This window comes from Python bivittatus, unplaced genomic scaffold, assembly GCF_059951505.1.
Source record: "Python bivittatus isolate LINGU-HERP-01145 unplaced genomic scaffold, Pbiv_v1 ctg000480_np1212, whole genome shotgun sequence".
Lineage (NCBI taxonomy): Eukaryota > Metazoa > Chordata > Lepidosauria > Squamata > Pythonidae > Python > Python bivittatus.
Window position 1 is genome coordinate 19671141 of NW_028277075.1, and position 72089 is coordinate 19743229.

The 72089-nt window shown below is 36.7% G+C and overlaps 1 protein-coding gene across 1 annotated transcript; it reads right to left on the bottom strand.

Moving 5' to 3' along the window:
- Nucleotides 1-1646: 1646 nt before the first annotated feature.
- AQR (aquarius intron-binding spliceosomal factor) lies at nucleotides 1647-52311 on the bottom strand. Its single transcript, XM_088145415.1, has 35 exons — nucleotides 52153-52311; nucleotides 49958-50014; nucleotides 49472-49512; nucleotides 48573-48608; nucleotides 47457-47577; nucleotides 46095-46235; nucleotides 45408-45476; nucleotides 44798-44898; nucleotides 43875-43951; nucleotides 41871-41935; nucleotides 40310-40426; nucleotides 39702-39815; nucleotides 36831-36934; nucleotides 35726-35828; nucleotides 34121-34241; nucleotides 32323-32464; nucleotides 31737-31915; nucleotides 29738-29905; nucleotides 28658-28827; nucleotides 27018-27259; nucleotides 26054-26194; nucleotides 25289-25358; nucleotides 24647-24757; nucleotides 23371-23480; nucleotides 22227-22362; nucleotides 20880-21089; nucleotides 16237-16374; nucleotides 15000-15071; nucleotides 13202-13389; nucleotides 9316-9487; nucleotides 8502-8672; nucleotides 7564-7649; nucleotides 4816-4990; nucleotides 4526-4639; nucleotides 1647-2147 (listed from the first exon to the last, which is right to left on the bottom strand). Exons 1-35 carry the CDS (start codon nucleotides 52258-52260, stop codon nucleotides 1887-1889), a joined length of 4431 nt encoding a protein of 1476 aa, XP_088001541.1. The 5' UTR covers nucleotides 52261-52311; the 3' UTR covers nucleotides 1647-1886.
- Between the last annotated feature and the right edge of the window lie 19778 nt (nucleotides 52312-72089).

Consider the following 72089-nt stretch of genomic DNA (forward strand, 5'->3'; position numbering starts at 1 on the left):
TTTATTAAAAAGCACAAATAAGTTAGACACTGGAATATTTTTAGAAAATAGGTTAGAAAGCCGATGTTCTGTAGCTGAGCTGGTCATGTTGCCAGAAGGCTTTTCTGCCATTCATCGTATTATGAATGTTAGTTTATGAAACTGTTATCACCAGATCTCAATGCTCTGTACCATAAAGCCTCTCTTGGGGACAAGTTAAAAATCTGTGGCTTATTTTATTCATGATAACACTTAAGGAACCAAATTGTTTTTACTTTGGTAATACAATTCTATAATGATTTAGAGACTGCTAAATAACAACACTGGTTATTGTGTAACTTAATCAGAAAGAATTGATCCTCATTAATAGGTGAGAACGTTATCCTCTATTTAATACAGCAAAATCTTCTGTTCCATCTTTCTCTAGGCATGCTATTTCATATACGTTTTGTTAGAAAAGCTAGCAAACTTGTAATATACAAAATATTACAAAAATGTAATATAACTTGAAAAATTATTATTCTTAAAATGGTTACTTTTTGCAGTGTAGTGACATAGTCCTGTCGGCAAGCACCTTTGGAACATATTTACCCTAAGGCATTGTAGTCGTAGAATTATGTGCCAAAACACTTATTCTAGTAGTATACCACTCATTTACTTAATACTGCACAGGATTATTCAGTGCCAGTTTGTGGATTGTATGACATCAGAATTGTAGGCAATTCTAATGTTTACTTTTATATCATTGTTACTTCTCTACTGGGACAGGAACAACAACTTTCCTTTAGGAATGCACTTCCTCAGTCAGCAGGAATGGGAAAACGGAATGCTTTTCCAGATTTAAAAAACACACACACATATCAAAAACAAACAAACAAACAAACAAACAAAAAACCTCCTAGTAGAAAATTATTAACCAGGAACAGGGTAGAAAAAGCCAGTCTAACATGCAATTTAAACTTCTATTATTAGCAAAAAACATTTTTTTTTCATTTTTATAGTGGCACAATCTAACAATATTATTATCTCCTCCAGGTAAGGTGATGTTGAGCCCTGTCTAGATTATTATAACTCAATATATCTCATAATCCTTTATTTCTCTTTTTTAAAATAAACTAATTGTATAAAAATATTTATTTTTAAATAAATGTCTTAAACTATTTATTATGCATTTATCTACTGCTAACTAGCTTAACCATTTATAGAATTTAGACTATAGATAATAATTTTATAGGGGTTTTTTGGTTTTATACTTTCAATTTTGTAATTTCATGTTAATATTTTTTATTTTATTTTATTAATATATTTTACACCTTTTATTTTAGAATGATTGCTATGTTTGTTCTATGCTGGTGTACCACTGAAATAAAAGCAATAAGCAAGTATCTTATGATCTATTCCTGTCTTCTTGCCCAACCAAATTTTTTTTTTCCAGAATTGCATCACCTAAAGTTCCCAGCCAGCATGAGTCTGAGAGGGGGAATCCCAACACACTTGGCAGGTACCGGTTTAGAGAAGCTTGATCTGTTTGCCTATGTGTGAAAGCATGAGCTTATGGTGTTTTTAAATTATTATTACTATCAATTAACTATGTAACATCTTATCTGAAAAAAAATACATGCATGAAAATGCAGAAGTTTTTTCAATACCAAAAAAGACTCAGAACAATAGTTTAAAAATGCTTTACTAAATACACTGTATACACATACTGTAAAAATGTGATGCCATTGTGCCTATGGTCCTTGATTACAACCATACAAATGGTTCATTTCATATTCATGGCAGAAAGAAATGAAATCTGAAGTATCATTAATATTTACAGCAGTTGACCCACTAAGGTAGTGGATACACATGGCATCTATGGTCATCTTTTCATAACTCCTTTTTCAGACTCAAAAAGGCAATGTTCATTTATCAGCATCAACTTCTGTTTCACTATCTTCACTGTCACTATCTCTTCCAGGATGTTCAGGCATTTTCCGATGCTCCTCTTTTTCCTCTGTTGTCTTTGGTTTCTCATCCAAAACACTCTCTTTTATAGTATCCACTGATCTAGCTTTTATTTCAGTTTCTATTTCCATTTCACATTCTTTACTCTGAATAACTTCACTTTCTTGAGGTATGGATATTTCACTTTCTTCAACAAGTTCTGGAGGAGGTAATAAATCCTACAATGAAAAAAAAATTAGGAAAATATGTTTTGTTTATGCACAATTTCAACATAACACAGATCAAACTTAGGTGTACACAGCTATACTAAATAAATAAAATCTATCAATATAAACTACACTAGTTACAAAATCAGATGTTGATACTGACAAATTATTTCATATAACTTGTTTAAAATTATTTTAAAAGTCTGTTGGAGTGGGCAGCTATAATAAATTTAATGAAATAAATAAATTTTAATTTATACAATATCCTCAATACAGAATTCTTTTATTAGCAATTTTATAAGTGAAAGACATTACATAGTTTGCTATAGGTTTAAGATGATTCAGAATTCTTGAATGCTTTACGATTAAAGAAAATTCAAGCAAGCAAGCAAGCAAGCATTTTGAGTATGCTGAAACTCTGTGAATTATTACATGCTACTTAATGAAACCAGTTTTTGTTATTGCTGCAGTTTGAAGAAGAGAATAGTTAGTCTGACAATTAACCTAACACACAAACCCCTACTAACCTATTGAGAAGTTCCAGAAATTCAATGGAATTACTTCCAAGAATGAGAACTGCAGCATGAATCATGTTGTTGTTTTTTTCGTAGTAATGTACTATGAGTCTGTTCAGTTTTTTCTCTTCAGATTTAATGTTCTGTCTCTCTTTGTTATACATTAAAAGTAAAACTGAATTGGGAAGTTCCACATGGATCTCCCTCTTCAGTTACTTTATGTACGTAAAGAAGGGAGCAAAGGAAGGATGGAATAAACATGATTCCTAACTCCCTGCTTATGCAACAAGAAAACATATTGAAGCAGGCCTTTAGAAGAAAGGAGTTAAGGCTACAATAAAACTTTAGTGTATCTGTTGACACAAGATGAAAACAGGCTAATAAAAATTAAATATTGCTATGTGCCTTTCTCCAATCTTATCTTTCTTTCTGACATCAAGGAATGGGATTGGAGGACATTCTGTTATCAGATACTGGAAAGATAGAATACATTGCATCCCCAAAATTCCTTTTCATAGTTCTAAATGGAGTTCTCATTTACACTAGAATTTAAATGTGGAATTAAGCTAACATTCTATCTATTTAACTAATGCTTCTGACAGCCGTATATAAATTTAATGCTGCACTGACCAACTGGAAGAATAGCACCCAAACTTAGAAATGACTATATCTGGGTATCATAATATGTGGTCCAAAATGATATTTTTGGTAGACTAATTATAGACATTCAGAAAATCTAAGCCTCTCAAATTAGGGATTCCTTTGTCTTTGGCTAAATATATATTTTTATCTGCCGGATACAAACTGGGACTCCTTCTGTGATGCAGCTGGTACAATTTCTACCATATATGATTAGTGTCATTCAGTTCTTTTTGTAAGAAAACTAATATGATGTTAAAAATAACATTTTAACAGTACAATTGAAAATACACTACAGCATCTCCAAGTCTGTGGGAATGAGCTTTGTACAAACAAGTTTAGCTGGCTGCATATAGTGTCAAGAGCAAGAATAAAATGAGCTTCCCTTCACAATAATTAGTCACAGGAGTTCCCAGTCATATCAACAAATCTACCCTAGTGGATGCCAAAGTTAATTTTGCACAAGTAATAATTTCTTCATAAAAAGACATCACACTGTTATTCTTTTTTCTCCATAACAGAATATTGTTTCTTATTTGCTTGTTTTTAATTAACTCGTTTCAGAATGAAGGTTTGTGTTCAGTTGAATGTGAGGGCCTTAAAAGGATGAAACATGTAGTATGCATTGTCAACTTTTATTTATACATATCATGAATCAACAGCTAATATATACGTGTTATACTTCCCACACAACAGCTATTTTCAGAGGTTAACTGAATTATGGTTTATCAAGATATAAATGAACTTAGTTCATATACATGGCTTCCTCTCTCAACTTATAATACAGGTATGAGGTAAATTTAGGATGCTTTTAATTAACTAATGTTAATTAAACTAATGTTTAAATCCAGTAAACTGAGCAATCTTATCTGAGCTGCCATTCCTTTTTCTGTACTGATTTTACTGTCTGTCAATCAGTATAATTGGATTCTACTGCTATGGAAGATGAATAAAATTTATCTTTGTCAACTTTCTGCATGTTAAGTATCATTTTCAGTCAAGTTTTGTCTGATTCACAAAAGTACAGTACGTGCCACTCTCTTTCTCTTCTGTCCTCCAGATTAGGTTATACTGTTTACAGCTACCCAAAGCAAAAGAGACTTATTAAAAATAAAATCAACTGTGTCAATTAATTTTCAACTCTGTGTAAATTCGTTTGTTATCAGAAATTATTAACTGGTTTAACTCAGAGCATTTAAATTAAACAAAAGTCTTTCTTAACTTTTATTTCTTTACCTGTCGATGTTGGTGTGTACTTTGGATCATATGCATATACATGTTGTACACAAAATTGGCCATCAGAGGCATATTCTTTATAACATGAACTTGATGAGATGGATGTTCTCCATTCTGAGGAAAGAAAGAAAATGGTAGTTAGAGTAGTCTGAAACTAAAACAATGGAAGAGCACTTCTTAAGTCAGATAAAATAACTAATATAATATTAATGATAGATATGTTTTTAAACAGATAAATTTAAGTTCTTACACCATATGCCATATATGTAATTCAGGATAGCTAGTTGTACCTGACGAAGTGTTGGAAAATACTCTGCAGGGATTATATGCAGTTGAAGAGGGCGAGCAGTAAGCTGGCTGAAGGCTGGAGTCAGCTCAAAGCAGTTCTGGAATAGCGACACTCTTGCAAATATATACAGACCAAGCCTGGCTCTTGACATAGCAACCACCAAACGCCGAACATCCCTTCAAGAAGGAAAAATTAAACAGCTATATGTTTAAAACCAACAGTGATATTTAGTTTACAACTTGAACACTTTTCCACTCACAACAAAAAAGCATGTTGAACAATTAAAGCAGGAAATTTATTTCCTTTGAATGTGAAAAATTGTTGTTGTTGTTTAGTCGTTAAGTCGTGTCCGACTCTTCGTGACCCCATGAACCATATTGCGCCAGGCCTTCCTGTCCTTCACTGCCTCCCTGAGTTTGCTCAGTTTCATGCTCATTGCTTCAGTGATGCTATCTAACCATCTCATCCTCTGCCGTCCTCTTCTCCTTTTGCCTTCAATCTTTCCCAGCATCAGGGTCTTCTCCAAAGAGATCTCTCTTCGCATTAGGTGGCCAAAATATCTGAGCTTGAGCTTCATTATCGATCCTTCCAATCATTGTGAAAAATAATGTGAATTAAATTAATGCCTATTTTTTCCCTTAAAACTAAAGATAAAATAACTCTGGTCCATATTTCTCTGTGTTAGAAACTTTAATTAGAAATACAGATGTTTAACTGAAAATTTCAATTTCATAATTAATCTGCTCTAAAATTGGGTGTTATAGTCAATGTTGCACTTAGGAAATGTTTTAAATATAAGTATGGACAAGACAAGAAACAGGTCAGATGACCTATTTCAAGGCTTCCTATTTGTCACCAAAAAGGTGCCAACCATATAATAAAGGGTTGCTCTGATTTTTTTTAAAAAAACTTTAATAATACAGAAGTTTTATTTTGAGCTAGTAACACTCACAATGGCTGTTTTGAACTCAATACATTTTGCAGTCCCCTAATTTAAAAAGGAATATTAAAATCCAAGTATGGTAAATACATAAATAACAATATCATTCATAAGTTAGCTGTTAGAATCTGACTTGTAATAAAGGAAACTTCCAAAAAAGAGCCAAGGAAGCATCTTTTGTGAAAAGAGTAACTTTCACTTTTCATGGACTACAACATCAACTGGGAATCCATCTTATGAAGAGAAAGTCTTCTCCATAAGTGGTGAGTCAGGGAACATATCCTAAAAGTGGTAAAGTTACTGTCTAATAACCATTATTGGACAATAAAAAGTCTATGCAATATTAATGTCTTTCCAAAACAATTAGCAGTCCTCCTTGCTCATTGTGGCATTCCAACCACCATCAAATCCTACAGGTTACTAATGGAAGCCGTTCTCAGACTATGCAACTATTGCTGGTAACTGTCAAATTCCCCAAGTAATACATTTCCTAAAAAAGAAACTAGCCCCATTTTTCCTTAATGGGGCTATGTTATAGGGGATTTCTCCATCATACAATTTTGATTTTTTTAAAAAAAAATTCTGTAGAACTATTCTGGGAGTCCAAAAGATACTCCCACATCCTTCCTCCTTGCAGAGTCCAGTATCTAATCTATTAAAACAAGTATTATAGTTAGAGTCTTTAAGTACTAGGATACGGTAATGTCCCATTCTTATTCCTGGTTACCCAAACTTTGATTATTAGAATAAATGACATAAATTCCAATGAAACATCTTCATTGGTTCACCACACTAAGGGGCCTCATTTATGCATGTGCATATGCAACAATTTTATTTATTTATTAAATTAATCAATCAATCTCTGCAGACTTTTAAGAACTGGGCATGTGGTATTTCTGCACAAGCTGATTTAAATTCAGTCAGTGACTACAAAGTTGCCCCTTGGTATGCAACAACAATAAAACAAAGTTGAATGTCAAGAATATTTGAAATTAATTACCATCCCTTCCCACTGATCAGCATTAACAAGACTATGGATGCAACAACTGGCATCAGCCATATGCAACGGTCAGTAGCTAAAAATTCCAGCAAGACTTTCCGTGTCAAGGGGACTGTCCAGAAGCCATCTCTCACTATCTGCTTTGCTGCCCAATTTACTCTGCTGCACACACCAAATACTTTGCACCTAGTCTGAAAAGGAAACTATACCGGCTAGATCCCCACAAGATTGAATTTTTATTGAAAACACAGAAGATGCCTGCCCTATGGAGATTGGAAGGTTTTGCTAAGCTGCAGCTGAACAATGTAAACACCTCCTCCTTAGCTTTATTTACTGAACATGATTTTGTTATTTTAACTTTTTTTAAGGGCTATAGCCTGATTTTATATAACTTTAAATTTTGCTTACTGTTTTATTGCATATTTGATAAATGTATATGATATTATCATCTAAAATTTACAATAAACTTTATCTAATGATCTTGAACTTGACAATGTTTCAGTAAACCTAGATCAGACCTTTATTAATTCAAACACTGTGTTACCTGCATTTATATCAGAGAATCACAAGCAGCAGAATAGGACTTGCTTACTATAAAAAACAGAACAGCCATTTACAATGTGTAATGAATGCTTTTAGGAATTCAACTGTGATGAACCTCCCAAATCCTAGATATAGTAGGCATGTACTCCAAGCCATCTACTGGCTGACTGATAGATAAAACAGGCTTCAATTGAGTTTCTACTCATAAATACTCCATTTATGGTAGGATTGCACCATTCTCTGTATGAAGATACATTGTTGCGTACCTCAAATGTCCAACTGCTTTTGTTCGCACAAGTGAAAGGATGATGTAATCATTTTGCTGGCCTTGAAACCTATCCACAGTTGTCACCTAGCAGAAAAAGAGAGAAGGTTAATTCATTGCTAATTCAACCCCCTCCCCTAATTAAACAAATCAGCCTATGGAGTTAATGGTATCAAAAGAAAACAACTGTTCTATTAGGATGACAAGCTGACAGCAGTAAAAAAAAAACTATTTTTATAAGAAGTATCCACTTATTGATCTAAGCACTCCCACCCTCTATAATGTACTATATGACCCCATGTTGAGCGAGGGTGAATAAAACCCCCTTGGATTGTGTGGGCCTCTTTCTTTTTTCCATTCCAGTCCAGTTTCCATTGACTTAGCTATCTTGTATTCTTTTTGTTTCTTATTGTATTTTTTAAAATAGTTTTACTTGTGAGTCACCCAGAGTCATTTGGAGTCAGGCGGCATACAAATCAAATCAAATCAAATCAATTTTTTTTTCTTCAGGAGGGTCAGGGTCAGTTTTCATCTATTCCTTATTTTGCAGTGGCCACATTTGCCTTCATGCTTTTCACTAACTGAGAACTAACTCTCACATTCTCCTTGGGGATTTATTATTTTTCAACAAACTGGGAACATTATTTTCTTTTGAAATGCAAACTTGTGCTTTTTCTATACAGAACTGGATAAAGATTTGTATACACATCTAATATCTCATAATACAGTTTGTTATATTATTTCCTACAACTTACCAACTAGAAGGCTAAATTAAAGTGTAGTTAAACTAAAGTAGACAGGAAAACCCATGAATGACTTCAATTTTACAAACTATCCAATCTGCAAGCAACATTCAGTATCATGAATGCACTCTAGATACTGGTTACTTGCTTTGCACTTTTGTTGAGACATGCAACCGATTATTATTTGGAATGTTACCTTATTTGGTCTTCCAATCATTGGGTTATTCCCACAACGTTGATTTATGATATCCCGAATCAGGTGTTTTTGCCCATTGTAAGTTGTCAAGATGCTTATCTTTTCTGCAGGGTATCCTAGCAGGCACATGTACATGAACAGCGCAACAACATATTCTGCCTCACCAAGATTCTGGAAAGTTTAAAAAACAAGTACAATTCTGTTTCATGTGTTGGATCATAGAATATTCATATAATTAAGGTCAAGGAAAATGACTCCAAGCCTTACTGAAAAGAAGCAACACGCACCAGGCCTACCTGATCTGCCTTGGAAAGGCAAAGAACTCTACTTCCTATTGAGGAGGAGCCAAATTGACTTGATCCACCAATGGGTGGGGGTGGGGGGGACTTCTATGCAAGCATATAAAACTATAAACATACAAGATGTCACTCTGCTCTTTTAAAAGCAAGGTGTCACTTTGTGGAATTACTTTAAGAAGCTTTAACAAATACAACTTGGGGGGAAAAAAGCCAGATTCCAGTCTATTGTTCTCCTAATAGTAAACATAATTGTTTATTCTCCTCCAAGGAAGAAAGTAAGTTTAAATTCTAATGTTACTTGTATATTCTAATTGATAAGTTGCTTATTTTATATAAATGCACATGCATATTTCAGCAGTAGACTGTCTCCAAAAAGATTAGTTTAAGCAATTATCATTTGGATCACTGTACAAATACCAAGTGGTAGTAACTATTACAATTCAGACATCTACTTATAAGAATTATTTCTGTATTCAAAAGGAGAGAAAACTATGGGTATTTTAAACATTTCTTACCTGATAGAAATAAGGATTGGGTTCAGATTCTCCTACACCATGGAAATCCTCTACATTTATAAGCTGGAAGTCATACAAAAACCCAGCATTTGCTGTTCTGAATTCAGGCAGGAGTTGTACATGTGGCAAGTTACCCAGGGTCTTGTATCGCCAATTATAGAGATTACATAAGCTTTACGAAAAATATAATGGAAGCAGTAATTAACTCAATACAATCCTTATAACAATGTATTTCTTTACTATTCTCAATGTCTGTAATAGTCTGTAATAGATGTAACAAAATCTCAACAGATGATAGCTACCTCTCTGGACTGTATCAAGCAGCAAGCTGACAAGGCATGTTGCAGGATCTCAAGAAGGTAGTTCTACATTCTAAGTAGATATATTTATATATTTTATATATTAATTAAGAAAAGTTATTTTCAATGTTTGAAAGGAGCCTTAAAAATTAGAACTAATCCTATAATGTTACATTCAGGCTGCACAGAACGTCATTTAGCACAATCCACAGAATAATTCTCTTTTTTCAGCATTACAAATTGATGGAGTATAATTTATGAACCAAAAAGGCATGTTGGCCTTCTTAAATTAGTTCAATAAACTCAACATTACAAACATTCTTAATCTACTAAATTACTTAATATTCAATTTATGAAAAATGTTTTTGAACAAATTAATTCCTATCATTTGCATATTAAAGGTCAGTTATTTATTTACTTAGTTTTGTATGTACTCAGTTCCAAATGCTTCTGGGTAGCTTTCATGAAGCAACAAAAACCAGAATCATAATAATCACAACAACATTCTCTAATGGCACCATCCAATCAAGCTGGATGTGGTCAAACATGAGATGACAAGATTGAACATCGACATCTTGGGAATCAGCGAACTGAAATGGACGGGAATGGGTGAATTTAATTCGGGTGACCATTATATCTACTACTGTGGGCAAGAAACCCTTAGAAGAAATGGAGTTGCACTCATAGTCAATAAGAGAGTGGGAAAGGCAGTAACGGGGTACAACCTCAAAAACGACAGAATGATCTCAGTGCGTATCCAAGGCAAACCATTCAATATCACAGTCATCCAAGTCTATGCCCCAACCACTGATGCTGAAGAAGCTGAAGTTGACCGCTTCTATGAAGACCTACAACACCTTCTAGAACTAGCACCAAAAAAAGATGTCCTTTTCATCATAGGGGATTGGAATGCTAAAGTAGGAAGTCAAGGAGTAATCGGAATAACAGGCAAGTTTGGCCTTGGAGTACAAAATGAAGCAGGGCAAAGGCTAATAGAGTTCTGTCAAGAGAACAAGCTAGTCATAGCAAACACTCTTTTCCAACAACACAAGAGATGACTCTACATATGGACATCACCAGATGGTCAATACCGAAACCAGATTGATTATATACTTTGCAGCCAAAGATGGAGAAGCTCTATACAGACAGCAAAAACAAGACCAGGAGCTGACTGTGGCTCAGATCATGAGCTTCTTACTGCAAAATTTAGGCTTAAATTGAAGAATGTAGGGAAAACCACTAGACCACTCAGGTATGACTTAGATCATATTCCTTGTGAGTACACAGTGAAGGTGATGAATAGATTTAGAGGATTAGATTTGGTAGACAGAGTGCCTGAAGAACTATGGACGGAGGTCCGTAACATTGTACAGGAGGCAGCAACTAAAACCATCCCAAAGAAAAAGAAATGCAAGAAAGCAAAATGGCTGTCTGATGAGGCTTTACAAATAGCTGTGGAAAGAAGGAATGCTAAAAGCAGGGGTGAAAGGGAAAGATATAAGCAACTGAATGCAGATTTCCAGAGAATAGCAAGGAGAGATAAGAAGGCCTTCTTAAATGAACAATGCAAAGAAATTGAGGAAAACAATAGAATGGGGAAGACTAGAGATCTCTACAAGAAAATTGGAGATATGAAAGGAACGTTTAGTGCAAAGATGGGCATGATAAAGGACAAAAAAGGCAGGGACCTAACAGAAGCAGAAGAGATTAAGAAGCGGTGGCAAGAATACACAGAAGAACTATACAAGAAAGATCTTAATGTCCCTGATGTCCACGCAGGTGTGATCACTGACCTTGAGCCAGACATCCTAGAGAGTGAAGTCAAGTGGGCCTTAGGAAGCATTGCTAACAACAAAGCTAGTGGAGATGACAGTATTCCAGCTGAGTTATTTAAAATACTAAAAGATGATGGTGTTAAAGTGCTGCACTCAATATGCCAGCAAGTTTGGAAAATGCAACAGTGGCCATGGGATTGGAAAAGGTCAGTTTATGTTCCAATTCCAAAGAAGGGCAATGCCAAAGAATGCTCAAACTATCGCACAATTGCACTCATTTCACATGCTAGCAAGGTTATGCTCAAAATCCTACAAGCTAGGCTTCAGCAATACATGAACCGAGAACTACCGGATGTACAAGCTGGGTTTCGAAGAGGCAGAGGAACTAGAGATCAAATCGCCAACATTCGCTGGATCATGGAGAAAGCACGAGAGTTCCAGAAAAATATCTACTTCTGCTTCATTGACTATGCAAAAGCCTTTGATTGTGTGGATCACAACAAACTGTGGCAAATTTTTAAAGAGATGGGAGTACCAGACCACCGTACCTGTCTCCTGAGAAATCTGTATGCGGGCCAAGAAGCAACAGTTAGAACCGGTCATGGAACAACCGATTGGTTCAAAATAGGGAAAGGTGTACGACAAGGCTGTATACTGTCACCCTGCTTATTTAACCTATATGCAGAGTACATCATGAGAAATTCCAGGCTGGAAGAATCACAAGCCGGAATCAAGATTGCAGGGAGAATCATCAACAACCTCAGATATGCGGACGATACCACCCTAATGGCAGAAAGTGAAGAAGAACTAAAGAGCCTCTTGATGAGGGTGAAAGAGGAGAGTGCAAAAGCTGGCTTGAAACTCAACATTAAAAAAACTAAGATCATGGCATCTGGACCCATCAATTCCTGGCAAATAGAAGGGGTAGAAATGGAAGCAGTAACAGACTTCATTTATTTGGGCTCCAAGATCACCGCAGATGGAGACTGCAGCCATGAAATTAAAAGACGCTTGCTTCTTGGGAGGAAAGCTATGGCAAGCCTAGATAGCATATTAAAAAGCAGAGACGTCACCTTGCTGACAAAGATCCGCATAGTCAAAGCTATGGTTTTTCCAGTAGTAATGTATGGCTGTGAGAGCTGGACCATAAAAAAGGCCGAGTGCCGAAGAATTGATGCCTTTGAACTGTGGTGCTGGAGAAGACTCTTGAGAGTCCCCTGGACTGCTAGGAGGTCAAACCAGTCAATCTTAAAGGAAATCAACCCTGATTGCTCATTGGAAGGATCGATAATGAAGCTCAAGCTCAGATATTTTGGTCACCTAATGCGAAGAGAGATCTCTTTGGAGAAGACCCTGATGCTGGGAAAGATTGAAGGCAAAAGGAGAAGAGGACGGCAGAGGATGAGATGGTTAGATAGCATCACTGAAGCAATGAGCATGAAACTGAGCAAACTCAGGGAGGCAGTGAAGGACAGGAAGGCCTGGCGCAATATGGTTCATGGGGTCACGAAGAGTCGGACACGACTTAACGACTAAACAACAACAATGGAGGTAGGTTAATCATCTTTGTCCTCCAAATGCTTTCCGGAAGACCCATGAAGTGCTTAACAACGCAGCAGTGTAAAAAGGGAATAGCGACAGAAAACACTAAAAACACTGCAAGGGATAGATAAAGTATGTCTCAGAGTGAAAGAACTAATTTCTCTAAAATTACAAACCAATTGCAATGTAACCTTTAACACAGAGGTCAATATTAGCAAGTTTTTTTTCATCATACAAAGCCTTTTCCTTAAAATTTTTCCTATGCCTTACCTTGCTCTTGCTCTCCCTTGGGCATCCAAGTCAATGGTTGGCACTCCCACACGAACAAACCGTGTAAAAAGAGACTGTTCCATGTTTGAATACTTTTGAAAAGCCATATTTTTAATGACTGGTGGCAACTGATGATGATCCCCAATCATTATCCACCGTTTTAATCGGCTGAACCCATCCTGTGGATTCTGTTAAATACAAATCAGACTCTAGTATTAGCATTATTATATATGATTGATCAAAAACTATGATTGTACTGTAAATGACTGAGCTGATTTAGTGTATTAGCTTTGACTTCTACACATCAATTATATCAAACAATTACAAAATCAAGGGGAAAAAAGCTGCATTAGTGTAGTTTGTATTTCTAAAGTAAACAGGTTCATCAACACTAAATATTAAAAACAGCTTTTCTTCTAATACAATTTTCTGAACTGCATTTTTCTCTTCTTTTATAACTGTGTATAACTTATACAAATTCTTAAACTCAAGGCCCACAGTCCCCATGCAGTGCCCTCAGCTCATTTTGTCCACTCAGCCTCAAGGTGTCCTCACAGCTTGGGCTGGGCTTTGTCAGCTTGCCATTGGTGCAGTTGGTAGAGGCCACATTAGGAGTGCATTCTGCCCTCTTTTGCATCTGGAGGTGTGCTCTCCTTGAGGCCAAATTTCCTGAGAGACACCACATTCCAGTTGCTTCCTGCCTCTGCCCTCCTTTCCCATGGGGAGGGAAGAGCTGCTGGTGATGAGCACCTGGAGCAAGGGTGAGGAGAACAGGCATCCCCACTTGCCTGTTTTGCCTGCCCCTTTTAAATTTCCTCCCAGCTACAGCTGGTCAGATGAGATGAGGCCAAAGTTGCTTAGGACCTCCTTGGGCTCCACAGCTATTTGTCAGGGTAGATGTAGGAAGCACTGGCAGTGTGGCATCTCTTAGTAAAACCCTGACAAATTTTCTCAGGTGGGGAGTTCACCTTTCAAGGAGAGAGAGACGGGAACACCATCCCTGTCCAAGTGCAGAAACAAGGATGTATACCTGGTGCAGCCTCTGCTAGTCACTTGTGCTGCTGAGATCAAAGTGAAGAAGCTGCTGCATTTTCCACACAATTCTCTCTTCAGGAGTCTTCCTCATCTGCCACCCAGAAGCTGAACTGGATGAAGGCCCAGCCCAGCATTAGCCTATCCAAGCCCACCTGCCACGTATATATCCCAAAGACACTAGTCCTGTTTCTGTTCCAGGCTGGCTGATTTCCATTTGCAATAGTCCTATGAAATAGGTGAGGTTTGGGCTCCAATGTTAAATATGATTTGAAACTCCAAACCTCCATTCTTCCCCATTAAATTGTAATTGGAAAATACCAACTTAAAATTACTTTTTTTCTACGTGACAGAATATCTTGAATCATTTTTGTCTGCTTCCCATTAGGTTTAAACTGAAATTGAGTTGAATCTGCAGGAATTATAACTTCTTATGAATGGGTGACACATGCCTAACTGAAAACAAAACATCTTTCACTGTTGTAGCCCTTGGATTAAGAAACTAACCCTTGTGTGGCCCTTCAGATGATCCGAGTTTGTGATTCCTGGTCTAGAATACAAGAACATTATTTCCTTTCTTCTGAAAATGTCTCAGATGGAAGACAGATTCTTCTCAAAGAGAACTTTCTTTAAGCGATGAATCATCACATTTTTGATATAATATTCAAATAAGGCTTTCTACTATTCATAAACTTCAATCCATTGGAATAATAGTTTCTTATTAATATGTAAAGGTCATAAATTGATGTAATGTTTGAGTTCTCACCTGCAAAAGGAGTGGTATAAAAGTTTCAATTTCCAGTATCTGAGCAGCCTCTTCCATTAAGATATTATCATACTGAGAAATCACAAATGAAATATATTAGCCAAACTCAGAAGTTGAGGGAGCAGAATTACTGCAAGGGCACTTGGTTTAAAATCATGGTTACTTGCTTACCAAAAGACATAACTTCTAATAATGTATTAAATAAAATGTTGTAATCATAATTTATTTACCAAAAGGTAAATGCAATTTCCTGGATAATCTGATATGTACTGCCATAAACAAAACTCTTCAGTTAAAAGTAAAAGATATGAAAAGTTCAGAGAGAATTAAGTTACACGCAAATAACTCCAGCCATCTGCTGCCCAGAACTAATATGTCAACACAATACCTGTATTTTTTGTATTTCTTAATGGTTGGTATAACAATAAATGCACTTGAATTAGCATGCTTGCAACATGCATAAATCTGTCAGGAGATCATTTTGGTCACTTTGCAAGTAGAAAAGGGATAGAAAAATTGCCCATAAATAAATAAAATATTATACTATTTTGGTGTATGCATGTTAAGCATGGTTTGCGCAACTATGCTTTTTAAAGAGGTCACAATTGGCTGGGTTCACATAGCATACTAAGCCAAAAACCATGGGTAACAAACTATATTGGTTGGATACACACATAGTGCTAAGCTTTATGTGGCTTGTTTGGCTGTGGCTCAGTGTAATGTTTGAATTCAGTCTATGTTGAAGCATTTCCATGAAAGTAATCAAAAACATTGTACCCAATATCACAACCAAAATAAGAATTTACCTCTTTACTGCCTTTCTATAATGTATGCCTTATCCATATATAAACTTTATTGGTGTTATGTAACCGTTTTGATCTCAAAGTCTTAAAAAAGTGCTTTGGAGTGAACAGGAAGATGAATATAGCACCTGTCTGCAAGGCCTTAAAGGCAACACCTCTGCAGCTCCTTTGTGATCCCAGAAAAAAGATTTTAGGATCTTGCAGAAAGATGCTCATTCATGCTTCCACACATTCTGAAGCACCTTTCGGAAATAAAATCTGAAGCACTGTAGAGCCTTAATCTTCAAAAACCTCTAAAAAGTTAAAAGTGTTACAATCACCATTTGAAGAGCAAACAAAAACAGAGATTAATCTTTAATCTCATGACTTCTGATAAAAAAAGTCAAGACAGCAGATTTTAAAAAGTTTTAGTATTTTGTGCATTATGGTATTACCTTAAAACCCAGCTCAACTAAGTCATGGCGTTTCAATGCAGCATGAGTACAAGTCATTGCAATTATCTTTGCTTCCTTCACAAGTAAATACTTTGATCTGTCCAGTCCGCTACGGAGCAGTTCAAATGCTCTAAATTCCTACAGAAAGAAAAGATGATACCCAACATTCTGTAAAAAAAGATCAGGACGCTAGTATTTTCAATGAACTGTCAAGCTGCCATCAAACAGAACAAACGTAATCCAGATCACTAAAGCTCTACCTGTACTTCCCATGCTCTACATGAGGCTGCCTTTGGAATGCAGTGGCACAGGTACATCACAGTATGCCCATGTAACAGCACTACTTTGCAAATTGCACTGGCTTCCTATAGGCTTTCAGGTGCAATTCAAGGTACTGATTACCACCTATAAAGCCCTTCATGGCACGGGGGGGGGGGGGATTGTTTATCTCCAACTGCTTCTGCCCATCCCATGAGATTCCACAGGTTGTGGACGCTTTGGGTCCTTTCTATGAAACAATGCCACCTAGTGGAACCCAGGAAATACGCTCTTTACTTCAGAGGATTTGAAACATGATCTGAATAGGGAAGACATTAACATTACTCCTTTACTGTGATCAGATCACTTCTTCATCAAACTGTAGCTCACTGATGTTGTGGACCTCCACAAGGCTGGAGGACCACTTAGAATGGTCTGCTCCAGGTGCTCAATGGATCCAGAAGGTTTCCAGAGACACTTAGGGATTTCCCTGACACTTTGGCAGACAATTCCATGTCATAACTGGCCAACCTGTGGAATCCAGAAGTGGCCAGAGAACTCGATGAGACTAGTCCATCACGGTCTCTGCCCACTGATCCCAAATAGCTCCCTGGTTTACTGAGCAGTTGAGAGAAATGACACAACTGAAAAGACACCTAGAGTTATGGTAGCGAAAAAAAAAAGAAAAAAAAAGAAGTGAGTGTGACCACATACTGGTCAGAGCTCACATTCAAGCCTATAAAATGGCCATAAGAGCAATGTAGCAGATGTTTTTTCCTCTGCGCTTACTGCATCCACAGATGTCTCTTGGTACTTTTGTTTAGAGTTATCTAAAGAGACAGGCAGAATAAATACCTGCAGACATGCTGGATTGATTTGTGGGTTTCTTGGTGGATAAAGCCACTCATATCCATTCTGACTAGATGCCACTGGCCAGAGTTCATAGTGATGAGTGAGGTGGCATCTTGTGCTGTAATCTGGGATTCTTTTTGAGTTGTGGAACCAAAGGAAGAGGGTAGGATTTTCTGTAGTTGGAACTCTGCCACCTGTGGACACCCATGCCCCTTCTTTAGGTAGCCAAGTGGGGTGTGAGCAGAGCTCTATATGGCATAGCTGGATGGATATATTTGGCCAACACCTTGCCAGAATGAAATATGCCTGTCCAGCCTGGTCATTTTAAAAATCCCCCACCTTCATAAGGTTCATGGACGTGGGATAACTGACAGGCATTCTCTCTAGCAGCCCCCACTTTATGGAACATACCCCCCAAGAGGTATGTGCAGCCTTTGCCTTAACATTTCACAAGCAAGGCAATGCTGTATTGTCCAGTGAGCCTTTGGCTCCTAGAGGTTTTGAGTGAGAATGTGTATTTGAATATTTAATTTTTAGTTATTAGGCTATGCATTTTTATTTTGTTGCTGTACACTGCTCAGAGCCATTTAGGATTAGAGCTGCTTACAAGCATTGCAAATAAATAAATACATTTTAGAAAAATAAAGGATAAGTGATTTGATTATCTATGATGACAATGAAAAGGAATGGAAAGTAGTATATGTTGGAAGAGAGCATAAAGCTAGAGCGTAAAGAATCATATTTATAAAGTGCTGTAGAAGTATGTGACATTACATTAATGGGAAATATTTACATGGCTGAATGATGGATTTAAAAAGACCATTAACATATAAAGCAATGTTTGCTGCAAAAAAAAAAAGACAGGACAAGTGAAAGATAATGTATAATGTGTAAGGAAAGAAAAATAATAGTTGTAAAGAATGTGATCAGTGACAGCAAGATATAATTAAGATTAAAAGAGACAGACAAATTGCAGAATTATTTTGATGGAAATAAAAATGATAGTTTTTGATTCTGAATGATTTGGAACTAGGTAAACTGGACCAAATGATAAGTCTATAGCAAGGCCTTTCCTAGACTGGGAGGCCTTGCTCATGGTCACTCATGTCTTGGTTACTTCCTGTTTGGATTATCAAACACGCTGTACATGGAGCTGCCCTTGAAGAAGACCCGGAAGTTACAATTTGTTCAGAATGTGGTGGCAAGCACAGTGATGGGTGCCCCTAGGTTCACCCATGTTACACCTCTTCTGCGTGAGCTGCACTGGCTCCCAGTGTCCTTCTGGGTGCCATTTAAGGTGCTGGTTATTACCTTTAAAACCCTACATGGCATGGGACCAGGTTACTTGCGGGACCACCTCTACCTGAGGACATCTGCCCATCCTACCAGATTGAATAGGGTGGGCACGCTCCTAGTCTCCTCCCTTAAATGTTGTCATCTTATGGGACCTAGGAAGCGTGCCTTCTCCGTGGTGGGTTAAGGTGAGACTGGTGAGACGTGCTTGCTGTGGGCAGCATGGAAGCTTAGCTATGGTGCTAGGTCCTTGGATTTTTATTTAATTTTTTTGTTTTAATATTTTTTATTGTAAATAGATGCTATTTTATCTCTTGGTTGTGAGCCGCCCAGAGTTTGGTACAAGATGGTTGGCTATATAAATGCTTCAAACAAACGAACAAATAAATCAGATTGAATGGAACTAAAATAAACTTGATAAAATGATTTGGGTTGAAACTGAAGTAAGAAAAAGCTGGAAGGAATATTTAAGAGATGTTTAAAGGAATGACAGCAATATGTTGAAGAGTAGGATCAAAAGAATTGCCATACATGTTATTGTTCAAGCCAAAAATCAAGAGTCATAAATGCTGTGAGAATGATGAAAAATGATAAGTCTGCAGGTGTAGACTGTGCAATTGGAAGAATTGTTAAACTATGGACATGGCTTGTTTTTACAAATGTTTGTGTGATCTTTTTAACAAGTTTGTGAAGACTGCATCTGTGCCTCATGGTTGAAAAAATGCCCTCCGTTATTGTTCTCTTATTCAAAGGGAAAGGGAACAAAAATGAATGAAAAACTATAAGGGGATTATTTTCTTAAGTGTTTCTGGAAGGTGTGAATATCAGATTTTTGCTTTTCAGCAGGTCACTGAGATACATACAAATCTGAAAAAGTTGCTTGTTTAGATTTAGAAAAATATACATAATAAAGTGAACAGGCTTAAATTGTGAAACATTTTAGGTAAATACAGAATTGAAGGTTGGTTTAGTTCAAAGTGGATTATGATGGAAGTAAACATATATAAACTGGGATATTCAGCATACGGTCCTCACTAAGGTCATATGTTCCCCTCTCGTAATGTATATGGAATGTTAGGGGTGTTGGTTGCAGATGTGAATATATGTATAGCTTTTAATATAGACTATGCCATGTTGCTAACAGAGCCCAATCTGGAGTGAATGTTAGACTTCATGATGAAACTTGGAGTATGGATCTGAAAACCAATGTATCAAAGATCAAGGCATTTGTGTTTGACAGGGGAAATAGGGTGAAGGATGGCTAATTTATAAATGGTAAAAACATAGAGCAAGTGGATGAATTTGTGTATCTTGACAGATTTACTAAAGTTGGGAAAATGAATGGTGAAATTTTAAGATGTGCAAATGTTGGTAAAACAATAGTAGATAATATGCGTTGTGTTGGAAGGAAGGAATATTTGTCAAAAGACTGCACTTTGTGGAGTAGAAGTAGTATCTCAATTTTTAAAAAAATGAAGCCTTTCCTTACACTGGAATAATACTGAACAATATATATCCAGCCCTAACTTAACAATTACACAAACCCCAGACTACTTTTCGCATCCAGCAGCACCTTTCTCTATGTATTGTGAGCCAATCTCAAATTCATCTCTCTCCAACATGCACCAAAAGGAAACAGGAGTGGTAAAGCATCTTCCCCTCAACCACAGTGGGGAAGTGCCTCCCCCATTCCTTCCTGAATTGCTACAATGCTATCCCCAGGACACAATCATAACAATCTGCTTCTGCATATTCACTTGGAGCCTAGTTACTCTTCTCTTTTTCTCCCTTATAAACAGATTTTGGAATTCACATCTAGAATTTTTTCACACAGCAACAGTAACATGTGTAGTCCGCACTGAGAAAAATTTACTCAGATAAGGTGTCAAAAATTTTATGCTCCCTAAAAATTAGTCTGTATTAAGCAAGCATGCAATCCACTCACAAAGCAAGAATCTTTACCCCACTTAATCCCTATAAGAGCACTCAAATTACTTTAAATTTGGGAGATGGGGGACAGGATGTTAGAGGAAGCTTTTTGTCTTTTATATATTCTGAAAATTTAGAATTCATGGCAGTTTACGATCTCCATTACATTTACCAAAGGGAAAAAACTATTCACTGCTCAACGAGATCTAATTTGAAGGACCTTATATAAACCCATTATAACACTGTGGCATAGTTACCTTTTTCTAACTAAAAATGAATGCCAGAGTATTTTCTTATTTTGTTAATCTTACCTCGAGTTGAGTAAATATTTTCTTAATATGCCTAAAACATCCTTCAGCAATTTCCATATCTTCTCTGTAAGATCTGCCTTTAAAAATTGGCTGAGGGGCATTTGCAAAATATTGGTGAAAAGGAAAGAAGCTGCAGATATCAGCAACTTCAGGAAGCTTGCTGCCTTTAGCTTTCACTTTGACCATATATTCTTCCCAGCGAGACATTACCTGATTTAAAAAGAAAAAAGAAGAATACATTAATATAGCCAGAATCAAAAGAGGCTTGTACAGAATTCTGGAAATACACTATGACTTTTGTGCCTTGGTCCCACCGCAAAATCTTCCTTTCCTGACAAACCTTTTGAAATATCGTGATTCAATATACATTAAGGAAAGAACCAGTCTGGTGTAGTGGTTAAGGCAGCAGGGTAGAAACTAGGAGGCTGTGAGTTCTAGTCCTGCTTTAGGCACAAAACTAGCTGGGTGACCTTGTGCTAGTCACTCTCCCTCAGCTCTAGGAAGCAGACAAGGGCAAACCACTCCTGAAAAACCTTGCCAAGAAAACTGCAGGGACTTGTCCAAGCAGTTGCCAGGAGTCCAAAAAACCCCCAAAACCCTGACTTGAAGGCACCAAAAAAACAAAACAAAACCCAAAACCCACCATGAAGGAACATACTGAAAAGGCAGTTCAAATGTGGAAACATTATCCTCTCATATGTGGGGTTTTCTGAACTCCACCTTATGTGCATACCATATTCATTCCTAGCTACCACTGATAGCCAGTTTCACAAAACATTTTAGATGCTAAAAGTTTATTCCTTGTAACGGGCCATGAAACCTTTAGCTGGAATTTTGTGCAAATACTAAAAGCACTAAGCACTTTATTTCCTTTCAGAATGCATTTCATAACTATCAAGGTGGATTAATACTTTCAAATATATAATCAAGGTAGAGCATAAGTCAGTTAAGGCTCCTTGACAATGTCATACTAAGGCAAAACCACTGGCCTTTCTAATTATGATTCCTTATGTACGGAGGTTAGATAACAGCAACAAAAACAAGAGTGTAATTACAGTTTAAATTGCCACTTACATTTTAAAACGAAACACAACTAATATCATAATCCAAATTCCAAAACTTTTCTGCCAATTCTCAACTATGTATTTTTATATTGCAATGTGCCTCAGACAGAACCAAAACCATGCCATTTCAAGACTAACATATTGTTTCATATATGGCATAACATATTGGCAATGAATGGGCTATAGGACATGGTTGAGCAGCCATAGGAGTCTGGATACTATGGCAACAGCACTGTCAATCTCTATCACTTCAAACTGTAAGTCTGATCTATCAGGTTCTTACTTGATATAAAAAGAAATGACCAGCTGTTTCACAAGTATAGGAAACATCTCCTGGGACACCCAAACTCTCTTGTAATCGCCCAACCTCTCGTAGAAGTTCCAGTCTCCGAGAGAGAACATAGTTTACTCTTCCATACCTGCAGATCAGATTAACATAACGAAGAATAAGATATATGACTGAATCACTTTGAAAGCTCTAAATGAACTACTTTTCTTCAAAGCTGTACTATACTTAACTTGGGGTGGGGGGAAGCAGTTGCAAATTAATTTTCTGGTCAATGTTCTCAAATATCGTCATTTGTTCTGAGAAAACTTCAAGAGCAGTTTGTCACTAATAAAAAGCCTATAAGGTACATGTATGAAAGTGACGTGCCTAAAATAATTCTTTAAAAGAAGCATCTATTTTGTACTTGCATACTGTATATGTAGATCTGAGACCTACTGAGATGCAGGTCTGCAGGCTTCAATAACCCAGTACTTCAAGGTGGCTATGTCAAGAAACAGACATTGCAGGGATTCCAGGAATGCTACTTTATTGTTGTAGGTGTATTAATAGAATCTTGAAAGCCTCTCCCTGTTCCATCTTATTCTAAACAAATCAAAATTATTTTGGGTTTCTTTCTCATGCTTCTTTCTATCTCTGGACTGTGTAATCTCTTCTTCTAGTCCCTCTGTAACAGTTTGCTCATATCTTCTAAATCCCTTTACATATAAGCAGACAAACTGAAAATTAAACAACCAGAGAGATGAGGGAAACTGCAAAAAAGGACTTTAATACTGCTACTTTATTTAAAACTTATTATTATCATTTATATTTTACTTTTCCAAATATAACATTTCAATAATTTCAATAATTCCATTTCCACATGATTGATTTAATTTCAATATATATTCCTCTCATTACTACATAATAAACATTCATAGCTCATAGGCTGTAGAATCCAGAAATACTGTAAAATGATCTTTACATGTCCAGAAATAAAATTTGCCTAGAACAGATAATTGCACCATAAATATAAACAAGTCTTCCTATCTATGTCTTGCTTTTGTGCAATAAATACAAGAAAAATAAAAAATACAAAACATACAGCTATTTTGGGGTGGGTAGATTGTGCAGCTTAGTTTTTTATTTGCTATTGACTCACCTGCTGAAATCTTTCTCAGTCTCCAGTTCTTCCTCTCCATGACCAAGACGCAAGAGGTGACGCTCATCAACATCTAGAGCCATGATTTTTTCAAACAGTTGGTTTAAAGCCTAGAGATTAACAAGAGGAACCAAAAGAGTCGATTTTAGAAAATCTGATGTTATTAAAGGGAAATTTGATATACTAGAATAATTATTTCTATTTTGGGAAGAATTAAATTGAAAACAAACATGAAAAGAATATTTACATTAGAATCCTAATCATTATATGCAAGGCCTGATGTGTGCTTTGAAACAAACCAACACTTTAGAGAGACATTTCTTTCTTTATTCAGGACTAAGAGTTATGAAAAACTGCTATATGAGGCATAGGATCCATCTAATTTTGTTTTCAACAGCAATCAGTCAGATATTTTAGGGATGTTTACAAGGCATGAGCTAATACTCTCTGATTTCTGAATATTTATATATATTTAATCTTTCCTCTAAGAATTCAAGCTGCTCTGCATTGCATTTCCTCCTCCATTCCCCCCCCCCCCGCCCCAAACTCTGTGAAGTAGATTGGCTTAGTGTTCCTAGTAGAACTCACATTACACCTCAGCTTCACTAGCTGCACTGGTTGCCAGTTTGCTTCTGGGTCCAATTCAAGGTGCTGATGTTGACCTTTAAAGCTCTACATGGCATGGGACTGGGTTATCTGAGGGATCGCCTCTCCTTGATGACATCTGCCCATCCCACCAGATCCAGTAGAGAGGGTATGTTACAGGCTCCGTCGTCTAGGGAGATATATTTGGTGGGCCCTAGGTGGTGGGCCTTTTCTGCTGTGGCATCCACATTGTGGAATATCCTCTGCACTGAGATGAGGCTGGCTCCATCACTGTTTTGTCTTCCGAAGGTCCCTCAAGACCTGGTTGTGCCATCAGGCCTGGGGACCCCAGGGGACTGGTGGACTAGTGAGGTGGCTCTGTTATTATTAACATCCCTTTGCCCACTACTTCTTTTTCTTAGCTTTGTTTTTATAGTTTTTAATGTGATGATGATGATGATGATGATGTTTTAGGTATTTATTAACTTTTAGCTTTGTTGTATGCCACCCAGAATCACTTGTTTTGTGAGATGGATGGCTACATAAATTTGACAAATAAATAAAATAAAGGAATAAATCAGAGAAAAAGCCTGCTTCTTTTCTAACTGGGCCATTTGCAAATGTTGCATTTCTTTTTGAAACTAAAATAAAGGAAATTCAAAAGCAATAAAGGAATATATGGTTTATTTACCTGATTGGAATGTGTGACAATAAGAGTCCTCTGCTCAGGAAAGTTGTGATAGAGGTTAGATATTATCTGCACTGCCACATCAGTTTTACCTGTACCAGGTGGCCCTACTACCTAGGGAAAAAATACATAATGTATTTGGCATTTTACTCACTTGAGGAAGAGCTGCTCAAAAAGTAGACATTTCAGAATAGTCAGAACAGTAAAAGCCTTTTTAAAAATGAACCTATCACCAGAAAGAACATTATTTAGGAGGAAATAGAATGTAAATACTCATTGGGAAGTGAAAACAGACGGAACAAAAACACCAAGAAGTTCTAGATGTTGGACATGGGTTTCAGCCAGGGTTTATTGTTCTCTTATGATTTTCAGCTTTCTGGTTACTACTCTGTACAGATTCTATTACCCAGAATAAAGGGTAAACTCCAATTAAAGTCAGTTTTAGTAAGTTGGCACAGTAATAATTATTGCTAGAAAAAAATCCAAAATTTAATTCATTCCTTTTTTAAAATTTCTAGTGAAAAATATGAAATCACTGCTAATGACCATATTGAATATTTGGCACCATTTAGTTTTACATATTTGGTAGAAGAATGTAGAATTCTTCTTCACTAGCTGTTAGTGAAGAATATTATTTGTTATTACCATTGTCAAACCAGGTTGCATTCCTGCACGGATCGCTTCAATCTGGGTATGAGTAAATTGAATGGTATTTCTGCAAATTGAATAAAAATAAATTCAGTTAATCCAGGGCATGGTATACTAGTTCCAATTTACACTGATTTCTTTAAGATGCTTTTATACTTATTTTTATCGTATTTATCCATCCTTTTAGTCAAAGAAACTTGGTTACTATATCTGCTTTCTAAAGGAATTGGGAAGAGGAAAGAATCTATGTATAGCAAGAGAAATGAATTCCTACTTTAAGAACTAATATAATATTACTCCAAGTCATTACACTATCCTCCTGAAATTAAGTTATAGGTCCCCATATGTAATTAGGGTACTGCAAGCCCACTGACTTAAAGAGCTAATTTAATCTATTTCAGAAGAAATATTTTAATATCAAGCTTGAACAGATTGAGTATTTATTGCTAAATGTCATTTTAGCATACATGAGTTCACATACCAATAAAATTACTTCACTAAAATATCTAGAGCAATAAACAATATAACACTATCACAAATATTAAAGTTGTACAAAGCAAAACAAAGTGACTCTGCATCAGCAGATTTACTGCAATTAAATAATGACATCTTAAATCATATTACAAGGGTAACTCCAGACCATGTAAACACGAGTCCTTGTTTTTAAATTGTTTAAGGACAGCATTACTCTAACAAACATGCCCTCTGCTTGACTCAACCACTCCACTGTCATGTATATTCTTTCACAAAAAGCAATATTACCGCTTGGGTTGATTATATGGGTAAGGCCCTCTGTTAGGGATGACATGTGGGTCAACAATTAATATTTTAGAGCTTTCGGTACTTTCTTCATCACTCTCTTTCCGTTTCTTTCCTGTCTCATTTCTGACTGGAAATGTTATCCTATTGGAAAAAAACCACAGTCCTTCAGCTTTAAATGCTGCTTGATTGTTAAAAGACCATTTTAGACATGGAATAACCCTCCTAAATGCTCAGAACCATATTGATCTTTGCAGGAAAAATGCAAAGACAGTATGATACAGGAAAATTGTGTTCTAGAATGACTGAAGATCAAGGGAGTACATTTTTTAAAAATAATTGGTTCTAAGGAAAGAGACCTGAATCAAGAAATACAAATATCTATATACAAGATAAGAGTTGCTGGAGTCAATGGCAATACAAAATAAACAATCTTTTAGGGGAGACAAAAAATAGGGAAAGCAATTAAAAGCTGAGACTTCATACTAATAAAGTAGAAATTAAGGGAAAATTAAACAATTGCTTTAGAATCACTGGAGAAGAGTGCCTGCATTATTGAGCTCTTGAGATACAATGGGCACAAAACGTACTGTTTGGAATCTCCAGAGGCAGAAATGCTAGGAGACTAGCGGGCTTCCTTGTGCAGTTGGATGCCTACTCTGAGACCAGACTTCTGGACTACAAGAATCAGGGGTCCAATCCAACAGGGCACTGCTTATGTTCTAATGAAATTGTTCTGTACTTGCATATTTTAAGTTGCTATACTTGCATATTGCATTAATGAATCGAGTTAAAATCAAGATGCCCCCAGAAATTATCAATCTCAAAGAGATCACAGAGCTACATCTTCCAAGAATATAATACCTGCATATTTCATCAATGGATAAAATTTTAACAGTGCCATTCTTTTAATGAAAGATATGCTTATATAAAGACATTCAGATTTATACGAAGTAGAATATCTCACCTGAATGGTGGAATCTGTAATGCCTGGTCTTCCACAGTTACTTTAATGCTATATCCAGGAAAGCTAGCTTTTAAGTGATTAATGGAAAGGAAGGTATCATTAAAATCCAAGCAGGCAATCTGATTTGGCATTTTTGAATAGTGAGCGCTCCCTGGATCACCATAACCAAGGATAATGTCATGCAGCCAATCAGGAACAACACAGTCCGTGTTCATCAAATTTCTTATAGTCTCCAGAACAGCCTGTAATAATTGATAAAATGCATAAGTAATAGATTTATCATTCAGTTTTAGATATACTCATATTTAACTGTACATGACCTATTCTGGCCACTGACAGGTGGTTTTAGCCTGGCTGAATGAATTACATTTTCTGCTGACATCAGCTCATAAAAAGCTTCTTATTGATCGTTTTGCTGCTGAAGACATGAAATTGTTCTGTACTTGCATATTTTAAGTTGCTATTCTTGCATATTGCATTAATGAATCGAGTTAAAATCAAGATGCCCCCAGAAATTATCAGTCTCAAAGAGATCACAGAGCTACATCTTCCAAGAATATAATACCTGCATATTTCATCAATGGATAAAATTTTAATGAAATGAGTCTTTTGTGGATTACATTTTGCTTCTACTTTCATATGCGCTGTTAATACTTTCGATCTTATGGATATTTCTGCTCTGAGAACTATATAAAAAAGTGTTCAGAAAGCACAAGGAGTGAAATAAAATGAATCATTTTAAATTTATCATTTTCAGGACCACTGGCACATACTCTAAGCCAGTGCCAGAATGCAGTAAAGGACTGGATGAGGGTCACTGCAGTAAACTGATATTGAATCATGACAGGACGGAGCCTCTGTGCTTTCACAGTTGTCATACTTCTTTACCCTAGCAGTCAACATAAGATTTTTACCACTTTTTCCCAGAAGGCTCAGCAAAGGAATCATGCTTTTGCTATCTACTTGATAAATTATTCAACATTTGCCATTAGTGAGAGCAATTTATCTTATTTTCTCTTATGTGAGTAAGGAGGCATATAGCAACTAAAGGATAACAATCCTCTAGGTTGCAATTATCCTATAAGGAGGTTGAACATAATCAATTGGTTTAATTTTAAACATGAGAAAAAAAAAGTGAAATTAGAGATACTGTCAAGCCATTTCTGCATTATCTTGATGCCTGACTGTAACTAAATTGCAAATAGTCTTTTAGAACTTCAAAGGAAAACAATTTACAATAAAAGTCTGAATAATCTTTTTTTTTTTTGCCTTTGAGGCAGTTTAAAGCCATTTTGCTTAGAAAACGCAAACACCATTTTAACATATTTATTACAATGCTAGCAATGGAAACAGATGGTTCTGTGGGATATACTTGATTATTTGTCTGGGAATTTCACCATCACTAAACAATGCTTACTTAGCATTTATTATTCTACCATCACATTACCAAACAGATTTAACTGGAAGTGGATATTTAGGTCTATGTTATGTTTTCACCATGGCTGATAGCACAGATTGAACGGAGACAATTGCAGTGCAAGGAAATAACTCTAACTGCTTTCTTTTAACGTGTGCTTAAACAAATATTCTGGAGGGTGAAATACAAACTACTTGGGCAAAGAAAGCATATTACAACTTACTTTAAAATTGTTTTCTTTTGGTTTTCTTCTCATTATTATATTAAATGTTTCATACACATCTTCTGTTCCACTTTGGATAGTACTGGCCATGTCTTGTTGATATTGATTAGGATCCAAGAACACTCTAAATGTTCTTGAGTCACCTTTAAGTCTTGGTTTGGGTTCTGGCCCTGTTTGAATTGAAAGACAAATCAAATTTAAAATTGGTCAGATACAAATTTTAAAAAATCGTAAAAATATTTGAGACATCAGTTCAGGCTGTAGCCAGTCCTTTCCAACTTATTCCACCTTTTGCTGTTTCTTTCCCCCATGCCGAGCTCTAATATTGTATAAAATGACTTCCTTTTCTTTATCACAAACAATGATCTGCCTTCTGAAAGGAATAATACCTTCCTTGCAGAATGACTCCTGTCAAAAGATATATTTTGTGGACATGTATCAAGTTAAAATGCATTGTTCTGATCTCAGAAATGTTATGATGCTGTTCCAACCATTCCAGAAGTGTTGTAAATATAAACCACACTGTTTGGTCTGAACAGTATTGCACATCCCACACCTCTACATTAGATATATCTCACTATCATTGTTTGCACGGGCCGAGATAATGAATTTGAAATATTAGTTTCAGAGTCTCAACATCACCAAGAATATGATGAACAATATACCCTCAAATGATAAGGTAATACTTCTTTCACAGCCTTATTCTGCTCCTCCATATATTCCCTTACTTTAAGAAAGTATATTTAGTTATTTTTTTGTTATTTTTTTCTCCTTCCACTAAACAGAGATTGATCCCAAGTATAAAAGCAACCAATTCAAAACTCAGCCAATGGCAATAGCAACACAAAACAAAGTGAAGAAAGCCTGGGCTGACAAAATCAATCAACCCCTTCAGGATGAGTACTTCTTTAGCTTATTTGGAAGTCCTCATTAAGGGTTGTGCGACTGCTGCTACTGGACAGGGAACATGTATTAAATGGCATCACTATGATTACAGTTTTCCTCACCCACCCACATGGTTAGGGATGAAATTGCACAACTATAATAAAGATTTCAACCACAGGTTTGAAGCTATCATACCCTCTTCAATGACACGTCCCTTATCATCCAGCATGCCCTGGATTTCACATCCCCTGACATAAACAAGGCCAGTTTGTTCCACAAATGGCTGCCTTCTATCAAACTTGGTACCATAAGGCTGTGTGGGTCGGACAGTAATTAGAAAGCAGACATCATGTTTGCGCAAACCTGAATGTAACGAAAAAAAAATCATTTTCTATACTTTTAAATAAAAATGTGGTTTAAAAGAATGTGACATAAGTCCATGGAAACAAAGTCAAAATAGTTTTGAAATAACATTTATGAAGCTACTCAGTAAAACATTATTTTTGTATTTGGGCTTTCAGCAATGTGCTTTTATTTATATAAATCTATAGACCCCTTCCCAACCAAAGGTCTCAGCCAGAAATGTTCAGCTTTACAAAGGAATCTATGAATTTTGTTTACTGTTCTCAGCTAATCAATTACTTGGGATGGTTTCTCTTTCTCCTCCCCTTCCCATTAGTCTTCTGGTACAGATGTTCATATCTAGATCCTAGATCTCCTCCCCAAAGTATGTAATTCTTTGCCCCATAGCAAAGACTTTTTTTCTCAAGGTTACTAGGGCAAGCTGTTATGTGCTAAAAATCAGTGTAAATATTCAAACAGCAATGGATGCTGATTTTAACTTTGTTGTAATTTGTTATCTCTGGCATTATAATGTTCTTTTCATTTTTTAAAATTTCTTGTTCCCTTGAATTCTTAAGGAAAATCCAGAGAGAAATATATTAAATATATAACTACTATAGCATGAAATACATTATATTACAATCACATTAAATTTGTTCTGTGGCAACAAGATAATCTATTTAAATTCACAAAAAGATGATCTGGATTTAAATTCATCAGAACATAATTTGGATTTTGATAGGAATCCCCCCTCTAAAAATGTATATATCTACATCTAGTTTTAATATGGAGCATGTTAACAAGGGCAACACATATGTATTATATATATATCACGAGGAAGCACAGCTTGCAAGTCCTTCTAATACAGAGAAGCAGAGTTATCTCAATGTTCCTTTCAGTTTTTATATAAACATCTGTCATTACCTTCATTTCTACAATCCAAGTTAGTTCAGCAAGATTATAATTTTTATTAATGCCCATTAATTTATGTATTCATAGTTTGAAATCACACTATCTTGGAGAAAAAATGTATTGCATGCCTTCCTTCAATTCTTTTACAGTTTCTGTTGATTTTGGATATCTCTTTGGTTTATGGCCATCTAGCAAATGAATAAATATGTTCATATTATTCTCCTATTTAATTAATTTGCCTTTTGGTAGATGCAGGAAAGTACAATGGATCATGACACAGAATTAATACTACGTATCAGTCCTATTAGCCATTATAACTGAACAGAAAATCCCAAATTATATAGAGGGCATCAGTCCTGTCCCCATCATTCTTGAATATTCTAGTTCTGCCTTCTTTACCCCGAGGGCTTCCTTGTTATCCTGTTAAAGCAGAATTCTGGATTATGAGAAAACAGATATTAAGCTGATCTTCCCATTTAACACAGGAAAGTAGGAACAAGTATAAAAAGTGGAGATAGACATAAGCTATTCTGTGACTTAGAGAAATAACATCTGAATAGCACTACTGTGACAATAACTCAAACGTTAGTCTTATGAAGGTAGATATTGATCCTTGATTCTTGATAAAGGATTGTAAATCTGGAAATTACCTATGTTTTACAAAATTTCAATTATTTTGTAATGTGTATATGATTTGCTAATATATGCAAACAGAAAGAGTTAAAAATCAAAGAGTCAAAAATAATCTATTCACGACTTTGAACATTTCAGTTCCCTATCTGAACATAACTTAATATGAACAGAACATATTTAACATTTGAAAATTTGTAACATTCACATATTTTACTTAATATAGTATAATAATTTTTTACAAGTTTAACATTCATTTGAAATAAATTAATGGCCTCTTAGGGATTTGAATTTACATACTCAGACATACCTTCCCATTCATCTTTGATGTTATCTCTTATGTTCAAGTTAACTGTAACATCTGCACGGACTCTCATGGGCCAATTTTCTCCTATGTTTGGCTTTGCTACCTCTATGATGGTGAAAGAGACAATGGGCTGTGCCATTCGAGCCCATCCACCAAAGACAACACCACCATATTCTGATTGCCTAATGACCAAGACCAGAAATAAGAGGCTGTAAACCTTGCATTTAGACACAGAAAAACCCCTCATTACAAACATTTTATTGAAGTTCCTTGGAAATATCTACAGAAACAAAGAATTAGAAAGAATCCATGGCCTTCAAAGCATGTTTCCATCCAAACAGCACCATAACTAATCCACCCAGTTGAGTAATTATACCCTTTCCCATAATCTGGTCTGGAAAGTTAGCTTTCTAGGCGAAGATAAGAATAAAATAACTAGAGTGAACTCCAGCCAACATTCATCTAATTTACTTAATTTCTCATAGCTAAAAAAAAAAAAAAAAAAGGAACAAAGGCAAAACAAAAAGCATCACAGGCATGGGAAGTCCTTTTTAGCACAAATCTTTAATGTAATCATTGTGTAAGTTACCATGGTTTCATCCTACTGACACTATCTTCAATGTCTTGTCTGATTTCATATGTAGACTCCAGACGAAAGAGGTTGAAATTTCTCAGGAGGTAATCATGAAGTGTCAGAAACTGTAAATTCAATTTTGGGAGGGCGAGGCAGCCTAGGAGAAAAACGGTTGGGGGAAGAATTTATCACTAGTTTCTTCTGGGAACTGTATTTTTATATTAAATACAGAAGCTGCAACTCTATACTATTTGCCAGCAAGCAAGTCTCACTGCATTCAGAGGAACAATTTCTTTTGAGTAGAAATTCAGAGGATTACAAATCCAAGGCAGAGATCTAAACTTATTTTGCCACATATGAAAGGATACATACTGTTCATAAAAAGGACCCTGGTCAAATAAATACTCTTGCTGAAAGAAGTGGAGCAAATTACATTTATTGATTTCCTCTTTCCCTTGCAATCTGTGTTTGAGTCAGGAGACTGCAGGCACCACCACTACACAAAGACATGTATTTGTACTCCTAAACGCACCCAGTTGAATTGTACTCAGTTAGTCTAGACCCATATTCTAATGTGCATTTGTAGATAATATTACGCATACCCCCAACCTCAGTTTTAAATTAAAAAGGTTAAAGTTGTATGGATTGGGTCTATACTCCAATGACCCAGTGCCCATTTACTGGAGGAGGAGCATGCTATCCACAAAGGGAAATTACTCTTATCCAAGATTTAGGATACCTAAATTTACTTCACAGTGCATATATTGAAGAGGAACACTCTATAATTGTTCCTCAACACATGAATAAAGGCCTGGATGACAGAGCCAAGAGTCATAGTCAAACTCTCTCAGATTCTCTTCTCCCATAATTACTCTCTGTGTAAAAAGTTCCATCATGCAATATTCCAATTACTGAAATGGAGTGGTTCCAAGTGTTCTGTAATGGTTTAACCTGGAATAGGCTGATCTAAGGTAGAACCAGTTCTAGAACACTTAGAAGAGTCTGGTCTGAGGAATAGCCCATTTCAGCCCTGAAACATTCAGACTGGCCAATTCATGTAACGGAACATTTTGTAGACAGTATGTGTGTTTATGGACATAAGCTTTCAATTACTATATGAAAAATCTCTTCTAGTTGTATGTTTTAGTAAATACATACATGCATCACCCTTTGAATTTGAATTCCTGTTTTCACTATAACATCATAAATGAAATTCATGATTGCAGTAATAAAGTATTCCTTCCTATTTTTAGAGAGCCATACTTTCCTTCCCAAGAGGTCTTTAGCACAAATCCTAGGTCTTCATAGGCTAATGAAACTTAATGAACTCTTCTAAGGACCTTTGGGTTACAGAAAAATACTGAAAAATAATTAAATATTCTTCACTAGTTTACTCTTCCTTTTTATCCAACTTGTTAGCTGTCTCTCTTGTATGTTTTCTAGAATATAAACCCCATGGGAAAAAGGAGGTAACTGTCATCTTTCTATCTGAAAGCATCTTGCTCATTGGAAATGCAACAGTTAATAATATTAATAATGCAGATATACTACAACTGTTTCAAGCACAAAGTGTCTTTCACTAGAATTAATCTACTGATACAATCACATTATTAGTACTATATTCCAGTTCTATTCCTGCTTTAAATCTTTAAAGCCCTACTTGGTAAGTGTCTCAACAAATTAGGGAAGACAGCTAACCAAAGGAAATAGGATGGAATGCCTTACCCAGAAAGAGTTTCGCCTAATTTTTAAAATCATTTTTATAAAGTACCTTCTTGTATTTAGAAATCTAAATCTATTCCAGCAACTTTACCTTCTCCAGAATAGTATTCAGTTGGGACAATATTTTCATCCCAAATGATCTTCTCAGTGGGATACAGAGGCATCTGATTAAGCTGCTGAATTTGAGAAATTCTACGTTCGTGCCGAGAGACCTAGAAACAAAAACATCTTTATATGTTTGCCAACTGCTAACAGAACAAATGTTCAGGTGCTGGAATTAACCTGAAAGCACTAAACAATTTAGCCTCTCTCTCGCCTATCATAAACTTATCCCAATGTTAAGTTCTGTAGAAGAGGTTCTTCTGAAGATGTTCCTACTGTCAGAGGTTCAGTTTTCTGGCATGTTGCCTATGTTACTCCCAAGCTAGGGGATAATTTGGCACCACTCTTTAAAAAGAAAGAAATCTATAAAGATGCATCTGTTTTGCCAGGCTTTTAGCTGTTAACTATTTCAATATTACATTTAATTTATGCTTTTTTTTTTTTACATTTGAGTGTGTGTGTGTGTGTGTTTTCTCATTTGTCAGCTGCTTTGAGTATTGTTTGAGTAGACAGATGGAATACAAATTGTATGAATGACTGGACACAGAATATATTTTTGATAAACATATCAAATATAGACACATGTGTACACAATGCAGTTTACTGGAGATAACTATCTCCAAAATTACTAGTAGTAGTTTTGACTACACTTATTATAAAGAAACGGTAAAGAACTGGGTTCTTTTAAAAAATGTATTTCTCAACAGTTCACTGAAAGAAGCTAAAGAATGACAGCACTGAATAGGGCTTGAGCTGGCTTCAGAGAACATGGCAAACATCCACTGACACGTTAGCAACATTGTAGAGAGATTTGGCTGACGCCAAATAGAAGAAATTGTTTGTAGTGACAATGTCACACAATACTTAGCATGACCTCCATGCAATACAAAATGTGAATTCAACTATAGCGTACTGGCAGCTTGTCTACATATTAGCTTGTGTATCTTTAAATATATAAGAAGAGCATTATCAAATCACTATCTATTCAAACATCTTGTTTCCAAAATGGTTAACAAATTGTCCTCTCCCAGTGCATGCTGCCTTTGAAAATGAAGGTAGCCAATAATTAAAAGCTGTCCAAACTTGTAGCTATATCCTGTGAACATGATTCCCATATTTGAATTGTGCTGGGTGAATTATTTCTTTCACTTGAAACATACATTAATTTCTTACACTTGAAACATACACTGAACTAGGATTCTATTGCTTCTACATTTTTCAAATAATTCTGACAATTCTTTGTACTACTGAGATTTTAACTTCACTTTTTATATTCTGTTCTAGTAAGTGTGTTCATTAAACATAGGAGTAGAAAGGCAGGATAGAAGCTGAAATAATACTGATAACGATAAGCATATGGTATTTTTATGGATGCTACAACCTTTTGGACTTTTCCTTCCTACCACAACTTATTTACACGGTCTGCCCATCCCCAGGTCAGTCACTGAATGACCATCTGAAATAACCCAAAAAGCTATAGTTAGAAGAGAAAATCTACCACCACTCGCCAGCCTGTCATGAAGAGACATACCTCCCAAAACGGAGACAAACAAACCTCAAAGAATTTATTTAAGCAAGAATAACTTTAATTTACCAGTAGTTCAAGCAGAAAATATTTTTCATAACTTGTATTTTCTCCTTCACGTAGGGCTTGCAGTAAGCAGAGATATGATGCCACCTGGTGGAGCGTATCTGGACTAAACAACAAAGCAATAACAATCATTCAGCTTTTATAAGAAAAACTGGACTGCTTATTTTAATATTTTTATTTTCATTTACTTCCATCATAAAAAAGAGACCAGGAATGATCTGCTTGGTCCAAGGTTTTGAACTAGTAAAGTTACATTTTAAGCGAAACCGTCAGTTTTCAATTACAGAATGCTATGACAAAATAACCTGCTTTGCATACAGTATTAAGCTAAGATTTAGTATTATGTACATAAGCAAACTCATGCACAACCAGGGAAGGACTCCCAAATTAAGATTTACCTGTTGCAAATCTTGGTTTACCATTATGCTCAAACAGAAGGCAGTATGTTTAAACAACTGCTGGTTAATCAAAACAGAAATAATGAATCTAGTGTATACAGCTAGTTTTGAAACTGACCAGAGTTATAGCCACCATTTTTAGTTCAATTGTAAAGACAAGCCAGATCTTGTATAATGGTAGTCCTCCAGCCAATGGAAGACATGGGAAGATCTACTTGAACATATTCCAGCTTATGCACATTATGTGAGATGCTACACTGTGGCTAAGAATTACAGGCATATCAGACCATTATCATGCAGATTGTTTTTAAAACCAGCAGATAAATTACACTACTTTTGGGGCATATAAGCACTAGACCTGTGCATCGCAAATAATAGAAATATTTACACAGGATATGCCTTTTGGAAATTATAGATATATTCTCCACCCTTTCCTTTTAAACACAGCTACTGACCTGCTGCCCTAAATAGACAAACAAGAGCTCAGTTATATTCTGAACAGTAGGGCTTGTAAATATGGGTCACAGAGCATTTCATTTAAGCAATCATTTCAGCCAAAATATATAATAAAATAGTCAGGTTTTGGCTTAAAGAGGAGGTCAGTCATTGCTTAAATAATCCTGATCATCATGAAAATCAAGAATTTACCATTAAATGTCTACAAAAAGAAAAAAAAACTTAATCAAAGTATAATGATAATGATAATGTACCTTAGAGGCCCAAAAAGCTTTATCAGAGAATCACGTGTATCTACAGCTGATACATTTGAGAGGGCAAAATTATAGAGTTCTGGGAAATGTGCAAAGGCAGCTCTCTGAAAAGCAACCAAGAATCAGGATTAGAATAAAAAATTCTTATCATCTACATAATTTGCAATTTAACAGGACAAACTGCAAACCTCTAAGAATTAGCTAAATATCAAGAGCAACTAAAGCAATGCTTATTATAAGCCTGTTTATTGCTAATTTTACCACTTTCATCTTTATTTATAGTACATATTTATTGGATTTATTTATCACCCAATTGACTATGGCTCTAGGTGATATACAACATCCAAATTAATAAAATATAATGACAAAATATAATAACATAATAAAATATAATATAGATTAACATCCTCTTCTAATCTGGGAAACAGCATGCACACTTTGTTACCATATATTATTTTTTAAAAAATCATCAAATTACTGAAATTGAAATTGAGATGCTATTCTTCCAAAATGCAACTCAATCACAATTATTTAATAAGTAGTTTATGAAATATGAAGATAATCTTTTTATCTTGTAGAAAAACAGTAAGATGAGAATTAACATTATGTTCTAGCAGAAGCAGAAATAAAACAAAATGGTAAATCCCATCAGGGTGGATGGAGGAGTGACTGTGTGGATCCATGAGATTGTCAACACTTCCTCACATGAGGACCAGCTCCCAGCTGCCTTGAAGGAAGCCATAATGTGGACTTTGCTAAAGAGGCCATCTCGCAATCCTGCTGTTTTGAATAATTATTGTCCAGTCTCCAACCTTCTCTTTTGAAGGAAGATTGTTGAGACAATAATGATGGATTGGTTGTATAACACCCTAGAGGAAACTGATTATCCGAACCCTTTTCAGTCTGGTTTCAGGCCTGGGTATGGGACTAAGGCGGCACTGGTTGCTCTCTTTTTTTCATAATATTTTATTAAAGTTTATATATATATATATATATATATATATAAAAAAAAAAAAAGTTAATACAAAACTAAGAGACCTACAGACAAAAAGAAAAAGAGGGAAAGAGAGAAAGAGAGAGAGAGGGAAAGAAAGAAAAATATAAAAGATGACTTCCCCCTCCCTCCAAACAAGTATATGCATTAACAGTAACTTAACACCTTCTCTCATATTACAGAAAAAAGCCCTCTTCGTCCCCTTTCCCACCCCTAAAGAGCACTGGTTGCTCTCTTGATGACCTCTGTAAGGACCTGGATGGGGATAGTGCACCTCTCCATGTTCTTTTAAACCTTTCAGTGGCTTTTGATACTACTGACTATGGTATCTTACTGGTATCTACATCTATGGGGAGTGGTACTGGAGGCATTGTCCTGCTCCTTTCTCTGCAGACAGTTTCAGTCTATTGCAGTCTGTTCTCTGTGAGCAGTCTCAGTCCGGGGGAGGATAGGTTGGCCCAGTGGTCCCTCACTTACAGGGTACCACAGGGGTCACCTTTTGCTCCCCACCTATTTTTAACATCTATGTGAAACCACTGGGGGAAGCCATCAGAAAATTTGGGGTACAGTATACCCAAGTATATATTGCTACTCCAGGCTGTGGGGTAGATGCTACTGATATTCTACTCAGATACCTGGAGGCTGTTTGGGTCTGGATGGGAGAGAACAGGTTCAAATTAAACCCAGACAAATAAAGTTGCTATTTGTATACCAAAGGTTCTCCCTTGGTGCCCGTGTTATCCCTGAACAGACAGGCAGGAACTACCTGCACAGGAGCAGGTTTCTGATTTGGGGGTGCTTCTGAACTTGTAGTTCCTCCTTGAACAGCAAGTGAAAGTGCCTAGAATGGCCTTTGCCCAGCTTTGGCTGGTACACCAATTGTGTCCTTACTTGGTGCAGGAGGACCTAGTGATAGTAAATCACACTCTCATCACCATCTGCATAGACTTCTGCAATGTGTTTTACATGGGGCTGCCTTTAAAGACTTCCTGGAAATTACAATTAGGCCAGAATGTGCTGCCCTGTGTCTTAGTTGGCTCTCAATGTTATACCTACATTGAAGGCCCTGAACTAGTTACTGGTTCAGTTCGAAGTACAAGTTTAAGTGCAGGTGTTAACTTATAAAGCCCTTCATGGCTTGGCACTTGGGAATTTACAGCACCACCTCTTCCAACCAGATTTGACACAGCCTGTTACATTATGCAAGGAGGGCTTCTTGTTCTCCCACATTTATGGTGTGTCAGGGGAGCCAATGCTAGAAGGTGCTGCTTCTCCATAGTACTGCCAGTACTATGGAATGGGTTCCCCACTGAGATCAGACTAGCTGCCTCCCTGCCAGCTTTTAGGTAATTATTAAAAACTGAGCTTTTTCAAAGAGCCTTTCAGGAACAACACCTGTGTCTCCTTAACCTTACTATTTTTATCTCTAATGTTGATTTTCCTTTTGTGATTTGGATTCTATAAAGTTTTAATTCTGTTATTACTTTTATTATGACAGATTATGTAACTGCTGAGAGTCATGAGACAGTGATGGGATAAAAATAAATAAATCAGAGCTTTTAACTGAGATGTAGTTCAAAACAGCTTGCACAGGCTCTATTTGCATTATGAATATGCCTGTATCTAGGTATGATTCAGATTATATAGAAGCACCAACATACATTTCTTATGAAATGTAATGCTACAAAAATGTTTGCATTTCCAAAACTTTCTGTGCTTTCAGTTTCATATCCTTTTATCTTTATATCTAAGAATCAATGATATATAGAATATAATTAAAATCTGTCTCCAACAGAAAAAGTTTGGTGACTGCTATAAAAATCTTTAATAAAAAGCAAACTGATAGAAATCTTGGAGAAGTCTGAAGGTGTAATTACCTGGAGGGAAGTAATTCTATCATAATGAATTGTAGTCATTTCATTTTCAGTCAAAGCATTTCCAGTCTGATCATTAATTTCAAATCCAGTGTAGAATTTGAGCATGTCTAAAAGCTGAAAAAAGTCACATAAGTAATACGCAAAGCCAAATAAAATACAGTAAGATCAAGAAAGTTACATTATGTTATCTGTGCAGTTTATTGACTGTTCAGATATTCACTAACTTGGTATGGTTTGTAATGTTTAAGTAATGTTTTAAGAATAATGTGGCAATGCAAAATATTTAGAAAACTTTCTGACATTAGATTTTAAATTTTTAGGGCATGGAAGTAGTTTTAAAATGGATGTTTAACTTGAAAATTGATAATCCAAACACAATTAGCTTTAACCTATTTGTTACAATGCAAGCACACCTTATTCCCTCTCTCTATAATCATCACAAGAACAATCAGAGGCAGCAAAGGTTAGCCGTAACTGCTGAACTCCCCAAATTCCTATCAAGTGTTAACAGCAAGTGATGCTCACCTGCCAGTTCTCACCTTTCAGTTGCAATACTACAATCCTTCATGATGTTCAAAGAAATTCAGTAAAATAAAAGCAAGCCTCACCTGGCAGAACAGATGTCCCTCTTTGACCCTTTTGGCTAGGCTGGATAAATAACAATGTACAACTAGGTGGGAATCGTCTAGTATAGTATTGAACCATCGCCGTGTTGGAAGCAGAGCCTAAAATAGATAATGTCACACTGTAGTATGTTATGCAAGTCCATGTTTGACCACATTTATTACTAGAAGACTAGTTAGGATTTAGTGCTCATTAAAAAAGGGTGATTAGTTTTCATAAGTCTTAGCAATATCTACTCTGATGAGTTAAAAAAAAAATGTCCTGCTCAATCATTTCTAATGGGCTAATTTATGCAGATATAAAGTATTCAGACTTTTAAAACTGTAATAGAAACTGAATTAATATTATCTGATAAAGATTGTAGCTGAAATGAATATCTCTTAAACTGAAGCAAGCACTGTTTTCTTGGTTCAGGGTCATACTAGCCCTTAAGTATAAGCTTACCAGTCTCAAAAAAATAGACTACATCAAAAAAATACAAGAGGATAAATCCAGAGGGGAGGGGGATAAACTACAATACAGCACTGGGAACTATACAGGCCTAGTTTCTAATTATTTCTATAATGGGTGTTGCTATAATTTTTATTATAATTCACATGCTGAAAGCATTTCAATTTTTTAAAAATAAAAGAAGGCATTAACACTTGGAATAATCCCTGGTAATGATCAGTGCATGAACCATTTCAGCATTTAAAACAATAGTAAAGAAATCTAAGAAAAATGCAGCAAATACTAGCATTTATGTCAATCATAATTTAAGACCAATGTTAAGATTCTTTTTCATGAAATAGATGCAATAAAATTATGTGCCATATTGGGGGGGGGGGAGGTTTGTGTGTGTGTGTGTGTGTGTGTGTGTGTATCCCTCTTATCCCTAACCTATTTTTAAAAGCAGCATGCACGCTTCTGGTTACCAAATTTCAAAAAGGATATTTTTGAATCAGGAACACAACAACAAAATGATAAAACATATACATAAAAATATAAACATAAAATATTTATATAAAATATAAAAATATAAATATAAATACAATGATAAAACTATAATTTACCAAAAAAAATATGGGTATAATTTTATGAAACTACACATATTGCATAGTAAGTTGAGAGATTTTTTTCTCCTTCTCACAATATTAGAATGAACATTGCACTTAAACAGCTTGAAAGTCCATTCAAAACATATTCTAGTTCTGGGAGGAGAAAGAACTTTGCCTACAATTCACAAAAGCTACTCCCAGTGAATGAGCAGGTAATGCTAAGCTAGACAATCAGTACCCTTACAAAAGGCATCTTTCCCTCTTCAACTATTTATTTGTTAGAATTCTACCCCACCTTTCTTTCAAGAATTCAGGCTGGCATTCATAGTACTCTCTCTCTCTATTTTTCTCCTTATGAAAAATCCAGAGAAAGTATAACTGGCCCCAAATCACCCAGTGAGATTCCATAATTAAGGGTGGACCCCAAAAAGACTGTAAGTAAGCTGGGACTTGCTACAGTCTAGAAGATATTGTAAAAGAACTGGCATTTGCCTTATAATTGATTTACCTCTAAATCTATCATGAATTCAATGAATCTTTCACAGTAACGCACTTTATCCATACAGAGAGTATCTAGAAGAAAACAAAGACAATTATATACTATCTCCTCACTTTATATAGATACTAATCTTACATTTAGATGTTATTTTCCACCATTAAAAAACTTGATTTCCTAAATTGCTACACTTGGAAATACTCTCAAAGTTAGTTTGTGGACAAAGTAATGTCAAAAACAACCTTTACCAACTTCTTTCCCCCGTTTCCCCATAAATGTCTATGGCCACACTTTGTAAGGGTGAGGAGAACTGTAGCCCAACATGCCTTAGTTGGGTACTGTTGGACTATAGTTGAAAAAAACCTTACATGGCTGAATTTTATCAAAGGATAATGTTATGTATAAGGACACTGATGAATGGGAAAGACTGCAGAGAAGAGCAACAAAGATGGTAAAGGGTTGGAGACTAAATCCTACAAAAGACACTTAAGGGAATTTGGTATGCTTAGCCTGAGGAAGAGAAGGTTAAACGGAGGCATGATAGCAGTCTTCCAATACATGAAGAGATGAGCAGAAGGTGTGGATTTATTCTCCATAGCACCTGATTGCTGTTAAGTAGTAGAACAGCCTGGCTCCTAAAGTTGTAGGTGCTCCATCTCTCAAGGTTTTCAAGAAAAAAATGAGCAGCCATTTGTCCAGGATGGTCTGAGGATTCCTGTACTGGGCAGGCAGTTATATAAGACCTCCAAGGTCCCTTCCAACCCTATGAATCTATAGCAGTGTTTCTCAACCATGGCAACTTTAAGATGTGTGGACTTGAACTCCCAGAATTCCCCAGTCAGCATGTCTGGCTGGGGAATTCTGAGAGTTGAAGTCCACACATCTTAAAGTTGCCAAGGTTGAGAAACACTGCTCTATAGGGTTGGAAGATTATTACAAAGCCTGTGTAATATTATATTTGTGATTATATATTGCTATAGTAAACATTCAGAAAACTTTTTGGATTGAGGACTATATCCTCAAGAATAGCAAGCTTGTCAAAGAGCATGAGGCCAAAATGAAAAGAAGCAGAAGAAGTAGATCTTAAATGGCTCATAATAATCTCCAAGTACTTTATCATAGTTTAACAGGGTATTTTATCCTCATAAAGCAAACTTTAAAAAGGGAATTGAACATCTTAGACTGTTTAATAGCTTCTTGATGTCACTGAGCATGCTCAGTCTTCATCTGCTTTCTGCAAAGAGTTGCCTTGTTTAATATTTTGTACTATTGTATTCCTCAAGGCCCCCTGAGCATGAAGCCATCCTTCTTCTTCTTCGTTTATATGCTGCCCAACTCCCAGCAACTCTGGACAGTTTTAAATTAACCCCATTTTCTGCATTTACAGCTTTACCACATAAGCTGGATTTTCTCAACAAGAAAGCTAAAATGTCAGAGATTAGTTTCTGGTTCAGTGTGTAATAAGAATACAGCTCTTCTCTTCTCATAAAAAGTGAGGATTGGCAGAATAAATCTGGAAAAGTCATTTCCCAGGATACACCAACCTTTCCTGGGACCCTCTAAAGGCTTTAGACACGTTGGCTGAAGCTGTAGTCCCAGGAGATGTGGAGAGCACTAGATTGGGGGTGGAAAACTACTCTGAAGAGCTAACATTGCATCCATAGAACTCTGGGTCTGTGGCAATCCTGTTCCATGCTTTAAGCCACTGGCTTGGTGCCAAGTAGAAAAAAAATAAAAGGTAGAGGGCACTAATTAAAGACCTCTCAATAACCTTGCCCCATTCCTCCATTTGAGAGAACAGCTACAAGAAAATAGGGAGAGGAGCTCAGGACAACAAACAAACACTAAGCCCCTTAGCATTTTTTCTTCTTACTTGGGATTCTTTGTCCACTGCTGAAGAATGTATGGGCCACAAGTGATCTTAGAAAAATATTTCGTTAAATCTTACTAATCTACTTTTGCTCACTAAGCCACACATTAAAGAAAGAGGGTGCCTCACACATATCAACTACATACCTGAAATGGGTATCGACTTTAATACAGAGATAAATTTCTGGATAAGTTGTGAAAGGAATTTTCTTTCCTGATATGTCCTGCAATATAAAGTCAAAAGAAAAGCCAGTGGAACTCTGTATAAACTGTCATTTGAACTAGGGATAGCCCTATCTCATCTATGGCTTTGCCGTAAATGCAGTTTATGGCAAGTCAAATAATGATTGTGCTCCACTCTGTGCCTATACTCCAGCAACAGCATGACCCCAGAACTTGAATGTTTACCTTTCTAAACATTCTAAAATATTTCTATTTTTCAAAACTAACCAGACTAAATGCAGCAAGGGACTTCTTTCATTAGTGAATTCCTCTAAGTTTTATAAACTATCCACAGTGTAATACATTCAACAATACACTAAAACCACTGAGTTATATAAGGCATGTATATGGACCGCTGTATCTTATCTTTCAACATAAGAAAAAAGAGGATGTAAAAATTCAGGCTCATCTCAAGGACAATGCTTTCTCAAATTTTTGCTTTGTCTTAATTTTGCTGGGAAATGGCAGAAGAGAGAAAAACCTCAGTGTCCATCCTTCTCACTTTCTCAAGAGAAGTTCCAAATCATTACATATTTCTATGTACATCCTGAATAACTACTTAGGCAAAAATATTTTGCTGAATGGATACATTGTCTATTATATAAGAACAGATAATTACAATCTGCTCAGAGCCATTTGGCTGAAAATGAAGACTGAAGCTAAAGCAAATTTTCTTTAGACTGGCTTTGATGCAAGATACTAGGCCATGGAGCACATGCTTTCACCTTGTAATCCTATTAAATGTGGAGTTACAGCCTGCCCAGCTCCTGATTTCTCTCTGCAGCATGGTTTATAAATGAACTTCCACCCAAGTTCAAGAGCTGCTACTGTTAAACTGTTAAACTTACTGTATTCGTGTATTTTCATCCATTTTCTCATCATTCTTCTTGATCAAATTCCAAAATTTTCTAAGCTTCGGTGTCTTTTTCAATTCAAGTTCTAGACGAGCCTAGAATTGAGGGATGTGCTTTAATTTTTCAGAATATCACTACTGCAACATTCACACTTACCTAACTTCTATGTTGCTATTTTTATTTAAAAATAAGTAAAAGGACTTGTTTGTCACCATAATACAAGGTAAACCAAGACAATGTGAAACGTAAGCAATGGCTTATGGTTTAGCACAGAGTGTGAACAAACCAATTATAACTTATTTAACAAACTATGGTTACATAAGTGTGTTGACACCATCAATGAAATTTAGTTTTGTGTGCCTTACTCAGCAGACATGAGAGGGGAGAGGGATAAAATACAAAGGAGCACTGAGAACCATATAGTATGCAATAACCATTGGTGGCATTTGTCTATAAAAGCTTAAGTCACCACTGATTTAGGACAATGTAAATTAAAAGCAGAAAGTTTATCTATCTGTACCTGTATCGTAATCATAGATATGAACATTTCTATCTATACCACAAGGTTCTGGACACTTGGAATCCTTTATCTTAGACAACTTACAGGCTGCAGCCCCATCCACATTGGGAGGGAGATGAGTTGCTGGATTTGCCCTCGGATCAAGTCCACTTCCTGTCACAAGAAATTAGAAAGGAATTTGGGAGTTTATACAGGTTTAGATACATTATATAGGCTAGGATACTGCAGACTGTATTACTGAAGTTTAGCTATTCCCTTTCTTGCTGCACCTCTTACCTGATACATTTATGACTCACAAGAATAGCTTTTAGTGGGAAAGTAGGAAAGCACAATTTCATGAACAGAAGTCCCAAGAAAGTCAATATTCTGAACAGATATTTAAGAATTTCAGTCTACTTTCTACTATTCCTGACTTGCTTCCAAGCTCTAGATTCTATATTATTTCCACAACCTCTTTGACCACTCTACTAACATATTTACTTTCAGTGCCTTAAAATATTCCTTTAAGCTTCCCTGTAGTGCAAAAGTTTGGAGGGAGAGGATGGATTTTTGTTGCTGTTGTTGTTTTTAGCCTTGCTGCCTTCTGATCTTAAAATGACAAGTTAACAAGAGCTTAGAATTACTGGCATGACAGAGTGCAAATAGGCAACAAAGCAGGCAAGCAATGCTGACAAAGAAAGAGGCTGTAATGAATTAGTATTACAATAGGCAGTATTTCACTGTATACGAAAAGTATCATTAATTGTAACAATCTCTGAAAAATAAACTTACCAAACTGTTGAAGCAGTGATCAAGGAAAAGCAAGAGTATTGTCTGCTCTTGCAGAGTGATTTCACTGTCATTCTCTGCCAAGGAAGCAGCCAGTACACGTTTGAAAAAGAATGGAAAATGCTCTGGCTTCTTCTTGAATGTCTAACCAAAAAACAGAAGTAGAAGCAGATTGTCAGAAAGTTTAGATGGAACATCTTTTGGGGAAAATTGAGAGCGATACAAGCTCTGTTCCCACCATCATATTCACATGCTATAACAATACAAAAATCTTATTCCTAATTTCTATTATTTCAATGAAAGATGAGAACATGCTCCTCATAGGCTGAAGTATAAGGTCTGCATAGCCAGCTGCAGACCTGTGACAAGGAGAGCTCCCAACCGCACATAAATGGATATTCTTAACTTGTGCTGAACATGTGAAGATCAAGGGAAGGGCAACACACAGAGAATTGGGCCAATAACATGGGCTTAACCTCTGCACTTAACACTGAGTCTGCAGCCACAATCAACTCAGCTAACACATTCATCTCACTAAGTTTGTTCCTCCCTCAACTGTTACCTGGCCACAAGCATCCTCTCAGGCTGCAGCAAGTAAAAAGGGAAAGTAAGGCTAGCAGGAAAGGCCAGTCTCCCCATGTCTTTCCTTTCCCTCCACTGCCATCTTTCAACATCCATTCCATCAGACTGCAGGGGAAGGAATGCTGGGAGGCAACCTGCTGGGGAACCAGAAATGTTTTGCTCCTTTTCCTGCTCGACTGTTTTATTTTAACAGTGTTCTGTTTTCTTTTTGTGTCCTGTGCAAATCATTCCAAGGAGGGCTTCACTTATGGCAATGCCACATGAAGTACTGCTCCTCAAAAGCTCAAGGTGGCTGTGTCCTCCTAAAGTGAGGCCAATCTGAGGACTTTCCCAGACCATCTGCACATGCTCAGAAGAACTTCTCTGTGAGCAAACATGGAAGCATACATCTGTTCAATTACATAAGGCTGAACAAGGGTGAAGTTGCTTTTAATTTCCCATGCAGTAACCATATACAAATGAAAAATTATATTACTATGTTTGACAGGATAAAATTGCCATTAAATTCTAGCTTTTGTTAAGTAGCAATACAGAGAAAAAGACTTCAGCTGCCAAAACAGTTCTTTTCACATTGTTCCTGCTTCCACTGCAAACTTTTTCAACTATCCACTGTTATTTTGTAATAGAAGCATATAGCAATGCAAAATATAGTGGCAGATGGCTTCAGATAAGGAACAATCACTGTATTGTATACTCTGACATTTGATAACTCTTTAAGTGGTTAAGGAGAAACATGAAAATTAAGAATCAAAGTTTCTGCTTGTTATAACAGAAGTTCATTACCTCCCAAGCTGGAACATTTTCTCTGAACTTTTCATTCACCATACAACAGATGGACATCAAGTAAGCCTTGCTGGACAATTCAGGAGCATAATTCACCCATAAGTAATTTTCAAGGTACTGACTGCAATGAAGGTAAAAGTAAAAGAGTGACCATCTGTCTTGTATGTCACTGATCAGGGGATCAGCAGTGCAATTTTTTATGAAAAACCCATCTATAAGCTTTGTAAGTAGCTTTCAGTGTTACCTTCCAACATAGCTCATTGCAGCAAACTTATTAGTGCCAATTGGAACAGTTGAAGAATGCAAGGCAGAGACATTTTACTTATACTAGTACAATACATACAATATACCAGTACAAGCATTATATGAGTTTGAGCATTACTTCAAGTTGACTGTACAGCAAGAAGAAAACAAGCACACCTCCAATTTGTTACGAGCTAAAAGAAATGCCCCATCTCAGTAACAGAGAAAAAAGCTTTATGAAAGTCATACTATGCAAATTTAAGCATAAACAAAAACAAAACACCACATATATCAACAACACTCTTTGACTCCATAATGCAGATCCAAAAAAGGGACCCTATCGAGAAGTTATGGACACTTCAACTTAAGGTGGTTCCATAATTGCATTCAGAAGCACATCTGTCATAAATTTAGATAACAACTATACAAAACAATAGGTAAATACAAAGTAATAGATATGATAGGATACATCAGTATTTTTAAACAATTAATGCTGATACCAGAACAGAAATGTATTGTACACATTACAACTGTGCAGTACTTCAGGTCCAGTTCTTCCACAGCTGCTGTGTGAGACCAGGAAAAGATGTGGCTGCTTTAAAGAGTTACTGGGAGGTGTTAAGTTTGCTCTGGTGTAGATTTTGAAGGATCATTTTGGAATGAAATCCATAACACTGCACAACCCTTCCTTTCCCCTAATGCAAACCTCCTTGCTGTGCTAAAAAGTAAATAGCTTAAGAAAGTTTTGACTCAGGAATTCATAACAAACTATTACACTATACTATATCACCTGTAATCAGATCTGGAGCTAGTATCAGCTCATTCTATAATCCGTTCATACTTTAAATTTATTTTCTGTAAAAAAATACTTACCTGAATTCTAGAAGCATTATTTTTCTAATAGCAAATCTGAAATAAACGAAAAGAAAAAAAATGCTATCACATCAAAATCAGTTGACCATTTACTGTTTTTGTAAAGAGGAATGTCTCAGTCTAAACCAGGCATGTATAACCCATGGGCCACCAGATATTGCTTAATTACAACTTTTAGTATCCCTCATAATGAGCTATGCTATCTGGAACTGTAGTATTAGCAAAATTTTGCGGGAAGGAAATACATTTTGTGGGAAGGAAATTTATTTATTGAATTTATATAGCCACCCATCTCACTTGAATGTAACTCTGGGCAGTGTACACAATTTCTGCTCAGAAGGCTGACAACTCTATCCTGAACCTGAAAAATTCCTTGCAACATAGTTATTATGCTATCCTGAACACTACAATGGCATCTAAGGACAGAAACCGGACAGATATATATCTTGCATGTAGGTTATACTGTATGTCTAAGCATTCCACTGTTTCTGCTTGCTATTCCAGCAGTTTATTAACATTAGTACTAGGAAGTAAACATCCAGCTGTCTTATTTCTGGTGCCTAAGTGACTTAATAGATTTCCTAGACAAATATGCTGCATAAAGGCTTGATTTGGCCTATAACTTTCATTTATTACAGTGAATAAAACTGTCCATGCAATATAATTTATAGAAGAAACAAGCTCATATCATATCAAGTAATTATTTTCTTATGGCTTCATTACTTAAAATGCATAAAATATATCTATTATATAACTCATATTAAGCAGTTTGACAACATAAGGTACCAGGGTTACTGTCTCAATTATTCTTTAATTTAGGAGAAAAATTTAAGATTTTCAAAACAGATCTGGATATGTCTTCACTCAGTTATACAGAAGATGCAGTATACAGTACATACTTTGACCTAACGATTTCTTTTTCATACACATCTTCAATAACCTACAAAAAAAGAAAAAAATTAAGATACACAGTAAAATCATTGTTTCATGAAATTAATTTCCCTTTCCCCAATAATATGCATTTGCAAGGAACTAAGTGAGCGATAGTAAATAGGCCTAACACTGTCATTACAATTAATGTTAATACTGTATTACTACAGAAGTTTTACAAATGTCTTACAAAGAATAAGAATGCATTTAGAATATAAAAGATCAAAAAAGATTTTCAGAAATCAAAGCTTTTGCTAGCTATTTATACTTTATACAACATAATTTTAAGAGTGAAATCAATGTTGTTTAAAACTAAATACATAAACTACAAAAAAAATCAGATTAAATTGATACTGTTATTGCTCTGTATCCAATTAAATAAGAAAAACCATTTATTTCTAGTATCTATTGTCAAATTAAGATAGAATTACTGAATATTATATTTAAACAATTACCTTTGTCTCAAAAGGCAGCTTTTTCTTGACATGCGGTGCCCAATATTTATTTGCCAACTGCAAAATAAAAGGACACATTATTGAATTATACCATTCAGATACACTGTAAATACTGTATTTACAATGTCAAATGTATATTGCATTGTCAGGCTAAAAGTATATTAGCAAAATAAAGACATATTAGATAGTTTAATCTAGTAATTCATTCTTGGATTAGTTTGCATTTAGCCTTTGGGGGCACATAATTCTCACTTGATAAGGAGTGTGGCGTAACAACTGGAGGAGAGAAGATTGTTGGGAGATATGAAAGCTCTTCTCAGGCATCCAAAGGGCTGTCATGCAGACTAAGGGCAGAATTGTTCAGATTTACTCCAAAAGATGTAAGAAACAATGAGTTTAAATTAAAACAAGGGTTTAAATTAAAACCAGAAATAATTTCCTAACAGTGAGAGCTTTAAACAATGAAACAGATTGCCTCAAGAGGTGGTGGACTCTCTTTCACACAAGTTGTTTAACAAAGGCTGGATGGCCAGCTGTCAGGGGATTCCAGCATTGGGCAGGGAGTTGGAGTATATAATTTATGAATGATTGTTTGTCAACAAAAGCAAAAATAGCTTGGTGTAAGAGCAAGTTCTTGTTCCTTTGTTATTCAAGAACATCAGGAAAAACATAAAAGTTAAATGCAATTGAAATGAAAGTGACCAGTATGAAAGAAGTAAAGGCTGTTGATCATATGGAAGAAACTGAATCACAAAACAAATATATGAAAGAAGAATTAATGGATTGAAACGAAGATTGAGAAAGATGTGATTAAGTGGAATTGATGAGGTCCTCAAAAAGAGAGAAATCAGATATTTAAAGAACAAATGACAATGTGTGAAGTATTATATGCATATGGTAGAAGCAAAAATGGCTTGCAAAAGTAGAAAAAATAGTGTTGGTGTAAACTACATTGAGCTATGTGTTTGTTTTGTATCTCATGCCTTTATTTTATTGGCTTTCTTTTCCTTTACTTCTTCTCTGTGCTTTGCATTATGTTGCTTACCCAGAAATGGAATAGCATGATAAGTATTAAGACCAGGGAGAACTAGGTTCAAATCACCATTGAGCCATGAAGTTTATGCCAATTTCTGGCTGAAATCACACACTATGCTAAACTATAACACAGTTTTTCTGTTTATGATGTGCTGCTATATAATGAACCTAGCTATTCTGTTTCATAAAGCATGGCTTAGCTCAATCTATAGTTGAGCAAACACACTGCACTAAACAATAATACTAGGTTAAAATTTGTTGAAAAAGCTACAATTTGCTGGATTTGTAAAACTGTTGTGAGGATAAATTAGGAAGGGAAGTGAAAACTATATAGGCAAATGTAAGCCTCTGGAAGAAATATTAATGTAATAATTGATTTGTGTATTGTATTCAACCAATTATGAATAATTCACACAACCAATTACGAATAATTCAAGATGAGTTGAATGATAGTTTTGTTTTCATACAGCATGCTAAGCCATAAACTAATCACACTGGTTGTGCTCACATGTTACAGTGAGCCCTTAAGTATCCAACATCATTGCAGCTTTGTTGTGTAAACCAGATAAAAGTTTATTACATGGAACACACACACAAAAAATCCTATCAAGGTAAGCAATAATATGCATCGTGCAGAAGTGAGCCCTTAGATTCTCTTTTTTAAAAATCATAATTAATAAAGCAATGTTTTGGTTTGCTGTAAGTGCATTAGAAATATAGATGCAGCTGAAAAACATGAAGAAAAGGGGGGAAAACCCTCCTATCAATTGCATGCTTTTGAAACAAAATAATACACGACTATCTAAAGACATCCCCATGAGACATCAGAAGTCAGGTTTTAAAACATCCTTCTCCGATTTCATGCCCTGGATGCGTCCAAATACATCTCCCATAAGCTAGGCTGTGAACGTTGGCTTTGGTTGGGCAACCAACCTGGAGGGTCCCGCGTTGAGGAAAGCTAGTCCACGAGACCTCCCTAGACCGCTAGCCCAGCACCAGAACCTGCGGCAGCCAGCTTAACCTCCTTCCAGATATGAGAGAAGCCAGGAGGAAGAGCTTTCCAAGAAGCCCCGACCGAAGCGAAACTGCACCCCTCCTTCCCAACCCCCCGCCCCCTCCGGGGCTCCACCGCAACCCCCTCTCCGGCCGCATCGCTTCACCTGCGTCACGAACTCCGCGTTAATCTGAGACACGGTGGGAGCTACAATCTTCTTGGGCGGAGGAAGAGACTCCGGTTGCGGCAGAGTAGACCCTACTGGCGCAGCCATGTTGCTCCCGCATGAAAATCCTCGCTCGAGTCAACCAGCTTCTTCCGGGTTCACGATAGGCTTTCCTCTCCCCTTCCTCTCGGGACTTCGCTTAGGCCCGCCCCCTCATCAAATGGCATTGCCCGTCCGTCCCCCGCGCTGCAGTATTACTTCCGGTGTTTTACTAACCTCTTCTCGGAGAGCCTTTTACGTAACACGCTTCCCACCAATAAGAAACGGAAGGAGGGAAAGTGAGAGAGAGAGAGAGAGAGAGAGAGAGAGGTGTAGCATTTTCCTATTACTCTCTGGATCTGTCCTAGCATAACGTGATTCCGTTCAAGTAAAAGGAGGCGAGGGATAGGAAGGGATGTAACTCGATTTTCCTTTACTGCATCCCAGTTAGACGGCATCTCCTAGTACAGTGTTTCTCAACCTCAGCTATTTTAAGATGCGTGGACTTCACCTCCCAGAATACCACAGCCAGCATGCTGGGCTTGGCTGAGTGATTCTGGGGGATTCTGGCTGGGGGATTCTGGGAGTTGAGGCCCACACATCTTAAAGTGGCTGTGGTTGAGAAACATTGGCCTAATAGACCTTGCTGATCTCACAAAATTAAAATGGTGGGAGTTGGATAGTAAGCGAATGGGAAATCATTAAAAAAAAGTGAAGATAATGGCAAACTGCTCCCATAATGCTCCAAGAAAGCTAATGAGTATGTTCATATACCAAGAGTTAATCTTGCATTTATTTGTATAGAATTAATGAATGAAAGGTTAGATAATCCAATGCTTTAAAAGGAAGGTTTGAAAATCCAGATTAATTTGGATAGCAAACCAATATGTTCCAGACAGATTAGATCATAGGCACAAATAAACTGGTAATACTGTGAAAAGATAGTCTAACCAAACAGAAAGCATCTGGTACCTTACCTTCCAGATGTGCCTAAGTGGCAGCACTAGGGGACCCTGGCTGTTGTTGAAAAAACTAAATAAGATCACAACTGATTAGGACTTGGAACTCCTTGCAATATTTAGAAATCCTATGGCTGTAAATTAAAGTGAGAACTCAGAGAAAATTTTAAAGAAGGCAGTAGTGTACCACTATTCTGTTGCTGCCAAGATAACTATATAGCTGTGCAGTCATCAGGAATCCAGCTCATATAGAAGGAGATGTTGCTGTATTATTTTCTAGAATAGATCTATTGTAGTTAGAACTCCTAGAATTGTCAGTCAGCACAAGCTTAAAGAAGGTCAATAAATGCAAAAGAATGCAGTGGCTCTAAGATCTGAATAAACATATACAGAGTTATACTCTTAAGAGTATTTTGACCAAAACAGTTCGATCTGTACTGGAAATGCAGGATTTGCTACAGCTACTCTTTTTTTTTAACTACTGTACATCAGATGGACCTTCAAATGTTTATGGTGAAATGATAAACTGAGCTGATAGCTGCTCCCCTCTGCTGGACATTGGATGTAAAAGCAAGCATTGAATTATTTTGTTAAAATTTCTTCTGAGTTTATTGCATGTTCAATGCTTTTTAGCCACCCGCATTACTCCAAATGCACCACTGAATTTGTCATTAGTTGTGCAGTGTAATAAAGATATTATCCCATTTTGTTTACATTTTCTCAAACTACATTTGTGCAGCCTTCCTCCAAGATTAATCCAGGTGCTGGGTCTGTAATCAATGAAACAAAGATGGATGATAGGAGGAAGGTACAGTACTTTTTAATTTAGTTCAAGTATATTTCTGTCAGGCTCGGTTATTCCTTCACTCCATCAATATATCTATAGCCCAGAATATAATAGCAACTTAGACATGTATATGGATTAAAAGTTAGTTCATCAAAATATGCTCATTCAACAGCATTCATTTTGGGGGCCCAACCCAGAAGAAACGGCCTGACTGTCTCACATTGTTCAGTCTGGTGCAAGAGTCATGAAATGGAACTTTGACTCATCATCTACCATGAAAGAAGTTAGGTAGTTGCACTGATTTTGCTTTTTAGTGCAGAACAACATTAGCTGCCAATCTGAATTTGGTGGAAATATGAAATAGGCTGCATATGGAAATCAGCAAGATCTTTTCAACTATGTTTATTAAAAGCTTGCTTTTTAAAAGAAAATCCAATAATGGCTGGTTTGGATAAAATTTGAATTTTTTCAGCAGTAAGAGACCATCAATGCCAAATAGGAAGGGAAATATTTAATCTAGCTAAATCTTTGTTATAAATTCTCACCTGGGCCAAAGCATGGAGATGAGAGAAAGGCTTTCGGGATTTTTGAGATCCTTAGGATACTTCTCTTCACAAATTCTACCCTCTTTGTGGCATTCAAAGGTCACAATATCCCAGTGTTGGAAAATGCAATCTCTTGTTCTATTGCTGAGCTGTGACAGAACAATATTTTAGTCTAAGAGTAACTAAAAGTGATGGTCGAAATACAAACAAAAAAATCAGCAAAATGTCAAGAAGACAGAAGCTTCTTAAACTACACCAAGCAAAATACTGTTTTTTCCTTCATTTTCCAACTCCGCAGCTTTCTACACTGCTATATGCCTGAGCACTAAAGGTAACTCTTTCCACTTTTGCCATGTCCTCATGTGTGGGTGTAATTATTTCCCTACTTCCCAAGAGCCAGTTTGGTGTAGTGGTGAAGGAACCAGGCCAGAAACCAGGTGTCAGCCTTCCCAGGTAGACCAGATAGCATCTCTTCACCCAGTCTCCCAAGGTCATTCCCACATAGCATTACACTGGGAGACCGTGAGTTCTAGTCCCACTTTAGGCACAAAGCCAGCTGGGTGACCTTGGGCCAGTCACTCTCTCTCAGCCCTAGGAAGCAGGCAATGGCAAACCACTTCTGAAAAACCTTGCCAAGAAAACTGCAGGGACTAATCCAGGTAATCGCCAGGAGTCAACACTGACTCAAGAGCACACACATACACACAAAGTTCATCAGTGCTAGGATGTTTTCAGATCATGCCCTGTCTCATGGAAGCAGTTCATATTTTTAAATGAGAGATTAATGTAAATCCTGACTGATGAGCAATCTGCCGTTCTGAATCCTATCTACAATAACAGTTGCTGAATTTTGTCTACTGTAATAATTTCACCTCTGTTTTTTGTTATTTTTGTACTGTAAAATGTTTGGAGTCTATTTATTTATTTAAATTCTCTCTCTCAGTGCTGTACAAGATAAGAGAAGAAAAAAATAAAACATCTACAGGAAAATTAAAATGCAAATACCATTGAGGAGAGAATAAAAATAAAAAATAACTTGACAACTGCATATACCATAACAGTAAAAATAAAAGATGACATTGTAGGTGAAAATCACTGGAATGCTGTCCAGAAAAGCTCAGTTTGTAATAACTTTATGAAGGTCTTCAAGAAGGGGGTTAGTCTGATCTCTTTAAAATCATCCAATCCAGCTCTGTCTTTTTACTCATAAGTAAGCTCTACTAGTTATTAGATAACAGACAGCTTTCTAGAGTGGAAAAGGGAACACTAAAATTAGGAGTATAACTCATATGAGCATATTTTCGATACTGACGCTTGCAACAAAGAAAATAAAAGTAAGCTTCGTTTAGAAAACATCATGGTGACAGAAAAGCTTAAGTTACTTAAGTGTATTTCCCGCTAAGAGCCTGTAGGGTCTCTCCTCGTGATGGAGACAGAGTGTGTTAGGGGAGTATCAGAACTGCACAGATCAGAATCAGAAGAGAAACAGAATTGAACTGAAACAAGAAGGAAGTGATGAAGGCTTTGAACGGGGCATGTTATGTGGAGACAGGCAGTGCAAATCTTTTAGACACTGAAAGGAGACGATGCATCCAATAAAATAGGCAGCACCGCTTCAGTAGGAAATACTACTTTGAATGCTTAGCAGCAAAATAGGAGGCGGTTGCCTTTGTGGTGGCTGGTGGGGGGGGCTGGGGGGCTGAGGTTTCAGGACAGTCAGAGAACAGGAATGCCATGCGCTCCTGCCCTTGAGAATCGGTCAGTGGCCATAGTCATGTTGGAGCAAGCTGCTCATGCAGGTCAGTCCCGCTTCGCTTATCTCTAGCGATCAACAGATTTAGAGGTGCAGAAAGCTTCATTTAGGCTTTGCACATAGCACTCAAACGTAATACAGCTTGTCTGGTTTTGACTTAGCATGTTGTATGAATCAGCCTTTGAGGTTTGCATCTGTCAGCCCTTTGAGGTAGTCCAGACAAGAAACCAAAACCATGTGTACCAACATTCCCTGTACTGTAAGGTTAGAATAACAGAATCTTGCACATCTGAAGGCACTTCTCCCCTCCCCTATCTTTACTTTCCAGAGGACAGGGAGGGTCCCTTCTGAGATGCTTCCCACATCCCTATTCCTTCTGTGGGTTGAGATATCTCTTGTTCGACTGTTGCCTAGTGTGGCTCCTCCTCCTCCTCTCTCCCAGGTTTATCTCGTGGACCGTTACAGTATGCCATACTTTCTAGTTGCTCATGCTATGCGAACCAAGCCAATCATGCTTCCAGGTAGCCCCAGCTGATGCAAGGGTTCCAATCCAAGAACCGTTGCATAAGCCGATTTTTGCACACATTTGATCATGGACCACCCACGTGAAAAACACCAACTGCCATTTTGCACTTATATATAATGTTGTTCACCATTTTTGCACATGCACAAAATGGTGGCTGGATCCCTTGCTTAAAGTTAAGATTGTGCAAGTCATAGTTTGTGTAATCTGGGGATGACTAGTATATAATAAATCATGGTAAAACAAATGATGGCTTAACACAATGCACAAATTCACCCACCATGCTCAGCAGGACTCATATGTATGCTTACTGATAAAGATATAAAAAATCACATTATACTTTAATAAGGAGCGAATTCAATATCTATATCTGCCTTTATAAACCATGAATAAGCATTATTTGAATTATACTTAAAATTATGATTATTTACTTTTATAAAGGATACAGTTGGGTGTCCAAGAATTTTAATTATTTTCATTTTTCAGAACAGCCATATTAGTCTGTGGGAATAGTCTTCACCTGGCCCTACTGCTTTCTTGGTGGATTTGGACTGCTAGTTACATTAAAAAAGCAAAGATTGTTTTGACACAATCATTAATGAATGCTCTGGGATCATAGCTGGGAGAGATGTAGGTACAGGTTCTTCTCCACTGGGAGAAGTTTGGGGGCTAAGGGATGGGGTGAAAAGGCAATTCTCAGAGCCTGGAAATTTTTATCTTAGATGTATCTTTTTTCCCCTAAAAGATTTATTTTTTTTTAAACTTCAGCAAATCTTAAGATGTATCTTTTGTGAGCTTTTGCTGCCTCATTGAAATGACTGTAGAGCAGTGTTTCTCAACCTTGGCAACTTTAAGATGAGTGGACTTCAACTCCCAGAATTCCCTAGCCAGCATGGCTGTCTGGAGAATTCTGGAAGTTGAAGTCCATTCATCTTAAAGTTGCTAAGGTTGAGAAACACTGCTGTAGAACATGGAATAGCTGATGTTTTAGTCTAGTCAATTTACTTTTGATTTCTGGGACCTTCAGGATACTGAAATTAGACATTCAGTAACAGGATCTTACAGTGGAGAAAGAAGATTTACTAACTGAAGATGGGATTTTATACCCTGAGGATACAACCTTTCAAACTACAAAAGTTTACTCAAAGTGGCTTTTGCTGATTTTTTAAAAAGTGTACTGCATTTCTTTTCATCTTACGTTTTATTAATATAAAAACTTTGTTTTCTACTTATTGAGGAATTGATACCTTTCATCTAAGGTTGGGGATGGTTCTGAATAGCAGATAGATTTTATATTTTCACAAATATCACATAAATAATTGTTTACTCCACTCTTCTCCCTTAGAAGCAATCAGAAACCATTTCACCATCTGATAGAGCATAATTTGAACGTCTGTCTGCAATCAACTCCTACATTCCATTTAAGATTATACAAGAATTAGACTTGATGCCATACTCCTCCTACCATTCTTTGTTTCTTTAGCATTTAGCAGGGTGAGAGTTTTGGAACATTTAAAAACTTGCACACAGTTTTATGAACTCGAGTTGGCCTAACAGGCACTACCCTAATATGCATTTGGGATTTTTTCCCCCTAATGACTAAAATGCTTATGTTTGCTTTTTTGTTTCAATCTGATAGATTTTTTAACCTAATGTTATTCAATTTATTGGAGACCTAAGCTGAGATTATTTTCAGAAACCTTGCTATCAGTTGGAATTTTCTTATAGAACACAGAAGCAGAATGTATGCCTCTAAGCCATGGGTTCCTTAACTGTAGTTTGTTGAATAAACTATAATTGGCTGGGGTCATATAATATACTATGCCAAACCATGTTTTGTTAATCAAAGTGTCTGGATTTTCACTACATGTGCTAAACCAAGACAAAACAAGTCACATTGTGGCATTATATGCTGTGTGGATCTAGCCTATCTCTCTGTAGAAGAAGTGAAACAGCACTTCTCTTTTTGATGCCACCGGCCATCTGAAATAAAAAGTATTAGATAACTAATATTTTTTTGGGCAGCAGATAATTAAACAATGAAAAGCAACGCAGGGGATGATTTCTATTAATCTGTGCTAACCATTAATAAGAACTGAACTGGATCCAGAGATGGCAAAGGCTTTTGTAACAAAGATAGATAGATAGATAGATAGATAGATAGATAGATAGATAGATAGATAGATAGATAGATAGATAGATAGTTAGAATATATATAGCAACCCATTATGCCTTCCTTATTCTTGAGAGGTCACGAATGTGCTGTTAGCAATACAGCTTCATTGTGAGAATTCATAATAACAAAGATAGCAGAAAAATCTATAGGTGAAATTTACAAGCCTAAGTATATGATCATCTTATTGAAAAAATTCAGAAATTCCATCTCCCGAGGACGGTCCTCAGCACGTGTTTGCAAGGCACAGAATTTACTGCCTGTGCAAACTCACTATTCTTTAGCTTGACAATGCTGGAAATCAAGTCAAAACCCCTTGTTTGCAGAGATTGTGAATAATGGCTTGTTCAAGGTAGCTGAACATATATCACAGGCTACCATTGCCATCCCAAGTTTATTTGTGGAGGGATTTAAATTAGCAAGGGAAAAACCTAAAAATATTTATGGGCACTTTAAATACAGGGAGCATTTCTTTACTTATTTTGGTGGGCAAATGGCATTGGGATTAAAAGAAAAAAAAACCCAGGAGAACTAAAAGTCCTGTCAAAACAGTGAAAGAATAGGTTCCTCGGCAACCTCTGACTGGAAAAAGTCATTCAGGAGAGTTACATAAACCTCTGGTAAAAAGTTGATGGGGATAACTATGTGATACATCTGGGGATTGTAAGTAGTTTAGTCAGCACTATAATAATGCGGATCAATTTAATTCAAACCATTCTAACCCTAATCCTTTTAAGAAGATTGGGCATGAGGAGTCAATCAGATGAGAAAATGTATTGCAATAACAGCATGTAAGGAGGGGAAATATGCATTATACCACATGCTTGTGTTCGTATGACTTGTTTACCTTTGGTTAACTGGATCATGATTTATAAAGATGGCACACATTCTGAGTTTGCATGATAAACTAAACCATAAACCCATGAAGGCTGAGTTTATACAATATGCTAGGCTAAAAAGTAGTTGGCAAGTTTGTAATTCAGTGTATCGAGTAAATATAACTACAACTCATGAAGATGTTAACACATTCTTAGGTTTATACTATTTCCTTGATTGCAATGCTGGCTTATCTCTGAATCTTAAATAGAATATTGTACATGGACAACATTGCATTGTCTAAACCAGTGTTTCTCAACCTCAGCAACTTTAAGATGTATGGACTTCAGCTCCCAGAATTCCCTAGCCAGCATGGGGAATTGAAGTCCACTCATCTTAAAGTTGCCAGGGTTGAGAAACACTGCTCTACAGTCATTTCAATGAGGCAGCAAGAGCTCACAAAAGATACATCTTAAGATTTGCTGAAGTTTAAAAAAAAATAAATCTTTTAGGGGAAAAAAGATACATCTAAGATAAAAATTTCCAGGCTCTGAGAATTGCCTTTTCACCCCATCCCTTAGCCCCCAAACTTCTCCCAGTGGAGAAGAACCTGTACCTTCATCTCTCCCAGCTATGATCCCAGAGCATTCATTAATGATTGTGTCAAAACAATCTTTGCTTTTTTAATGTAACTAGCAGTCCAAATCCACCAAGAAAGCAGTAGGGCCAGGTAAAGACTATTCCCACAGACTAATATGGCTGTTCTGAAGAATGAATTGTAATAAAAATAATTAAAATTATTTTTGATTTTAAAAATATGCTGGCTAGGGAATTCTGGGAGTTGAAGTCCACAGTCCTTAAAGTTGCTGAGGTTGAGAAACACTGGTCTAAACTATTGATATTGCTTGTACTGCACCTTATTACAGATGGATTGGATCAGCAAACATCTCCCGGCTTTAAAACTTTTATGTTGTATTTGCATGATGCTCAGAGTTATCATTTGAATGGCAGGCTAGGCTGAAATGTAGTTAATAATGTATTTGTAGCTTTGTATCCATATATGCAAACATTAACTACAAAGGAATAGACACCCCATCTAGGATTTCATTTGGCAGTTCGATCTAGCAAATTCATAAATTAAGTAATGTTATAGACTTGGGTTTCTAAAATGCAAGAGTAAGAGAAATCATGTGGCACCTCTAGAATAGTCCTCCCCAATCAGAACACCTTCCCAATATGTTGGACATCAACTCCCAGAATTCTTGATGATAAATAGACTTACTACTGCCATACATGTTAGCATGCTCCTTTCCTTTTTTTTTTTTCATTCCATGAAATCACAAGAATCACTTGCCTGCTCCTTGAATGGATTGATTGATTGATTGATTGATTGATTTCTCACATATATATATATATATGTGATATCTATCTATCTATCTATCTATCTATCTATCTATCTATCTATCTATCTATCTATCTGCGTATCTCACACAAAATGACTCTGGACGGCGTACAACAGTTAAAAAGAATAAATACATAAAAACAATTACAAATAAAAAACTATAAAAGCACACAAAACTGGAAGGGATAAAATTAATAGGGGAGCCATTGCAAAATCTCCCCAGTCCCCTGGGAGCCCCAGGCCTGATCATAGAGCCAGGTCTTGAGGGACTTGCGGAATGTTAAGAGGGATGGAGATAATCTCACTTCCGGGGGGGGGAGAAGATTCCACAAGGGGGTGCCACGGCAGAGAAGACCCGCCCCCTGGAACCCGCCAAATGTAATTCTCTGGCAGATGGGACCCGCAGCATGCCTTCTCTGCCAGACCTGATGGGATGGGCAGATGTAATCGGAAAGAGGCAGTCCCTCAGGTATACAACATTAGTGATTGGTAAATTATTTTCTATGGTCTTGAGAAGTAATGGAGTACAAATTCTTAACAAGAATTGTGTCAGTTGTCTGTAAAAAAGGCTCAATGTGTTCATATACGAAGATTATGTTGACACAACACCCTAAGTCCAAATGAAGCTAAGACTAGCTTCTTTTGGACTTAGCATGTTACATGAACTCAGCTAGTGTTGCTTGGAAACCAGGGCTTAATGTGTAGTATGAACCAGGCATTTGTGGCTTGTTCAGTAAATCATGATCAAATAAACCATGGCTTAGTCTTGTGCCATAGAGATATGTCTTCTGTCCTGAATGACTGCATTATCCTGTTAGTATTGTTTTTACTATATTTTGTGTAGATTCCTGATTCATCAAAGGCTTGCAAATTGTACATTGTTTGAGTTGTTGTATATCTTTGCAATGTTTCCATCCTCTTTTTAATTGGAAATCTCTGCCGCATGATAATGATTTGCCAAGGGGAAATATGGCTGTTTAATGAATCCCAAGGCACATGGGCATTTTGCATAAATAAACTGCATGATTCAGATCTTAAACATACTTACATAGCATTTCTTCCAATGAATGCTTCAATAGATGAGATATAGAAACACTACAAGTAGAAGAGTTGGGGTAATGTTTATTTATGTAGTGCCAGCTCTACAAAGACCCCTGCAGGGTTGCCACCAAAAAAAATGCTCATGTTACAATGTGATGTTTTTAAAACAATAATTAACTTCAACCTGTCATGTTTAGAAGCATAATACATTGTCATGTAACTTAAACCTGGTATATTTTGTTCAGAGATTTTAATGCAGTTATCTGTTGCAACACAGATAGAACTGTGTTTGGGGACACAGGATCACACCAAAGCCTGAGCCATAAGGACCCTTACCTATTTTTTGTCCTGCAGGGTGGGCAAGCTTTTTATAGCTGGGGGTGCATGACATTTCTGTGAAAATTAATGGCTGCAGTGGGCAGAGCAGTGATGCAAAATGAGTGGATTGAAGTCATATTCCCACCCTCATGTTGCTCAGGAAATCCCTGATGACTAGGCTGCTCCCCCAGGCCTTGAGGCAGGGTGACTGTGGAGCCCACTTTGGGTCTGGTTTGGTTTGGTTTTGCTCCGGTGTTTTTGTGCTTCCAATTGATTGTATTTTTTATATGTTGGGTTTTTTTTTTTTAATTGTAAGCTGCCTAGGAGTTGGGCAGCCTACAAATCAAGTTAAATAAATAAATGTTCAGACATACCAGCCAGGAGGACAAAAAGTCAAGATGGTGGACATAGGTGACACATGTAAAAAGGGACAGGCTATCATGTTGACTTTTTTTGAGCCCCTCATGTGGATGCCCCTGGGGTATTCCTTGGTTTGGGGAGGGGGGTGCAATTTGAAACTTTTGTCTTTTAAAGAACTATATTAGGTCTACTTTAGGACTTAACCCCAGTTTTCATGTGTTTCCTGCCTCAGACTGGCAGGAAATGGTTTTATGATTCATGATTTTCAGCAATAGCAATATAGCAATTAGAGCAATAGCAATTAGAGGGAGCTCAAAGGGACAGAAAACATGGCTTTTGGTGGCACCCCTTGGACTATGGGCTGCTCAACTCAATCTGGTGCTAGAAGAGTGTCCTTTGCATCTGCTATGATGCAACCATGGCTATTGTAAGTAAGATAGGTCCACCATTGGCTCCTGGAAAAATCAGTCAAGTTGAAGTGGGCTTCTGAATCCTCATACAGCTGCAGCCCTAGGATGCAAGATGAGTCAGGCTGTCCAGTGGTCTAATTTCTTGTACAGCTACAAACAGAGCTATGTACATACAAGGATTAGTGAAGCAGTGAATGTTTCCCTAATCCTTGCTTGGGTTAGATTCCCACTCTCAGGAATGCTCTCACACACAGACAGAACGCTTCAATGTATCTGATGCTCTTGGATGTGTGACATCTATCACAGACAGGTCAAACAATAGTACAGAACCAACAATTTAGTTGCCATTCATGCCTTTTTGGTTCTTGAAAGCAAAAGCAGAGCTCATATCTGCTAATCTTCTACAGAATCCCTGGAGAGCCCCTGCTTTGAAATTAGTTGCAGGCACTATCAATTATATCTGCTTAAATGGACACATTTAATTACTATAGAAGAGAAATTGATTTTTAAATTACCACTGATTGCGCTGTGGGTATCTCAGTGGGAAGACCGGTACATCCAGGCTTTTAAATGTAATGAGTATATTAATTAATCTCCCACTATCAGTAAATGAACAAAGTCTCACTTTCCTCCTAGACTCATTGTTTTCACTTTAAAACAAATAAGGGTATTGTGGTGGTCCAAAAATTGTGTTGGGAGGGATCCATTGATAATCCCTTTCTCTAAGACAAACCATCCTATAATGTAAGCATGCCTGGATTCTGTTCTTGTATTTTGCTTGACAAAGCGTAGGTGTTATGTCACTCAGCACCTACGCACAATTTCAGCAAAAGTGTCTGGTGTAATAGGGACTAAATAATAAATATTCACCTAGGTAGATAGTATGACAGTAACTGTGTATATCAGAAAATGGCTAGTCTGCTAGGCCAAGGTGGTTGAAGGCTGTCTGCTAAGCTACTCAGGAGCTAAATCTTCCCTGTTTTAATGCAATTGCTCATGAAAATACCATGAGCTTTCAGATTTATGATGGGGAATTGCAAGAGCAAAGTGAATTAGGTTATGCATTTTCTATGAAGAATTGCTTTCTCTAAATTAAGAAATCGTAATATCTGATATCATAATACCTGATATAAGTGCCAGTTTGGTGTAGTGGTTAAAGGCACTGGGCTAGAAACCAGGATACCGTGAGTTCTCATCCTGCCTTAGGCACAAAGCCAGCTGGGTGACCTTGGGCCAGTCCCTCTCTCTCAGCCCTGGGAAGCAGGCAATGGCAAACCACTTCTGAAAAACCTTGCCAAGAAAACTGCAAGGATTAGTCCAGGCAGTCGCCAGGAGTCAAGAGTGTTTTGAAAGCACAAATAAAATATCTGATACCAGTCTTTCTGTTGCCCAACCCAGTATCAATCAATTGGAGTAAGAATATTAAAATCTCAGGCAGCAAACTAATCAGTAGAATAGATGCAAGGTGAACTATCATAAAAATTAAACTGCTGTAATCATCATTTTCCTTCCATTTTTGGAAAGAAACTTCCCCAATGTGGTGTCCTCCAGATCTGTTGGGAATGCTGGTCCCAGAATCCCTCAAAACCATTGAAGGGCATTATTTTGATACACAATTTGCCATACACCATGTTAGTTGAGAATTCTGGGAATTGTTGTCCAAACTCGGGCTGGGGAAATTTGTTTGTTTGTTTGTGTTTACTATGCTTTCTACTCTTACATCCTAATGAGACAAATGTGTCCATGAGAAACATGCGGGCCTTTATTTATAACCTACATCCAATAACCACAATTTATTTTTTAGTTTAAAATAATCTTAGGCAAGCCATAATGGTCAGATCTCTCTTAAGGTGGTTACCATAATAAAAAACAATTAGCCGTGATAGCAATAACATAAAACCCAGTGAGAGTAGTGGTTATCATCTGCCAGACCCAAATTTATATGTACTTCTCTGTAAACATGCATTTTATTATCATTAATATGAAGCATTAGATGACATTTCCATAATACTACAGTTTGATTTGTTTCAGCATTTTATTTCCCTTGTTTCTGAAGTTAACTACAAGAGAATTACATTTCAATAGTACCTATCAGCACTATTACTAGAACTTCTGTCAACTAATTGGATCTGGTTCATTGCTGTTAGATTTCCCAGATGGTCTACTTATCCTGATTCTCTTCTACCACTTCATTGGGTTCACATATTGCACCAAGCCATGATTTGCTTAACCATAGTGATTTATAAACCATATTACTAGGTTCCCACAACACCTATGTATGAATCAGACAAATCTCAACAAAACCAGCAGTGAAAGAGAGTTAATTTTTAGCACATCATTTAAAAAACTGGGAGAAGCAAAAGCTCTTTATCTGGCACGAGATGGACAGATTGGTGACAGATGAGCTCTCTAGAAAGATCGTTCCATAAATGGGTGCCATTACTGAAAAGGTTTCACCACCACATCATTTGGAAGAGGACTTCTGAAAAAGACATAAGGTAAACATACCAAATAGACATGGGAAGGCATGCTCCTTTTTCAGGAACACAATTGTGATTAAAAATATTTCAGTTTAAATTTAAAAGATGACTACCTCACTTTCTAAGATCATTTAGAAACACATGAAAAGTGACTCAGTTTTAAAGGTATTTTCATTATACTTTGTCTCAGCTTTAGCAAATACAATATAAAGCATACTGCTGTACTCCCAAAAGTTTAGTTAAGAATGTATGTATACACTGCTAGTCACATACATATATTCTTAACTAATCATATAATATTTATTCTATTAGATTAACACAATCCACTTAATGAGCTACTAGAGACTGTTTCTAAATTCAATTACGATTTCGTACCTGAAATAATAAGGTTGTCTCCCAGGTTGCTATATGAGATTCATGTTACTAATATAAAACTCAATTTCAGTAGTCAAGATCTAGTCTAAGAAAAAATATAGCACGCATATATCTAGATATACAGATATCTATAATACCTATAACTACATCTAAATCTATATGTTTTATTTAAATTACAATACCATATCATCTTCCTTTATATACAGTTACTTTTCTTTGATATACGTATATTAAAAAAAAAACTTATCAAACATTCAAGACAAACATTGATTTTTTATTTTTAAGAATTTATTCTGCAAATCCGTATATGCAGATGAATCAATGTGATGAAACTCACTGCACTCTGCTTGGATGGATAGCAGCTTATCTTTCACTTCTGAGCTGGTGCTTTTCTTGGCTAGCTTCACACATTCCGTTAAGCCACAGTGTGACTTTATGTGATTTGTAAATCCAGCTATTGTACTTTGCAAACCATACTTTATAGCTTAGCATAATATGTGAATCAGGCCACTAGGGGTTTTCAATAAGTCACGGTTAAATAAACCATGGCTTACTATGATACTGTATATATTTATGTACCAAATCTAACCAAACCTTTGAGAAATATACAGGCATTGTTTTTCTCCCCTGGACAGTGCTGGTAACTGTTGCAGAGAACCTGAAGTTGTCTGTCCTTTGATGTGGACACTGGGGATGGACCATGTAAAAATGCTCTGTCTGGCCATGAAATCAACATTTCAGTGGAAAATGATCACTGACTGCCGTATTTTAATTTCCTGTATCTTAATCAGGCACATGCCTAAAAAAACTCTCTGTCTGTCTGGTCTGTGTGTAAGATCTTTGGGTACGTTGAGACTAACAGATGGGTACAGTAATGGTTCTCAACCCATTAGTTTAATGACTGGGAATATGTAGTTCACCAAGCTGCTTAAATCTGACTTTCGGTTTTCCCTGAATGAGCACGGCCGATGATGAAGGATGCTCAGAATTCTTGATCAGCAAACTTTGCAGAGCTGCAAGTTCTCCTTCCTTGCTTTAGTTGCTAATGTTCATGTAAAGGCTACTATTACACAAAGATGCCTGCCTGATGATTTGGAATGGAAGATTATTTTACTTATTTGTTTTGAAGAATTCATCAGATTAATTTCATAATAATAATTTATTAAATTTGTATGCCTCCCAACTCCCGGCGGGAGGTTTTATGAGGTTTTCTGCCTCATCACACACTTCTGATTAGTTTGTTTGTCAGGACTTTCATGCTGGTTGATATGCTTTTTATCTCACTTCCTAACTCTAGTGTTTAATTATAAGTTTTATTTTACTCATGGGTTTTATTTTACTTACGCTATATTATGTATTATATTACAAAGTGAACTTTTTATTAAAATCATGCACTTATGGCAGCTTTCTCTAGTCCAATACATATGAAGAGCAGCCAGCTGAAGAAAGCTCATTTATGGTATATCATTGTGTATATCTATTAGTTGGAGTGTGTTAAATAAATAAATTGGATTTTTTTTTTTTTAAAGTGACAATTAAACCAACTGGCCAGGGGTGTCTGTAGGGGAGGGGGGTGAAATACATCAAGATGATGTGACCATGAAGTCTCAGCCACTATCCTGGCTTTTTTGATCCTGCCCCTGCAGACATCCCTGAGTTGGCCTTTGTAGAAAATGCTACAAAGCTGCCCACATAGCTAGGCATATATGATATTATAATGAAAGTTCTAATTATGTTATAAATGGATTGTTCATACTCCTGCTAGATTAGATTATGTGGTTTGCCCATATTGGATAAGTTGTGAAGATCTTTAAGGGGAAGCGTTGTTTCTGATGAAGGTTTGAGACAAGCTTCCCCTCAAAACTGCTTAGTGAAGCATCATGGCAGAGTGAAATACAGCAGCCATGGTTCAACTCCATCTGCACTTGCCTGCCCTGGAAGAGGTTTTTATGCATGTGCCATTGCTTCCCTTCAGCTAGACAACTAGCTAGTCAAGACTGGCCACTTTCTTGGCAACTTTACAGAACTGATTAGCCATTCTTTGGGATTTGTTTGTTTGTTTACCTCCCAGCCTAGCCAATAGGCCTGGAATTCTCAGGTGGTTTCCCCTTCCATGTCCTAGCCATGGCTTATCCTGCTTAGCTTCCAAGAACAGTCAAAGTCATTTAGGTGCTGCCACCTCTTTTACTATAACGTCTCTGCAAATGAATTTGGAGCAGCTTTTCCAAAGCAAGGTGAATTCAAAATAGGAGTTCACTGATGGTATGATGATCTTTGAAACTGGATGCTGCATTTGTGAAAAATCTGTTTCTAAACTAGAGTGAGCTTTGTTACAATCAAAAGCAGCTTTGTAACAATCAAAAGCAGGTAAGTGGAATAAGAGAGAGAGAGAGTGTGCGCTCTTCCAAACAACTGGAATTCTGCAAATTGAACTGATGCTCAAATTAGGGATACTGACATCTTCTTTAAGCCCACAAGGAGCTTAAACCGCAAGAACCGAAATGATGAGCACAGTCTCAGGTACTTTGCCCCACTGATTGCAGATGCTCCACCTCTGGTGTTATGCATATTCTATAGCCTCCCTTCATATACACAGCAGACAGTTTTGTTGGTGGGAGTGTTCTTTACATGTATACATTCAGCACACATAATACACTTCTCCATGAGAAGTCTGCACCTATTTACAGTTGCCTGGGGAAATGCTGCCTATATTATATGCCTGGTAATGTTAAGATCAGAACTATATAATTGGCTGGCTCAGGCATTTAGCTAAACTGATATTATAATGCCTCAATAGACATGGGATGGTGATAACATTGACTGTGTGCAACTTACTTCTGAATGAAGTTCCATAGAAGTGGGAATCTGGACATCTTCAAGGTATGCAATCCTGAATCACTGCACAGGACATTATTACGATTATTTATATTATTTCAATTTAAGAATCACATTGTTAATGCGAACCAATGACTCAACAGAAACACACTGTTTCTTAAATTCATGGGTGGTTTATTATGAAGCAAATAGGCTATATGTTAACATGTGAAAGCTGCTTAAGAGTGTTTTGTACAAAAGTATCTCTTAAGTCTTTCCTCAGCTATTCTGCTTCTTTATAGCTATGAGATGATGTTATTCACCCAAATGTCCATGTTGGGAGCCATGTTAAAAGTAGGCCCTCAGCAGCTGTATCTTTTGCTAACCTCATCAGGAGTTTACAGAGTCAAGCAGAGAATTGTGGTTAGCCTGGGAAAGGAGGAGATTGGAAGAATCTGAGGAAGGCTTGGGCAAGATCCCTCAATATAGAGTATTGAGATAACAGAAGATGCCACTATATTATAAAAGAGTGGAAAACAGCTGTCAGAGTGGAAACAGAATTACTGGAGGATACTGAACTTGATATGGACCTGATATCTGCAACAACGTCAGATAGGTCATCCAATGACAGGAATATAAGACTTATCCTGCTAGATTAAATGAAAGACCTCACTAGTCACACAGAGAGCAGCCAGAAAGACAGCAGCAATGTCTAGGTGAGACAACCCTTATCTACTATTGTTTAATACAGTTTTTAAGGTAAATAGTTACTGATAGCTCTAAATTTTATGATTTTTGGTAAAGTCTGAAACTTGATGGCCATGTTAGGATGTGTTAACCCTAAGATTAAATGCCCTTTACTCCAATGGCAAGTAAAACATTGCAGATATGCCAATCAATTTCCAAGCATGATAGATCTGTCTACATACTTATCACATCACCCTTCTCAATGTAGTAAATAGTTCTAAAATATGAAAATCAATCCTTTTGTTTGTAAATGCAACCCATAAATGACCCAATTCCATTGGGAATTTTTCCAGGCTTTATTTTAGGCCCATAAGACAAGAATGAGCAAGAAACCTTTCTTTTGTAAACTGATATCATAATTCTGGTCAGTATCTATCATTTTCAAGGCCAAGTAATCATTTTAATAGAGCCTAAATTACATTGTGCCAGGCAATGACTCCCTTGATGACATTAACCAGCACAGAGAGACTACAGGCAGAAAGGAAGTTTTAGTAAAATACTTTTAAAAGGTGGCTTACCCCAAATAGACATTTTTGATAAATGGTACATGCTGAAGAAATCTCTTTCAGTAGTCTTGAACATCCTGAGTTAGTCACAAGAGGTATCACTATTTTAAGTGCCTTTTCTAACTTTAAACAGCTATAAGAACTGACCTAGAGGAGCAAAATATAGGGCTGCTAGTAACAGAGAGGTACTTTTAGATGATATAACAAGTCCAAACTGGCCATGCAATTTGGGGGTTGTTTTGTTAAAATAATTTCTCTGTTACAGCTTCTCACAACCTCCTTTGACCTGGTTAGTATCAGAAGGCAGCCTGCTCCTTGAAAAGCATTTCTCCATCAGACAGCATTCCAATCACCACAGTAGCTCTAGCAAAGGGCAAGGAGAATCTGTGGATGGTCCGGATCACATGGTTATGTCTCATGATAATGCCAGTGACGTCATATGGAGGAACAATACTGGCTTGGAATATAACCTGTCCTCCTGTGGATCACATACTTCCTGCTTGCATTTGCTTCTGCTATGCAATGGTATGTTCTGTGACAGCAACAGTAACAAATCAGTTCTGATTCAGGTGGGAATGCATCAAGGCTTCAGCATAAGGAAGGGACACACTTGCCCATAACATTTTTCTCCTGCCCTCCTCTCCTTTGTTATTTTCCCTAGGATCCATTTTCTTTTTTTGTTTATAAGCTTCTTGAGACCAGAATTGTCTGTATAGCTTACATAATTCTATAAGGTGTGTTTTTCACAGAAAATACGTAAGGTTGTTTGTTGGAGGGGAAGAGAATAACATGAAGCAGTTAAAAAGATTAATGGACTATTTTTTTTAGCACTATGGTGAAAAAACTGAAGCTAAGGCCTGGTTTGTCCAGAATTCATCTATAGCTGCCCTTCTTCTCCTACATGGAGAGGTGAATGGCATGGAAGGTGTTCCTCATAAGTCTGTTCTCTCAAGTTCTGTCCTTGACATTGATTAATTCTTAGTCCAGGAAAAGGTATCAATCGATATCTTTAGTTTTAGCAGTCACGTAATGATATCGCTAGAATTAGGGCACTTTAAAAGAATCATACTTGCTGTTATTCCCCTGTTTTGTCATTGTTTTCTGGCATGTATATACCAGTGAAGTTTTATTAGGTAGCAATTGTACACTGAATTAATTTCTACCTAGGGCAAAGTTTGATAATATATTTGGGGAGCTGCATCTACAGTAAGCAATTCCTGCACCCCTTGGCAACTTCATGCCAAAATCTGCTCTCAAGAATTTCCTAATTTTGTAAAGCAAATTTCATGGCTGCATGTGGGGGGGAGGGATGAAAGAGAGGTCACATTGCAGCTGTAGACCTCCATTCATGTCCAGTTGGGTTTCACCTCAAACAGTGATATTTCAAAATAAGTTGGCTTCTGAAAAAACAAACACTTGGATTTCTTCCTCTGACTCCTTCATAACTGACAAAGCATTGGAAGTTTATTCCATGTTCCTTGTGAGTTGCAGGTGAACAAACATCCTGGCCTCAAATAGAGAAAATGAAGTAATTTCTGTCAGAAGTGTCAGTTCCTAACATGATGATGCCAAAATGATGAATTGTGAGTCATATTATCACAATGCAAGCTTTGCCCTTTTGTTACTTGCCCCCTTCCCTCCACAGATGCTTATGATTTCTCTGCATTACTGGTGTTGAACAAGGTTTTGTTCTGCATGCATCTCTTCAAAAATAGGGAAAGCTAAGCTTCCTACTATAGAATCACTAAAACATATATCAAGCTCTTTTTTTAGGAGCAAAAGAAGAAAGCCACTTGGTCATGCCAGGTTTTGTCATTCTGATCTTGCAAACACTCCTAAGTGCATAAAGTATCCCTGTCTCCTTAGGAAACAAAAGGACTTCAGTCTTC

What these genes read in the sequence shown, in the direction of transcription:
- AQR (XM_088145415.1), bottom strand. Translation starts at nt 52,260, where the DNA reads ATGGCTGCGCCAGTAGGGTCTACTCTGCCGCAACCGGAGTCTCTTCCT. An exon ending in GGGACGTGTCATTGAAGAGG is followed by an intron (nt 28,828 to 29,737) that starts GTATGATAGCTT and finishes CAATTCAAACAG; the next exon opens with GGCCAGAACCCAAACCAAGA. An exon ending in CCATATAATCAACCCAAGCG is followed by an intron (nt 25,359 to 26,053) that starts GTAATATTGCTT and finishes TTCAATTTGCAG; the next exon opens with AAATACCATTCAATTTACTC.